Genomic DNA, 66,277 nt, shown 5'->3' on the forward strand with positions numbered 1-66,277 from the left:
ATGTTACATATTATGTGTGTTTTAAGTTCTTATGTAACTATGACCTCCTATCTCACTTTTTGTGGGGCGCTACTGTTTGGGTAACAGTTGTGTGGTGGGGTGCAGTATATTTTCACGAGCAAGTTAAAGCTCTGGGCAGATTTGTTTTGTTTAGATACCTTCCAAGCTCTGATTTGCTGAGTACTACTTTTAAGTTTCTAAAACTGGAAAGAAATAATTACATTTGAGTTGAAAATAAAAATAATGAAAATAGAAAAGGTTAATAGATGGCGAAATATTGCAAGTTGTAATTGCACACCCGTGTTTCGAGGTTCCTTTTAACCCTGAAGCATGTATATGCAGTTATTTGCAAAGTTTGTGCTTTAATGCTGTACGAATTATCATAAAAATTATACAAAACATTAATTTATAAATCCCAAAATAGAATTTATTTTTAAAAAAGTGGTACAAAAAAGTGAGGATTAGAAGTGGAGGAAATTGAAACGAAATAGTACAACGCATTCATCTTTTCTCATTTTTTGAGGAAGCCAAGCGACATCAAGTCATTAGCAGCTCCCCATTCATGCAGTTGTCGCTATCACTTGCTAAATAGCTATCGGCTAGAAGAAAGGGTCTTCTTCGGGGAGGTCTCGCAGTAGGGTGTCTTCTTCTACCCACCACCCCTGAATTCGCAGAACTCGGCCGGATACGGGCGGACTCGGATCTAAGCTACAAAGCCGTATACGGCCGGCCTCGGTCTTAAGGAGTTAAGTGTCAACTACAGGTGGTTTTTTCTTACTTTGTTTTCTGCACAGTTTAGGGTTTTTGTTTTGGAGAAAGACATTCTCCAGTTCCCCTTTTTGAGTCCGCTTTTGCAATTCTCTCCTCGCTTTTTCTTGCGCCTTTCTTCAAGCTAAAGTTCTATATAACAGGAGAATTTTGCTGTACTATGTTGTGAAAAATTTTAAGTACACATTTAGAGGAAGGGGAACGTTTCCCCAGTTCCCCTCCAGGGATCCGCCTCTCCTATTGTTTAATCGAGTTTTCTGGAGCTTTTCCTCAAGTTTGAGTTCTATAAAACAAAAGAATTTTCCTATACTCCGTTGTGAAAATTTTTTGGTATATGTGGGGGGGGGTTTGGGGGGGGAGGGGAGGAGAACGTTCCGTCCAGTTCCCCGCCATGGATCCGCTTCTGTTGTTGCCTAATTACTTTTCCTGGTGCCTTAGTTCGCGTTCTAAAAAACTTAAACATTTTCCTTGTACTCTGTTTTTTGAACAGCTTTAGGCACACTTTTTTCCCCGAGGCGTGTGTGTGTGGGGTGGGGGGGGGGGACATTCCAGCAGTTAATCTTCTTAGATCCGCTTTTTAAATTCTCTCCTCACTTTTTCTGGCGCTTTTCTTAAAGTTCAAGTTTTGAAAAACGGAATTCTTTTCCCGTACTTTCTTTTGAAAATTTTTAGGTACACTTGGGATTTTGGAGGGGGAACGTTCCCCCAGTTCCCCTCCCGTGGATCCGCGCCTGCCTCTGGTTGCGCCACATAAGAAGAATAATTAAAGACTGTACTAGCGGAGCCAGAAATACCTTCCGGAGGAGGTTTTTCGATGCAAAATACTATCTGGAGGGACTATTTTTTAATAAAAAATATCCTCGGGGGGGGGGGGGGGGAGGTTTTTTGATGAAGTGGATTTTTTTTTGATCAAAAATATTTTTTTATGGTGGTTTTTTGCTCAAACTACTGTACTAGAATTGGCATTTATGTTAAAACCAATGGCTCTAAGGAGTGTTTTCACCTCCAAACCCCCTACTTCCAGATAGTTTTCAAAACTTAAGTCAAAAACGCTATTGCAAACTATCTTTCGTAATGTTGAAGGGAGGAATGAGGTTTATGTGTATTTTTTTTTTTTTTTTTGAAAAAGTTTCATGAACGTAACTTTAGACGATCTTCGATGATGCTTCACAAAGAGAGGTTAGGAGGCTCTCCCTTGGAAATTTTGTCGACATTAAAATTCTGAAGACGTAATTGTAGTATCTCTTTGATGACGTTAGGCGTTAGTGGAAGGGTTTGGATTCGGAACTTTCTTGCGAACATTTTTCGAAATCGAAGTTTCAAAAACGCAATTTTTGGCGATCTTCGGTGATGGCAGAGAGAGGAGAGGTTCGCCCCTTCCCTCAGATATTTTTGAAAACTAAAATCATAAATAAAAGAACACAATCGCAAGCCAGCTTTAACGATAAACGAAGAAATGGAATTCTGAAACACTCTCCCGGAAATTTTTAGAAATTGAAGTCAATAATGGAATTTTTGACGGTCTTCGATGATGTTAGGAGGATTAGAGTCCCTATATAGAAGCTAGCTTCTATATAGGGACTCTAAGGAGGATAAAGGAGGGCCGCCCCCCCCCTAGGAGGGCCTCTCCCACTGTTTTTTTTAATTGCTGATTGTTAAAAAACGCAATTTTAGATGATTTTCGATAATAGCAGGGAAAAGGGGTGGGGGGGGGGCAGAGTTCTCAAGCGGAAATGTTTCACAATTGAAGACCTAAACCTGTGTTATTAACATGTGTAACCAGGATACGCGCAGGGCCCGACTAACTAAAAGTGAGGCCCAAGTTCCACAATAATTTGGAGGCCCCCTGAAAGCCATTATTTTAAAAATGTGTGTATTTTTTGTATAGTTGTAATGCCATGCATAATTCTTTAAGTAATTTGGGGCCCCTTTGAAGAGGGGGCCCCAGGCCCAGGCATAGTAGGCCTGTGCGGTAATCAGGGCCTGAGGATACGTAATGAAGGTTGAATGATTAAAACCAATCGCTCCTCACTTGAAAAATTTCTGTAACCGCTGTTGAGAACGGGCAATTCTCATGATATTGCGCCCCTAAGCAGATGCAGACTCGCCTTACTCCTCACTGGTTGAGAACGGTTAATGACGTAATTTTTTTTTTAAATGTCTTTCTTTTGCACCCAGTTCCAAAACTTCCTCTAAATTTAGAGGGACACTCATAAAATGCCGATATTGCGCCCCCTAGGGAGCGCGGGCGCCTCACAGATTGAGAATTGGTAAATGAACCAAATAAATTTTTCAAATGTCTCTCTTTCTTTTGTACCCAATTCCAAAACTTTCCCAGTTGATGTATAGGAAAACTCATAAGTTGCAGATATTGCGCCACCCAGGGGGCGCTGAGAACCGGTGAAAGAATCAAATAAATTTTTAAAATGTCTGTCTTTCTTTTGTACCAAATTCCAAAACTCCCTTCTCCCCTAAATTTAGAGTGAAAATTTATAAGTTGCGAATAGTGCGCCCCCTAGAGGAGCGCGGAAGCGGCTCGCATCCCACAGGTTGAGAACCGGTGAATGAGACAAATAAATTTTCCAAGTATCTTTCTTTCTTTTGCACCTAATTCCAAAACTTCCTCTCTAAACTTCAAAAGAAAACTCATTAGTTACGGATATTGTACCCCCTAGGGGAACGCGCCCCACTCCCCACAAATTGAGAACTGGTGAATGAACCAAATAACTTTTCTGAATGTCTTTCTTCTATACCCAATTTCAAAACTTTTCCCCTAAATTTGGAGGGAAATTTCTTAAGTTGCGAATATTGCGCCCCTAAGAGGGGCGTGGAAGCGCCCTACTTGATATTGGTTTAGAATCGTAAATGAGACAAATAAATTTTTCAAGTATACTTCTTTCTTTTGTCCCTAATTCCAAAACTCCCCCCCCCCCCGCTATATTTAGAAGGAAAATTCATTAGTTGCGGATATTGCGCCCCTAAGGGACGTGCCCTACTCCCCACACATATTGAGAAGTGGTCAATGAACCAAATAAATTTTCCAAATGTCTTTCTTTTGTATCCAATTCCAAAATTTTCCTACCAAATTCAGAAAGAAAGCTCAGAACTTGCGGATATTGCGCCACCTAGAGGGGCACGGAAGCGCCCTACTTCACACAGGTTGAGAACTGGTGAATGAGACAAATTTTCCGACTATCTTTCGTTCTTTCTTTTTGGTATTTAAATATTTCGTCTAGGGACGCTTTCGGCGCCCCCTTCCCATTGGCGCCCCTGATTTTCCCAGGGAGGGGCAATTGCCCCCATTGCCCCCCCCCCCTTTGGATCCTCGCCTGCCCCTTCTTGAATTGCAATGGGGGTGTCGTCATCTGCCATTTTTCGCTTTCTGATTCGGTCACTGTGATTAGCTAAGGGCAGAAGCGTGACGAGGGCAGCTCGAGCGAGCACAGAATATCGTTGACGCTAAATGTTTCAAATCTGTTATTCGCCCTACTTTTTAGCCTACTTTCCCAGTAAAAGTCTGAAAAAGAAGAAAATAGCATGAAAGAAGGCTTAATGCATCTTAAAAATATCGCGAAAAGCAAAAAAAAAGTCAAAAATAAATAAAATAATTAAATAAATATCGAAAAATTAAAAATTGGAAAGCAGGGTATTGAGATGGGGAAAAATGTCTGTCTGTCTGTCTGTCCCCCCCCCTAATAACTTTTGAATGAATAGTCCGATTCGAACAAACTTTTTTTTGTTCGAAAGATCTCGGCGAGGACACCTCATTCCCATATTTCACTTTTTGATTTGAACTATTTTTTGTTCAATTTTGAATAGTTCAAAAAAACTTAACATTAGCGCCTACGGGGAAATTGAAGGCAATTCCGAACTGTGAGGCGAATTTGCTTCAAATAAATTTTGTAGGAAAAAGCTTTTGATAAAAAACTTCTATATAAAATATCTTTTTGATTTGAACAATTTTCCGTTCAATTTTGAACAGTTCAAATCCCAGGGTCGTCGAGAAGGGGGGGGCAAGCCTATGCATTGCATAGGGGCCCGTGAGAGATTGAGGGGCCCGCGAAGCGGGCCTAAAAAAAAGAAAAAATCCCTCTCACCACTTTTTTCTTTCTTTTTTTTAAAGCTTTTTAGTTTGAAGGAACTCTTTCTCCTAGAGATTACAAGTTTTCAATCTTGCAAGTTAGAAGTGAGAATTTTTTTTTTTTTGTCCTCATCTTCAGAGCCCTCTATCGACTCTGTATCAACCAAAAATAAATATGATTTCTTTTTGCGTAAACTTCAAAAAAAAAAAAAAAAAAACAAACAAACAAAAAACACTTATTTCTGAAAGATTACTAGAATTTTAGTGAAATGTACAAGGGGTAAAAAAAAAAAACGCTTGCATTTTTAGCGTTTGAAACTTAAAACATTGGCAAACGGCTCAGTTTGATGAAATATTTTGAAATATATATTGATTTTAGTTTTAAGTTCAGTGATACAAATTGAAACTAATTCTAGCGTTGTTTCAAGAGTAAGAACGGTTGCCTAATTTGGGAAAACATTTTGGACGAAACACTTCTCATCAAATGTCTAAAAGGGACATTGTTATGTCACTCAAGGGTGCTCACCTAGGGGGGTCAGGCCATTAAATTTTTTTGGGGAGGGGTGCCCTTTCTCTTGGGGGGGGGGAGGGAAGGGGTTCCCCTGTGTCACTGTATTAATTAGAATCAGTGTTGAATTTACGTGTAAGCTAAACAAGCTATAGCTTTAGGTGAACTTTCTGAATAGTTAGGGTGTTGCTTTCTCATTAATACCTGATGTTTTTTAAATATTTCCACCATTTATTTTAAAGAATTTTATGCATTGTTTGATATAGATAATTTTTCAATTGATTCAGCGTTGTTTGTCGGTGGGTAGAAGGGATAATCAAAACTAACGAGTCGAAAAATAAAATATGTAACCGAAAGTCGATGTAAGCAAGTTTCTTCTCTCTCTCGCTCTTCCTCTCTGTCGATAAATATCAACGATTTGTTGAACCAAGGGCAATTTTTCTTTTGTATTGCCTTAATTTGCAAAAGAGTGCATTAGTTTTAAAAAAAATCTGTATTTTGTTTTCCTATTTTTGCTGATGTTTTTGTAGTTCGAATTATCTCTTATAAGACCTCAAAATGCAGAATTTTTTAATGCATTTTTCAAAAACATTTACGGGGGAGAAACCCCCGGACTCCCTCAAGTTTGAGGTATTCTACCCTCAACTCAAAGGAGGTCCTTGTATAATTCTTCTGAAAACCCTCTTCGTCCAAGGTAAAAAAAAAAAAGACAGTATACCAAAACATTTTTAAAAAACACATTCATGGCTATATTGCTATATGTGCCAGAGGAAAAGACATAGTTGGGAAAAAATTTTAAAAAATAGCCTGTTAATGTTGTCCGAGCTACAAAAAAGGTCCCCCATACTTAAAATAGCCTGAGGCCCCATTAAATCGACATCCGGCACGGTATACAAGAATCTCTTTTTAATAACATTACAAAGTTTGAATTAAGAAGAAGCACAGCAAAGCAATTTTAATTGAGAGAAAAAAACTTTTAGTTAAAAAAAAAACCTTTTTATCAGACCTAGACCCATTGACAATATTTAGGATATTTATGTAAAAGCAGAGCGAAGAAAGAGGAGATTCAAGTAAAAAGTTAGGACCCTGAAGAAAGTTGCATAGGGGCCCATAAATCCTGTCGACGGCACTGCTTAACATTAGCGCCTACGGGGAAACTAAAGTCAATCCCAGTAAGCAAAATATCTTGCCTCAGTATTGCATAAAGGTTGACATGCAAGAAAAATCATCTTGCATTAATGCTGCCTCAATGTTGTTATGTTACTCCATTTATGCTGTCAGTAGGCTGCCACAATATTGACTGACAAGGTGTATGCAGCATAATATCAGGAAAATATCAAGGTAGGCTGCTTTTGTAATATTGCATACGTATTGATATGACAGGATAATATCAAGATGTTGTCATGACAGCATGAAATCAAGGTCTAGGCAAGATGATCTTGCTTTTGTAATCTTGCATACGTATTGATATGACAGGATAATATCAAGATGTTGTCATGACAGCATAAAATCAAGGTCTAGGCAAGATGATCTTGCTTTTGTAATATTGCATACGTATTGATATGACAGGAAAATGTCAGGATACATTGACATGACAGTATGAAATCAGCACGTTTGCAAGGTGTTTTATCTATTTATTTATTTGTATTATTTTCACTTTAAACTCGAGAATTAAATTTCATTCCTTAATTATTTCTGTTATTCTTCAAGATAGTTTTCTAGCCTAAGAATATTTCCTTAAAGCTGACATTTGATCGGAAATTCATATAAAGGTATTAATAGTACTCGCAATTTAATTTAAAAAATGAAAGTTTCTTCGTTTTGCGTAATACTTGACTTATTTTTTAAATTCATGCTTCTAATTGTATTATAAAGACATAAAATGCCTAGTTAGGAATAATTGCAGAAGTTTTTATAACACATTTAAGAGTAAAGAAAGCAAAATAATAAATAAGTAAATAAATACAATAAAGTACATTTCCAAATGGATGTCAGCATTGAAAATATCCCATGGACAAAACACATGAATTTATCTTAAAGAATAACATAAATAACCATTGAATGAAATTAATCTTACTCATGAGATTGAAGTGATAATACGAAATTCTGGATTTCATGTCCTTTGTTTCAAAGTCTAGGGACGAAAAAAGTTATTTTCGACCATTTCTAACATTGATCGCCGTCGTCTGCGATATGACTTGTTTAGTACTATATTAATAAACAAATGCAATTATCACTCATTCATAAGTTATTCCTAAAACAATACTATTCCACACTAATAACTAAGCAACCAACTTAACGAAGCCTAAAGAACGCAGCGCCAACGCCACGTGCAGCTCCTCTGAACCGACTGAATCGTAGGATAAAGGAGGGAGATGTGACAGCAATGCTAGGGACGGTGGGTAGAAAGAACTGTGCGCATGCGCAAGTATGAACGAAGGTCCACCTGTTCCATTGTGTACTAATTACCTTGACGGCGACAGCATGAAATCAATACATCTTGACGGCGTCAACATGTATGCAATGTTGTTATTGTAAGGTAATATCAATATTGATATTTTAAGATGAATGCAATGTTGTATACGTGTTGTTATTGTAATATTGCTTTTTAATCTTTATGCAAGCTTTATGCAGTATGAAACACGTCAATATTGACGCCGTCAGTATAATATCAAGATCTGTCAAGGTTGTTGCAAGAAATTTTGCTAGTAGGGATGTAGATTCCGTACTTGAAGGTGGATTTACTTCAAACAAATTTTGTTGGAAATAGCTCTTGACGCCAAACTCCAGACTCCGACTCCGAGAAGTTAGGGGCACCTGACTCCGACTCCTGTGCCCGACAATTAATCGGACTCCGACTCCCCGACTTCGACTCTGACTTCGTAGCTTTGGCAAAAATTTATACACGGAGACCAAATGACTGAATCCGATTCTCGGATATTCGACTCCGACTTTTTTATCGCAAAATGAGATTGACTCTGACTCTGACTCCGCAGTTATGGTTTTAACTGCGAAATAATTATTGTTGATATGACTTTTTTTTTATTTTCACGCTAAAGTTTTGATTTAGGTATTTAGTTTTCGGGGAACGAACTCGAAGTCATTTATGTTTCTACATAACGATATGCGCAGACGATTATTATTATTATTATTTTTTTTTTTTTTTTGACAATGAAAAGTATTTCTTTAAGTTGACATTTTATTGTTTTTATTTATTTTGGTAAGTGCATTAATTCATTAAAAAAATTATTTTTGGCAACAGGGGAAAAAGAAACGATTTTTTTTTTTTTGATATGATGTATTTATTTTAATGAGCTTATTAATTTAAATTATTATTTTTTTTCGTTTTGAAAGCTGTTAAAGATTTTTTAATGGAAAAAAGTGTATTAGCTGCTTTGTTTAAAAGGTGCTGCTGTTTTAATTGTTCGTTTATTTATTTACTAGCAAATGTACCCGGCGTTGCCTGGGTCAGTAATAATTGTAAGAAACAATCGCTATTTTCTTTCGTTTTCTGTTTTAACTGAAAGAACTCAAAACACAGCCGCTTTGACATGATTAAAAATCGAGCTTCTTCCTTACCCATAAAAGTAAAATAGCAATAAGTGTAAAGAACCATCGAATATTCATTTAGAAGCGAAAGCACGAATTTAAGCATATTAAAATGTTGAAGAATTTCCAAAATATGAACTAACAAAAACAAAGATCAATAAAAAAAACCGTGCGCCTGCTTCATTTAATTAAATAGTACACACACACACACACACACACACAAAAGAAAAAAAAAAGCTCTCTACTATAAACTTTAACTCTGAACTAAAGCTCTCCTACAATCAGGGTGCGAAAAGTAGAGTTTCCAAATGTTTAAATGACTTTAAACTCATGTTTACTCTGGAGAAGCCTTGATTCAAAATTTTCATTATGATTACTTTTAATATTGCTGTTGTTAGGTAACGAATTTTTGTAACAATGGGTTTTATGTTTAATCACATAGAGTAAAGAAATTACATAGAGAGGCCCTGCTATACTAAGAAATTGAAGCCGGAAGTTTAAGAAATACATAGTAGTGCGACTGGAGGACATTTTGGTGTCTTGAAAACCCTCAATAAAGTTCGGGAGCGCTTCTTCTGGAGCAAGGCGAAGGATGACGTGGAGAAGTGGTGCCATTCTTGTGACGCCTGTGCTGCTCGTAAAGGACCGAAGAAGAGAAGCAGAGGGAAGCTACATCTGTACAACGTTGGAGCTCCTTTCGAACGAATTGGGATCGACATCCTGGGTCCTCTACCAAGAACTGCTGATGGGAACAAATACATTCTTGTTTCCATCGACTACTTCACCAAATGGCCGGAAGCATATCCCATTCCAGATCAAGAGGCTACCACCGTAGCAGAGACTCTAGTCCAACATTGGATCTCGAGATACGGAACACCTTTGCAGATTCATTCCGATCAAGGGAGGAATTTCATCTCTGCTGTGTTTAAGGGCCTATGTCAAATTTTCGGAATTGAGAAAACTAGGACAACACCACTACACCCACAATCGGACGGCATGGTGGAGAGATTTAACCGCACAATCCTGAATAATCTCTCACTTATGGTATCCAGAAATCAACAGGATTGGGACAAGAAGCTACCTTTGTTCCTGCTGGCCTACCGCAGTGCTGTCCACGAGACTACCGGATATGCCCCATCTCAGATGCTCTTCGGACGAGAGCTTCGGCTACCTTGTGATCTCGTCTTCGGTCGTCCTCCGGATGCGCCTTCATCGCCTGAGGAGTACATCCAGGACCTCCAGACCCGGTTGGAAGACGTTCATAACTTCGCACGAGAGCGAATCAACATCGCGGCGGAGAAGATGAAGACCAGATACGACACAAGGTCTACTGGACATGAATTCAACGAAGGCGACAAGGTTTGGTTATGGAATCCCATCCGACGGAAAGGTCTGTCACCCAAATTGCAGTCGCATTGGGATGGACCCTACAAAGTCCTTAACCGACTAAATGACGTCGTAGTGAGGATCCAAAAATCACCTAATGCAAAACCTAGGGTTGTACATTATGATCGGTTAGCCCCATACTATGGCCATAGTTCATGAGTATTACGTAAGCAACCATGGTTGATAACATAAAAGTTGTAGATAATTTTTGCTTTTAATGTTTAGTAATATTTCTTGTTATTATTTTGTTTTCTGTATCTGTTAGTTATTAATTAATGTGTATATTTGTAAACTTGTGATAGAAGTTTGGCACCCTTTCTGGGGATTGTACTGCCCGGGACGTGCAGTCCTTAGGAAGGGGGCAATGTTACGAATTCTGTAAATAGTAATTATTGTAGGAACGTAACCTGTAAATAGTTTCCCGTAATGAATATACAACCCCTTTTTCATTCGGCTAAAGTATACGACCCCATATTTTCTTTCTTTTCGTTGATAACGGTCTACGCATTTCTCGAAGAGGTAAGAATGTTGTGGAAAATTCTTTTCGGTGTATAAAAGCCGTTAGCGATGGATAAACAGTTAGTTTCGATTGAGATTTTCGAACTGAGTGCATTTTTGCTCTGTTTATAGCGTGGCATTTCGCTGTGTTGTTTTCGTATTTGGAAGTAAATACGTGTGTAAACGTTGAGTTTACGGTGTTGTGTGATAATTGCTTAATTGCTGATGAATAATTTAGCAGTTGTTGAAGATCTTTCCTGTACATAGTGTAAATAAATTTCCTGTGTTTTTATCAAGAACTGTGTCTTCATTTCAAGAAAGTGGAAGTCGCACCGAATCCGTTACAAATGTTACGAATTCTGTAAATAGTAATTATTGTAGGAACGTAACCTGTAAACCAGTAAAATAAAAAAAACCTAGTTTTGCAGGAGCGGATTGAATCCGATTTCAAAGTGGATAAAATAAATTGGGAATAACTTAAAAAAATCGTAACAGCTGCAAAACATTAAATTTTATGCCTAATCTGTAAAAATTTGCAAATATGCTGAAGGGACTGCAATATTTAATGCAAAATCTCACTTTTGGGTGCAGGGGTGCCCTCGGGGGGGGGGGGGAGGGGGATTATGGCGCAAGTTGCGGCATCAAAAAAAATTTTTTTTTGGGGGGGGGGATTTGTTTTTAGAAGGGTTTTTTTTTTTAGAAAATAAAATTTTTGATTTTTGGAAGGAAAAAAATATTTAGACTTATTCAATTCGAAATAGATGTATAAATAATATCTTTTTGACGTACTCATTCCAAAATTTATTAACCGTGTCTCTTGTTCAATAAATTGATCATCAAACACGAGGTGGAGTCAGTGTCCGTTGCAAGACAATTTGATTTCTATTCAGATCAGACGATTTGATTTCTTTTTAATTTATTATAAGCAGTGTCGCACAATGGGGCGAAAACGCCAAAAAGCGCTTAAAAATGTTTTTAAACCTCTCTCGTTGTTTGCTTGCACAGACATGTTATTACGGAGTTTTTTCGATTTGTTTGGGCTCAGGGTCCAAAGTTAGCAGGTTTACGCTGCTAATTCCTTTTCAGGGTCTTTCTACTGACCCATTTATGAGTAATTAATATTAATTTCTAAGAGGACTTAAAAGGACATTTTTTTTTGTAGAGTGTTTTGAAAGAAATAACCTTGAATTCACAAGTTTTCGGTGCTGATCAAGACCGATTTTTGATTCGAGAATTCGATTACTCATTTTTTTCGTCCTATTACTATCGTTGGACATGAGAGAAATTAAATATACCCGGCTTAAATAAGAAAAAAAAAAAATTATAGGCTGCTTAAAAGCAATTTTTGTAAATTCCCGCAGTCTTGGTTCTTCAACTTTCTAAAGGCTCCCTTCAGCTTTGTAGTTGACAAAGGGCTCTAAAATTCCAGTTCTGATTGCCTAAGAGGTAGGCTTGTACAAATTTATTAATCCTCAGTTGGTTTAGTAAAGGGAAAAAACTCCATTTATAACCGCTTTTTGGCGTTTTCGCCCCCCTGTATATATCATTGAGATGCTTATAACCCCTAGAACAAGAATGTAGTGTTGCTTTTTTCTCATATTAGGATTATCTAGTGGAGGAAAATATGGTAAAATGTCTATTTTTTGTGTTTTTTAGCAAGCAAAATGATCATTTTTGTACATTATTACTATTAAAAATTATGCTTCTAAATTTAAGTGGAGTAAATTTAATATTGATATAAAAACTATGTTCCAAGTATAATCCAAGTATAAAGAATGGGGGGGGGGGGGGGGGAGAGACTTTTTACCAGTATTTTGGATCTACTCAAACTGTTCACTGATTGATTCGTTTGTGGACTCAAAAACTATTTCTAACAATCATTTAGATCCTCAATGGTACCTTTTTTCCTTGTAAGAAAGCATGCAATATCAAAATGGCATTTCTTTTTACTAGTTTTTGTATCAAACGTGATTAAATAAGCAGAGAGAAATATCATTACAAATTAAAATTGCAAATACAGTTTGAAGATAAATGGTGAAGTACTTGTCATTCGATTAAGTGGCTTAATTTTCTTTCATAAATAGGGTGTTAAGGGGCTTTAAGCCTTAGGTAAATTTTGCCAAATTTTAATTCTGAAAGAACAGCTTGCAATGATCTTTAATGATATTAGGCGGGGAAGAGAATTTCGGAGGCTCTTATTTGGAATTTTTTTAAACTTTTAAATCATGATTGTTGGCCACCTTTGGTAGTGTCAAGGAGACGGGTTCGTGGTCTCTTCCTCAAGCACTTCTTGATATTGTAACAACAAAAACAAGATTTTACACAATTTTAAATGTGCCATGGAAAGGGAGGTGTGAGAGCTCTCCCTGATCACATTTTCAGACGCAATTGTAGGGACCATCTTTGAGGTAGGAAAAGGACACGTTCAAAATTCTCTCTCCCTGGAAGTGTTTTTACATTGAAATTCTGACCCAATGTTAGATGATTTTTTTAAAATGTTGGTTGTCAATACTTAAAAACTCTAGCGACAAGGCTTGAAGAGTAGTGAAACTTAGTACTATCCATGAATCTAATCACATTGACTCAAGTTTGAAGGTTAGGAGATTGTTCCGTTTCTTCAAGGATGGAGAAACTCAAAACTACTGACCAACAGGGACAGATTTAGAGGGGGTCCATGTCCCCCTCCCTCCATACCATATGAGCTATGGAAGTTTTTTCAGAGAGGAAAAAAATATATTTAAAAAAAATGACAAAAACTAAAAAAAAATAGCGAATCTTATCACATGTGTTTTACTTTAAATAAATTTAACTCCTTGTCAGGACAGAATTATTTCCTTTTCCTTGAAACAGGAAAATTTATCGTTATTTTTAAAATGCTCCTACATTTTTTCATATCAATATAGAGGCTCATTCAATTCAATTGACTCCTGACCAAATGGAACTTGGGCCATGCTTGGGGTGTGGGGGGTAGATCAATGGCTCAGATTGTTGCATTTATTTTTTTGGCGGAGGATATTATCTACTTTGGTTAGGGTTCTCTTGTAAACCTCTCTTGGGAGGATGGACATCTGTGAGAACTGAGCTAATTTGAGAATGCCCCCTTCCCCTTCTCCTCTCCCAAATGATCTGGCTAAATCCGTGACTATCTGCCAAGCATCGGAAACATTGATATTAGGAATTATATTAATAACAGTTGTTTTTAATGGTGAGATATATCCTGATCAAGTCCAAGAAATAATTGAGGGTATAGTCCGAGAACTTTCCTACACTGGTCTGAAAAGAACTTCAAATGAGCAGGAAAAAACAGATGCAGAATGTGCAAAGTAAATAGTTTTCAGTAAAATCAGCGCTCCAGTGAGGCTAGTTTCAGCCAAAGGGTTATTTTCATTTAATGTGAATAAAATGCAAATATGATTTTAAATTCCTGTAATGTAAACATTCTTTTTAGTGAAGTAAATGTCATAAAAATATTGTGCGCAAAACTGTTTGTCAAACATATATTTTTTAATATTATAATTAAGTAATAGGTTTAACTGTTTACAATTATTGTGGAAATGATTGATTATGACTTTGTGATTTCATTATATGGTCTATAAGAAGTTAAGGTATTACCTTTCAACTATTAATTTATCATTCAGTACATACATACAACATGTCCGTGTCATGCAGTGTAACATCCGTTACAGAGATTTAAAAAATTTTTATTAGAAAAGAGAATAACTGAATTTTAATACCAAGGTTCTGATAAATTAGAGGTATGTCTTGTGATGTTAAATTAAAAAAAAAAATAACAAATTTACATAATAGATTCACAGATTTTTTAATCTTATCATGCCATAGCACAAATGATGTTCCACTTTGTGTAATGTCCGTTACAGTTAAAGATTAATTTATTTTTTGCAACTTAAATACAAAAATAAATTTTGAAACCTGTCAAAGTAATCTCCAGTCTCGGTTTTATCAAGAAAAAATAACTTGTTCCTATTTGGGTGCATTTATATGCATCTTTTTATAATTGATTTTGTGTGTGAATGTAACGTCCGTTACAATGGAATTCACCATACAAATATAGATAGATAAAATTTCCCGATAGATAGCAGAAAACTAACCCAAAAGGAAAAGTTTTGAATCCCCGGATTACAGGAAAAGCCTCAAAACAAAAGCAAGAATTTTATTTGTTCAGTCGAGGAAAAAAATGGCAACATATCTTTCTTCTCAATGATTTTATTGATGTTAATTAAAACTGTGCTCGCAGTAGACGATAAATTTACTATTTGATATTGATGTTCCTTTACTTAAAAATGTGTACAACTTTTCTCCTCTTGATTTCACAGCCTTGTTGATGGTTTTGAAATCCAAGAGGGGTGGGTTGAATACCCACTTCAGGGGTATTTTTGCGGACTGTTGAATCAGACTAAAATTGAACCGATTGGATAATTATTTTTGAAGAAAGAGCCTTTTAATGCCATTTAAGGTCCTAAAATTAAAATTTGAATGGTTCGGTACTTCATTGATGTTTGAAAATCCCTCTACGTTCCTTCTCGGGTGCCCAAGTATCTCCCTGTCAAATTTGGTCGAGATCCGACATAAACTGGATATGTATAGGTAACATGAATGCGTATATGCACATGTATTCTTTGTATTATTTATATATAGTTTCTGGAAGTAGCACAGTTCTGTATAAAGAATATGTATAACAGTAATGAAGGGAAGGTCAAAAATGGCTGAAATAAAAATTTTTTTTAATTGTTTTTCCCCCTTTTCATTTATATATTGTTTGTAAAAATTTTGACCACTATGCTCTAGCCTTTTATGGATTCATTTGCATCAAAACAATCGTTAAAAACTAATTTTGAAGTTCTCGAATAATAAATTTTTTAGCCCATCACTTGAAAATTCATATACTTTCATCATAAATTAGCTTAAGTTTACGTTGAATTTTTCATTACACTTTACTCTCGTTTTTTTCTTCCATTTTTAAATTGACTGTTGCTTCAATTTATCATTAGATTATTTTTATAAAACTTTCAATGATATTAGGTTCCACTGTTGGAAGTAGAACAGTTTGTTCTTAAGGTATTTTAATTATTTTCTGAAACCATTTTTATTTTCTTCTGTATCTGATATGTTAATGTATATAGAAGGAAGTATTAGATTTGTGAAAATTTTTGAGTTCTTTATTTCGATGTGTGCTGAATAGCCAAATCAATTTTGAGGGTTTCCGAAAAATATCTGTCATAGTGAACTTGTGTGTGACCCATCTTTTTTGAATATGCGACTTCAATTTCGGTCAACTTCCAGGAGTGCTCCCCAACTGTAACGCTCAAAAAACGCCCTCTTTGCCATTAAAAGTCATCTAAAACCGAGTTTTCAGAACTGCAATTTCGAAAAATTTATGGAGAGAGCCCCTGAGCCTTCCCTGTTCTAAACACAATGAAAACCAATCTGCAATTGCCTTTTTGGAGTTTCAATTTCAAAAAATGCCACCGAACTTCTCCTTTCACTAACATTACCAAAGATGGATTAAAATTGGGTTTCTTAATAAACAGGTTCAAGCATTTAAGTGGAGCGCCACTCTCCCTTCCGCCCCACTCATAATAATCATTAAAAATCTCCTTAAATTTGGTTTAGGGCTTCAATCTTAAAAAAATTTTCTGAGGAGTGCTTCCGAAAACTACATTTCCTAACATCATGAACTGTTCCTTAACCATAGATAGCCTGCAATCGCAATTTTAAGACTTCAATCTCTAAAACTTTTCAAGGGAGACCTCCCGAATCTCTTTTTTACCTAACATTAACACAGATAGTTTTAAACTGCGTTTTTAGGACTACTATTTTGAAAACGTTTCTGGAGAGAGTCCCCGAACCCGCCCACTCTCCCTTACATAACAGAAGAGTATCTAAAGTTGCTTTTTTGATATTTCAATATCAAAAAAAAAAAAAAAAATACAGGGAATGGACCACCGAATTGTTCCAATCTAAGTCACCAAACTTTCCTAATCAATGTCTAAAACTGTGTATTTATAACTCCATTTTCAAAATTTTTCCGGGGGAGAAACACCTGGACCCTCCTATCTGACTGAATATTATACTTCATATACTGAATATTATACAACATTTCCGTTCAGATAGGGTGCAAGTTCGTACCATCTGGTTCAGGTAGTACATTCCTGCAACAATGACCAGCCAGTCATTTACTGATAGTAGAGAAACAAAACATTAATGTGCAGCATTAAGTAGTACATGAAATTAAGAAATTCCTGATCAGTTCAAAAAAAAACTTATTGTCTCAACTTTTTAAAAAATCTTTTTGATTTTCAAGCAGAAGCAAAATCCCATATAACTACCAGCACTGTCAAATTCTTAATTACTAAAAGTGCTTCAGTCAGATTAATAAATTTAAAAATGAAAAAAAAAAAAAAAAAAAATCTTTTGAATTTTTAATCTCTTGAGGCAGGTCACTCTACCCTACATTGCAATTGCACAGCTGATAAATATAAATAAACAGCTGATAAAATAAAATATATTCGACGTTTCAATATTACACACATTTAAATAACAAACAAAGAGACTAAATTCAATTTTTATTGGATAAAAATAAATACTTTTACGAACACAATCAGAACAAAAAATGTTCAAAATGAAAGAAAAAAAAAACAATAATTCCCCTTTCAGGTTTTAGAAAATAAACGTCAATACAAGGACAATTTAGGATCATTACAAGAGATCAAAATATAACTTTCAATTTTTCCTAGGCAATCAAACAAAACATGAAAATGTATCATGAACAATAAAATATTTCTCATTACTACTACACAGAGATAGGCTAAAAACCTAATTCTTGTCTTATATCACAGCATTGTAATTTACAGGATAGTTATTACCCGATCATGAAAGATAATTTTCAAGGACATGGAAATGTTTAAAAGTTGAAAGCCGCCAAAGAATGTCTTACTTGCCATACAAGTACAGGACAAATATTTTAATTATACACATGTATCAGTGTAATTCATATAAGGTCAAGGACTTAAATTCAGTCCCTCTGAAAAAAAATGCAAAAAAAAAAAAAAAAAAAAAGGAAAACAATTTGATGAATAAGTTTATAATCTGCACTGCAAAAAGTCCTTAAGCATGCAGTTCCACACAAGTCAGGAAGAGTTTTGCTTGCATATTCACAAACATGCAATGCAAAGAAAGTCTGGATAAATAAAGCTATAATTTTCATAAACCTAACAATAGGATTACATGACCAGGCAATTCATAAAAGGTGGGATAAAATAATAGTCTTCTGGAACTTTTAAGAGCCCATTCTTTCCTATAATTTAAAACCCCAACAGCAGTAAGAAAAGTATCTCATCTTTCGGTGAATTGCTATTAAAATAAACTCGGTAAACAAATAGATTGTTTATAAATAATTCACAACAAGATGATAGTTGTCAAAAATCATTCAAGTTTAAAATACATTTTGAAAACTACTTAAAAACCGAAAAACGACAATGCGAAAGGAAAACAATTATATTTCAGTTACTTTCGCTTTCTTACAGAATAATTACTAACCTGTAACATGTAAATTTTGCTAGAATAAATTAAAATAAATACTTTAACAACAAAACAACAATAAAAGCTACAAAAATAATGATTAAAATGCGTCTCAGTAGAAAATGTCTATGATATTCTCATACGTAAAAGTGCATAAAGTCAATTAAAAGTTAATCAATTGGCAATGAAAACTGGGCAGCTATCCTGTTTCGACGACTAAGTGGACCAGATATTCTTGTTGGAGTACTTTTAGTACTAGGGAAATCCTTTTCGTTGGAGTCAAGAGGCTGACTACAATGCGTAAGATTTTCATGGGACTGAAACTCCAACTTGGACTTTAATGACAATTTTTCATTAAAAGATTTATTTGAAGACATCTCATTAAGATCTGGATTCATTCTTATGTTATCATGTGAATTAAGATCATACTTTTCCTGTTGGAGATTTGAATAACATGATGAAAGAGCATTTACAGCATTGTCTATCACAGACATTCTTTGTACAGCAGTGGGATGTGGGGAAACAAATGAATTATTTGATGACTTCATAACTTGAATATCCACTGATGAGTGAACTTGTGGATTAACATAATGTGCAGATGGCAGTATCGTTAACTTTGACGCAGGTGCAAATTTACAAGTTTGAAATTTCGTTTGAGATGAGTCATGTGAAGAGGAACTGTCTTTATAAATTGCATCAATTTTCTTTCGATTAGAAAGTGATGAGCTGCACTTGGAAATGCTAATAGCTGGAGTTACTGAACTCGTTTGAGAACCTGCAGAACACAAAAAGGTAAAATAAAGTTTAGTACAAAAATATCAGCAAAACTCTTAATGAAGTTGAACATCTTTTCCCCAAAGCTGCAGATTATCAGCCTACAGCCAGAACTAAGGCAGAACTGCAGCCAAACACCAAACTGCTCAGTTAGAGCATCCGTTGACTTGGTTTTTCCTCTTGTACAAGAGTAAAACTACAGTCTTTGAATTCCCTAACTGAGTGGTTTGGTATTTTCTTGCAATCATTTGCAGGATTGTCTAATTCCCAGAATATTTTCCAAAACTCAATTGACAAAAATCCATTTGCATGCAGTTCTCACTGAACATTTTGATCAAGGTTGAAAATCCCACCTTGGATTTCCCTCCCATGTGAATCCTGAACTGCATACATGTTTACGGGGAGTCACATAGCTATTTGTACAAACTTGTACAAGATGTAGGAGACTCATTAGCGGTTCCTTAATCACATAGCAATGCAGGGTCTAAAATAGCTCCTTCACAACAGAGTTTGAAAGCACAATTTTTCCTTTGTGCACAAAATGCTATGAAACAGTTTGTTTTAAAACCCAATGTTGCTAAATCACAATTTTTTTTAAATTGCTGCATATTCATATTTTTTACCAATGAGGAACTATTTTTTTCAATGCTGAAAAAAGTTCTGAGCTAAAGATGGTAAATAGTTTTAGTCACCAAAAAAGCATGCTTGTTTTAGAACATTAGAGAAGTTAACTTTTTTATGTTTGTAGTTTTTGACACTACAACTACATCAAATCAAACATTTTCAATGCTTTCAACTATACAAAAGGAATCAAGGCCGTATACAAGAGGGAGGTGGGGTCTTAGGGTTCAACCCTCCCCCCCAACAGTTCGGTTTGGCATTTAAATGTTTGTTTATAGTTAAAAATTTCCAAAAAATATTGTTCCAAAATTCAAATGTCTTTCAGATGTATATTAATTGCATAAAATGCTTTCATGATCGATAACCCAACGTCTTGAACATCAGCACAAATAGCGCAAAGCACATGAAAGTTGTTAATCCCTCCCCGAAATAATTTGTGGTTATGGCCCTGAAAGGAATACTTTTATGCTTTTGAACTCCCATAGAATGCCTTCTACCACATGAAGGAGCTATTTCAGATCCTGCAATGTAATGTGATTTCGAATTGTCAATGTTTTTTACTTCTCATGCATAAGTTTGTATAAATAATTCTGGGACACCTTACATTATACATACACAAATAAAACATATAATTTGGCTTTTCAGATAGAGAAATTCTGTTAACACAGAAAACTAGGCACAGTCAATCAATCCTAAATCCCATTGTTAAATTTATCGACAACAATTAGAAACAGAGAAACCCTCTAGAATTACACTATGCAGATAAAGATGCAAGGATGTCTAGGAAAACTATTAATGTTAAAGTGTCCTTACCATCTTCTTTTCCCTTTCTATTATTCTCTATGGCAGGAGACTTTTTGAAATTTACTAGTAAGAGAGGAAAATCTGAAATAACGTTTAAAAACATGAAACATTACTAAGCAGTTACAACTTTGAGATTAATATTTGTAGCAACGTAAAAAACAAACACATTAAAAACATATTTTTACTCAGTTACATAAAATGTTACAGAACTTTTCAACTTTGCCTGATGTCAGTTTTCAGTACATGACATAAATTAAGTTTTATTTTGAGTAACACAAATGAATAATTTCAAATCATCTGAAATATAAACATGGCTTTATGCAAATACCAAACAGCTGGTTTCAGCATCCTTTTCCCCTAGTTTTTGGATCAAAATATTTTTAACTATCAGTATGGAGATATTCAGCTTTTCTATATGAGTTTTTTTTGCCTTCAGCTTTGTTGTGGCTACTGACCAATGAGCTCAAAACACAGGCAAAACTGCAGTCTCTGGATGTTATAATAAACTATTTGGTATTTGGTTGCAAATCTGCCTTAGCTCTCGCTGCAAGGTAGTTACTGTCACATTTGCGAACAGGGTGTCCAGCATTCATAAACACTTTGAAAGGCTAGTTTTTTTCCACATCACAGACCGATTTCACATTCAAAATGAGGGGAGTCAATTCAGTATGATCATGATTTCTTCAGAAAAGATTAAAATCACAACTTTAATATTTAATTTTCAAAACTTAAATTCCCTTTCTGAAAATGACACCCGAGTTTGTACACTATTTTCCATTGCACCTCTACTTTTACATATTCATTCAATTAATTATTGAAATTAATTTAGAAAATTTGAATATGAATAAGGCTCAAAATGCATTAAAATGAAACACAAAAGTTTAGGGTATGCATAACGAGTTTTTTTTATTTACATACCTAATTGTTTTAGGCATTCGTAATCACCTCTCAAACAGTTTTAAACTACTTCTTAACCATATAGTGCCATTTCTTAGATAAGTGAATTTTTACTGTATTTAAAAAAAGGCTGTATCATTCAATAAAATAAAACAGTATGGTACATACAGTATGCTGTAACAATAAAATGCAGCATTCTGATAGCACTGTGCAGTAGATACAGTAATTATATTTCAAGTTCAAAAAATGATAATGATTTATGCAACACATTCAGGTAGTTAGCAGGCTTCTCCTGACAGTGCATGCACATCAGACAACTCGTCAGAAGAAGAGGAAAAGTAAGAAAGTGCAATGAATTAATCTTCTGCTTTCTGACTAAATTATTCTACGAAAAATACTCGTGTTGTGCGCATGGAATTCACATTAACTATAAAATTCGTTACTCGAGAAAAACTCACGTAAGTCGAATCGCGTTGTAGTGTGAGTCTACCTGTAGTGGTTCCAAACCTTTTTCTTTTTGATAAAGAGCAAGCAAATAAGGTTTTAAAATTTCGATGTCCTCTATCCAAATGATCACGCATAACTCATATTGTTTGAAACATGAATGACTTTATACTTAAGGATAATTGAATACAAGTAATCACAAAAGACTATTTGCTTAGTTTAAACAAGCTTTCAAACAATTGTGGAAGTTAAATCTCATCTGAATGTGGAGTGTCCATGGAAATGAGAAATAAAATACGCAAAGGGAAAAAATCTGAGGAAAAATTTCTAAAAATTGTCAAAAAAGTAAGAAAGTGATATGAAACAGGTAAATAGAATAAAAAATGCCATCATTAAATCTAATTACTCAATTAAATTTTCACTGTAATAATTCCTAGAAAATATTTTACTAGCTTTTCTTTATTTGATAAATTTTTGTCACATAATTTTGGAAACATTTTCATTTACCTGATATTTTATCATTCAGCCAAACCATTCTTTTCTGCTTTCGTCCTTTGACAGAAAAATAATCTGAAAGACTTTCCAACAAACTATGCATGCTAGAAAATCCATAATTTGGAGGAGAGATGGTCACTCCAAATCGCACAAAAAATAAACTATTAAAACCTTGCAGAAGCATATGTGAATCATGTTCTTGCAGTAATATTATAATGTCTCTCGCAAGTAGATGAATCGGTGTTAATTGTGCGTATCCTTCATCAACCTGGAAAAAAAAAATGTTTTTAATTATTTTACTTTTATTCAAAATTTTAGCACATTGCAGCATACTTTTGCACAGAAATGTTACTAAATGAGTTAGCATGCTTAAAACGTTTTATTTTCAATATTCACCAGAGTTGTATTGCGTGTCAAGATCTGATATCAAAAACCAAGTTAACCTGCAGAATTTAACCTGCATCTTTAAAGACTTTTTTTTTAGAAAGAAGGGGTGAGGAGAAGGAGGAATGTAACTACATGCAATAATAATAATCAATGAAAGCACAGGTATAAAAAAGTAGTTTCAACGCTGTTTTCCTTGAAAATTAAATTTATCAGCTATTAATTACAAAAAGTAAAAAGGGAATCAATGGAGACCATTTCTTGGAAATAAAGTCGATAAATGAAAAGTAACATTATAATAAATAGATAAATAAAAATAATATTTCAAGCATATTAACACATAATTTCAAAAGAAAATATTGTATTAAAAACAGTAAATTAAATGGCATTACATCATGTATCAAAAAATTAAAAAACAAAAGTGTATCATTTTTAATAATAAAATTTATCAACTGTAGATTATCTTTGCATTTTTATTTTCTTTATCCTAATCTTCATTTTTTAATTTTTCCATAAAGTGTGCATTGAAAAGCATATCTTTTATATAGAGTAAAACCTATCATAATAGACTCTTCTGCAGAGTTTTTAAAAATCCTGACATTAGGGCCTTAAGGGGTTATAGTACCTCAAAAATGACCAAACGATAAAAAAAAAAAAAAAGAAAAAAAAATTATTGCTTATTTCGAAACTAAACACCATTCCAAACACAGGGGAAAAGTTTCATTGCTTTAGTTCAAATATTTAAAAAGTTATGAGTGGTTTTAGGTCATGCCTGCTATGTGTTCTTAATGCAAAAAGAAAACTTTCACTTGATTTTTCTCGATGATCGTTTTTTTTTGTGCTTTCGTGTCATAAGAATCCCAAAGGATTTTTTTTCTATTAACGATACAGCTTTAAAGTAATACTTTTTGCAATTAGGATAATATATTTAACAAAACTGTGCATTGGATAAGCATTTCATAAATTATTCAAATGTTTAAAGCATGTTATACCTTTAAAAATATTTTTTTTTTGAAAAAAATTACGATTTTTTACGTAATTGATCACAGAAAATTTCCTAGTAAACACAAAAGCAAATGAATGCACAGATTTTTAGAGATGATGATTGCGATCGTTTAGCAAAAAGCTTTTTTAATATTAGTTTATAAACAAAAAAACCTTAGGGATTTTAAAAAATTGAAATTTTCCTAAAAGTTTTAAATTTTTAAAAAAGTAAGCAATATTTTAAAAGTTTTAAAATAAATTATTGATTATAAAGTAAGTAAGCATGTTATGGTTTCAACAAAAAATAGAATTTACTTAAATTGAAAAAAATTGCTTGAAAGGTACTGTGACCCCTTAAGCTTATTGTACTAAAAACCTCTCTTGAACGGACGTTCCCAAATACAGACAAATTTTCAAATACAGGATTTGGTAGTCAATTACATTCAGGGGCGTACACAGAAATTTTCGGGCCAGTCACAAATGACTTTTACGGGCCCCTCCATACTGTTTGACAGTTTATTTCATCCCTCATTTAAAAAATACTGGGTTCCCTTCAGGTTCGGGCCCCGGAAAAGAGGTGTCCCCCCCCCCCCCCGTGGATGCCCCTGATTACATTGATATATTGTTGATTGCAAACAAAAAACTTCAGAAAAAAGGATTAATTAACTTTAGAGAATAAAATAATCAAACATCAGAAAGTTTATCTTTGATGCAAATTCAAAACATAATTATGCAAAGCAATTCATCTTAAACATTAGTTAACAATTTTATCTTTTACTTTATGATCAACATTATTTTTTATCATTGACAACAAAATAGATATTTCATTACAATAAAGCACCAGATCGTCCAAAAAAAATAAATAAAATGAATATTTTGTAAGCTTCTTTCTTTCTCCCTCCCCCCTTCTAATGTTGCCTCACTCAGTTTCAGAGGAGTAACAAATAATGCAGGTGTTGATTGCAGGTAGCCCTGATTTGGGGCACCATATATCAAAAATATTTTAAAGAGCTATGTGAAGCTAATGTCGTGCCTTTTTCAAAAATCATTTTTCCTCTTCAAACATCTTTAATGACAAAGGATATAAAATACTTTCAATATTTGCGATAAGTCAAAGTTTCTGGGTTATTCATGTTCTGCTTCACACTTTTCCTTTGATGACTCTCAATGAACTCCCTGACTCTCAATGAATTCACATTTCTTTGTTTTAAATAAAGTTCTAAGCATAGCATTCAGTAAGTTACCGCCCTATAGTCAGGGCTAATGCAGAAATATGTGAAATATACCGCCAGCTCAGTCGTTTCCAGCCGAGGACTGCAGTTTCGTGTTATTAGTACTCATCAGCCCGGCATAGGAGTGACTGAGCTGGAGGTGGAAAACCTCTTAAGGAAGCCAAGAGTGCCAAACAAACTGGTAGCTAATACAGAATTAGCAAGGGTGTAATTTAGGTGTAACTTACTGAACATACCTGCCTTGCCTTCAAAAGTTGAACCGAACCATTGCTTCGGTCACTTGTCTGGTCAGTGCTAATTCTGTATTAGCTATCAGTTTGTTTGGCACTCTTGGTTTCCTTAAGAGGTTTTCCACCTCCAGCTCAGTCACTCCTATGCCGGGCTCATGAGTGCTAATAAGTACGAAACTGCAGTCCTTGGCTGGAAATGACTGAGCTGGCGATGTATTTCACATATTTCTGCTTTAGCCCTGGCTATAGGATTGTAACTTACTGAATATACCTGCATTGCCTTCAAAATTCGAGTTGGACCGAACCATTGCTTCAGTCACTCGCCTGGTCAGTGCTGATTCTGTATTAGCTACCAGTTTGTTTGGCACTCTTGGCTTCCTTAAGAGGTTTTCCACCTCCAGCTCAATCACTCCTATGCCGGGCTGATGAGTGCTAATAAGCACGAAACTGCAGTTCTCGGCTGGAAATGACTGAGCTGGCGGTGTATTTCACGTAAAGTTCTAAGCATTTTGTATTTTTTTGCTTCATAGTGTTTGCCACATAAGAATTTTTTAAGCTATTAAAAGACATCAATAGCTAAATAAGCACGTTGCATGTTGTCCATATCATTTTTTTTTCTCAATAAACAAAAGCTACTTTGTGTACTTTAATGTTGTTACTGCAAACAGTGATTCAATAAAATTTTGAAAAAATAAAAACAAATTTTGAATTTAAATTTTCTAGATAACATAAATAATATTTGCAATAGTTAAAATATGTACACTAATAGCATCAGTAAAGTCTTGAAAGTATGGAGAAAGGTCAATAGCTTGTCCAAAACGATTCTGAAACACTTTGTTTAACTCTTTGGTAGGTAATTTTCCATCACTCTGCTCCATTAATAAACGTCTCAACTTTAATGATATCTCATGAATAAACTTATGATCCACAAGAGAGACATAACTCCACCCATATCCATCAAATACCTAAAGAGAAAACCAGAAAAGGTATTATGTACTCATATATATGCAAATACAAGTAGTATATGAAATACGAACAAATGTTTCAAACTCACTAAAAATATAAAAAGCATTTCAAATATACAGTATTTAAGGTAGCATTATGTTACCATAATAATTAAAATATTTCTTTTATTCCAATCTCTTAAAAACTTTTTTTTTGGATGGGGGGGGGGGGCACTTTTTTTCCCTGATACAAACAATGGTTTCTCTTTTGGAGATAACACCAAAAACAGCCTAAAATTTGTTTTTTTCCAAACTTCAACGTCAAAAAATTCCACGAGAGAGTCCCAAACCTTCCCCATTCCCTTAACATGACTAATGATAACTTAAAATTTCATTTTCAGTAATTTCCAGGGAAGTACCCTTTCTCACAAAGATACCTTAAAATTGACTTAATTTTTTAAAAACACATCAAAACCTCTTCCTTTTCTTTTGTGTTTAGGATACAGTCTAAAATCGTGTTTTTAAGACTTCAATATAGAAAAGTTTCTCAGGAGAGCCACAAGGTCCATCGAGTCCCCAAAGACTTCAATTTAAAATAGTTTACAAAGGAATGCTCCTTCCTCCCTCAGCGTCTGTGAAAGTGGCTTACAATTAAGTTTTTCTGAGTATAGTGTCGAATTTTTTTAGAAGAATCATTGAATTCGTTACATCATAAAAGTTCTAACTTCAGTATGGAAAAAAAACTGAAAGTGAACTCAAGCTCCTTTTCCTCTAACATTACCTAAAATAGCCTAAAATGGTAAATTTCGTCGTCAATTTTGAAATTTTTTATAGGGGAGGACCCTGAATACCCTCTTGCCAATTTTCCTCCTTTAACACCTTGATCATCTGCTCTCCCTCCGACAGTATACAGCAGGGTGGATCGAAAAAAATGAAATTTCGAATCTTAATTTGGAATACCCACCAAAAGCTGTGCATGTGTAAGAACAATACACATGTAAAATATTATCAAGTTTGAACAACTCCTTGAGGGTCCTACCAAGGCTTGAATTTCTCCAAAAATAGGAAAAAAGGTCAATTTTCCAAAATTTTTATTAAAAAAAGGTTTAAATTTTTTGTCCTAATACCATTAAACTGTTTCCTTTTAACACGCTTTTCATGTATCTTCAAAAATATTTACATTTTTTGCAATATTAGGTTTGCACACAAGTTCGTAAAATTTCGTGAAATTTCCAAAAACTGACTTTTTTCAAGTTTTTTTGCACATTGCAATATTTTTTCTTTTAAAGTCCTTTTTTTGCAATGACTGTGCAGAATGCAGTTTTAAATGGAAATGAAATTACACTTTATTATATTAACAGCCCAGCACCTATGACAAGGAGCGTAATTGCTTCAAACTGGACCAGTGGTAAATTGTCGAACATGTCTAGCCTTTTATTTATTGGTCCTGCGAAAATTCACATTGACCAGCAGTTTCACCATCAAGTAATGTGAACAGCTGACGCAAAGGCTGCTTGTATGCAGTTTGCAGATTAACCATGGGACAGGATGTCCAATTTTATTCTCTATGGCCGAAATCGCACCGTTCTTTTTTCTGGTATTCGTGGCCGTGCCATCACAGCCAACAGCTAAAAGATCCTTAAGGCTTAAACAAATTTTCAGTTCAAAAATCACATTGCTGTCGCGACATGTTTTCCTGTTCCAGAAGTTGGTGTCACATGACCCAAATAAAGAGAATTGGATTTTTCAACCATGGATTCCTTGCTTATGGTTCTTCTATGGTATATGTCTCCAACCATTTCTTTTTGTCATAGTTTTGTCTTTCGACTTTCGAAAAATGCACTTTTCAAACCGTTTCACTTCTAGTTTGCAGGTTTTGAAGAGAAGCACGTACTTTGTCTGTGACATCTGTGACACTTCTGCCGCTGTCTTCGAACTTTATTCCTATCAAAGACTTTAGAGCGATAATTATTTGACACAGTACCAAAATCCTATAATGTTTCTGAATCAATTGCTGCAACACATCGCACATCTGTCAGAAATGCCATACTGGTAGCACACTCTTGATAGCGTTGGCAGAGAAATCCTCATTTGTTCCACTTTTGAAGTGACATTAACACCAAAAAATTTTGAAGGCTCTGTTGGCGGGAGCATAGCCGTTGCAAATTTTTCTTCTGAAATGGAAACAAAACTTTGCTGTTCCTCATCAGTGTTATTACAGCATCTCGTTACGTAAGAGAAAATCTGAAAAAAATATTGATCCTGTCATTCAACGAAATTTCTATTTTTGCCACCTGGAAAATATTCTCTTAACAGTGATCACTGATGAACGAAGTATATCAGAGAACTGGCTTTGCGAAGATTTTGAAGGCCAGACAAATGGCTTCTGTTCATGAAGAAATCAGATAATTCTATAATTCAAGGATTAACTTTAATGCATCAGACTACTCTGATGTTATCAACCGGCAAGAATGTGCAATAACTGCCACCCCTTCTCCTATTTTAGCTGGCTTATCTAATGAAAGTCTTCAACAATAGATTAAAAACACCAACGCCAATTTTGCTCCCCTGTCACACTCAGGTGGTGGAACACTGTGCTAATATGGTGACAGAAGCTTCTTTGTGATAAGTCAATCAGCAAAAGATAGCTTCATAAGAGCAAAAATCAAATCTCAAAGTATCATGTCATCTTCTGAATCAAAAAATGATTTCGAAGTGGTTTCATGAGTGGATGTGACGAACTGACTATTTTCTGTGGCTTTAACTAACTGATACTTTTCAAGTCCCTCATTTTGCAAAAAATTGATGCTTATATGTCAGAGTGACTGTGTGTGAGTAAATATACATCCTTTGTTACCAATGCACTTCTCTCTATATTTTTTTAGTTAATACAACTAAATCATTTGATAGTTTACTTCTAATGTAAAATGAATAATAAATATATGCTTAATACACGTGGCTCGGCAGATGGAAAATGTAGAATGGAACTCGAAATGCAGCCACCTGTTTTTAGTGGATGCTGGGCTGTTAATGTAATAAAGTTTAACTTCACTCCCGTTTAAAACTGTATTCTGTATAGGCGTTGTAAAAAAGAAAACTGGACTAAGGAGAAATATTGCAATGTGCAAAAAAGCTTTAAAAACGTCAGTTTTTGGTTAATTTCGCGAAACTTAACTGCTTAAGTGCAAACTTAATGGTGCAAAAACTGTAAATAATTGTGAATATACATGAAAAGAGTGTTCAAAGGAAGCATTTTAACCGTATTATAACAAAAACTTTAAACACTAGTATTGTCATAAAAATTTTGAAAATTGACCTTTTTTACTATTTTTGGAGAAATTCAAGCCTTGGTAGGACTTGACTTGACTTCAAACTTGATAATATTTTACATGTGTGTTGTACTTACACATGCACAGCTTTTGGCAGGTACTCCAAATTAAGATTCAAAATTTCGTTTTTTTCGATCCACCCTAGTATACAGTACTGTTTTTTTCATCTTTGAAATTTAGTGCATTTTTTTTAACTGGAGTGCTTAGCCCCCCTAGATGCAAAAGTCTAGCTTTGCCTATGCAACATTGGTGAACGAAAGTTGAAAAATTATTATGAACATACAGTAACCACCACCAAATGCTTGTTTCTCTTTAGCATAAAAATACTACAAAATGATCTTCTAAATAGATGCTCTATAAATATTATGCAAACTTAATAGAGTCTTATGTTAAAATACTTTGAAGCAAAATGTTTTGAAAACTAGAATAAGATTTATGCAGTCGTAATAACATCTTTTGTTGAAAAATTCGGTGAAAAATTTGTAAAGATTCATTTCAATTACCCTAATTTCAGAGTTCATTTTCCTCAGGAGTTCTTGTAAATCAGAAAAACCAAAATCTGCTGGTCTTAATGCATGGCCATGCATTTGGGCATATGCTGAGCTAATTTGATTAACATCAATTATTCCATTTGGTTGTGCTTTAAGTACTGATACAAGGCGGTCAGTCAGAATCTTATGCTGTTCCACTTCAACTAAATTTAAGATTTTATCTTCTCCATTTCCTTTCACCTATGAAATAGGAACAAAAAGTATTTATCTAAAACAAATACAAGTAAAATTAAAGATATATGTGAATTTATGACATGATGAAAATGCAGTTTCACCAACAGTTAAAATCATTTGGCAATTATTGTTACAAAATGTCAAAGAAAACACCACTTGTTTTCCAAATGTTAATACAATAACTAAAATGAAGCATAGTATCTCTACATAGTACAAAATGAAGTCTCCAAAAAGCGATTGTGTGTTTGAACTCACAAAACTCGAGAATTACTCGGCCTATTTTGCTGAAATTTTCACAGTTTGTTCCTTTAAGTCCTGAGAAGGTTTGCAAACCAGTTTGAATAAAATTCGATGAATAGTTCTTTTTTTTATTCCAATTTACGTCCAATTTTCACATAAATTCTCAAATATGGGGGTGAAAAATTACTTGCACTTATTAATATTACACATCGTTGGAAATGGTAGAATTTTCCGCGTTCTACGCCATTTGTTTTAATGCTCTAACTTTATTACAGCAGGAGTTATTTGCGTTTTTAGCTCGAATTTTTTTAGGTTTAATTGAAATTCAGTCACTACTTTCTTCGGTAAATAAATCAATAAAAAGTGAAGGAACTGTCCCAAAGCTCTTTTTAAGGCCATTGGAAAAAGCGACCTTTTTTACTCCAGATCTAACTCGACCTATGGTCGAAAAAATAAGCTTTTATCTCGAAAGGAAAAAAAGTTACAAGCCTTTTAAAATCAAGTTTAAGAAATCTCGATTCCATTCAAACTGTGAACCATTTTCTTTTGTATTTTAATTCCTTAAACTTATTTTATTTTGTGTTTTCACCATCCATGGTTACGCATTTTAAATCCATCTTTCTGGATTTAATTTCTTAAAAGTACTATAATATCTGTTGTCATTGTTTGTAAGGGAAATCATGATGTTTTTTTAATTTATTTTTTACGCCTGATTGTTGAATATACGTCATTTGACACAATTTTTATTTTCAAGGTAGACCGGGCAAAGCAGCTAGTTCAAGTATAATTCCAAAACAAAATGCCAAAATTATTTTATTTTTCTTCTTTTGCTTTGTTATAGAGTACAAGTAATTAAAAAGTTAGGAATAAAAACTAATTACTTCACATCAAACTTAAGCATCATAACTTTCTTTAATTCAAAAAAAAAAAAAAAAATCAAATAATGTGTCAAATTCTGTTTAAATGCACACAAATAAAGAAATCCTATATCACTGGAAATACTTTGATAAACAAAGAATGATACCACGGCACAGTAAATTAAATTTTCCAGTGGTGATTTCTCTTAACTCATGTTTTACAAAAAAAAAAAAAAAAAAAAGTGTATAAAGAATGCAAAGAGAAAAAATTACAGTTCAGTTTGAAAATTACTCGGGAGTTTCATTTTATCCAATGCTTAAATAAAGTGCAGCCTAAACATTCTCAGAATGAGGCTGAGAGAATTGTCTGTATGTATGTACAGTACACAAGTATCAGAAGTGAACTGGTGCTGAAACACACACCGGAACGCTTGTTTTCGTCTGCTTTTCCAGAAAAACTAATTCTTCATTTGTATGAAATTGGCCGTGACTTAGGATTCAACTATTTGCCATTGATATTTTTGAACAAGAAAATTTACAAATTCCTCCATGATACACATACATAACATACATATGGTGTAAATAAACTACAAGAAATTAAACAATGAATAATAAATGAAGTAGTAAACACAATAAGCATCAAGAGAAGTAGATTCAAAGTGAGAAATATTTCTTTTAAATTTACATATTTACTTGGCTCATTTTAAAAAGCTGCATCATAAATATTTAAATTACTGTAATGTTTCTTTCTTATTAATATTTCTCATTTTATTTCATTTTTACATATTATTTACGCTCATATTTTTATCCATAACTTTCAAAATTGATGCATTTGCACAATCATTTGTTTTTTAATTTCAAATGATAAATACAATAAATAAAAAATTTGGACTCTACTTTTAAATTTGAACATATTTTTAGGAACTAATTATTGCTATTTTATTGCTATTCTTTATCATGAATAAACCAGTTTCTAAGAGAAATTTATATTATAACACTGTTGGAAGCTTTTGACAAAAGGGGAAACCATATACTAACTTCTAAAACATCTGGTATTGCTTCAAAAAGTTCTATTAATTTGATGAATCCATAATCAGCTACACGGCACTGTTTTCCAAAATGATGATGATAAGATGGAATGAATTTGCTAAAGGTCATAGAGCAGCTTGGTGTATGTTTCATTAACTCAATAACTTCTTCGGCGAATAGCTTTGTTCTTTCAATTTCTTCAGGAGTTTGTTCTAAAAGTACAAAAACATACTTGTTCATAAGACAAAAATTGCATTCTTTTTCTTTACAGGTGTAATTTTTGTGCATCAGAAAAAGGAGAAGAATTTTTTTTTCAGAACGAAATAAGGAAAAGAAAAAGGACAAAATAGCATTTTATGCACATTAGTTTTTTCTTTTTAACAAGAGAACAGTTAGCTAGCACAGTATTAACATTTTCCACATATCGTCGCCTCAGAGCAACAGTAAGACGTCTAATCCCAGGAATAACACTAAGATATCCTACTGTTGCTCTGAGGCGACAATATGAAATATTTTAAGGATTTCAACATTATTTTGTGCATCAGTTAAGTTTTATATCTTATGAGGCAGTGAGAAGCAAAGAAATGTAAGTGGCAAAATTAAAAATTTGGATAACCAGCACAAATAGTAGGGTAACCTCTCCTCTGTCTTGGGGCAAGAGATAGTACTAGTAGCCCTGGTAGGTGCTGCTGCACAGCATGATTTAGAAAAAAATTCAATGAAAGTCTACCAAGGACGTTATCTTTAAATGCCTTTTACTCAAAACTTGAAAACGTGCACTTACATCCCTTTGCTTCTCACTGCCTCATATGATATTTTTAATAAAATAACTTATGAAAAATAGATAAGACAAAAGTATTAAGAATTTCATTTAATGAAAAGGGCTAACACAAATTTGTATTAACTACAAGAAACTCAGTACATAAAAAGCTTGCATTTGGAACAAATTTCTATTCTGTAATTTCAAAAGATTTTTTTAGATGCAAGAACAAAACAACCTTATTTTACTGTTTTACAACAGTTGGGTATGGGTGTTTATCAAGGCTGATCATAAAAAACACATTCATTAAAAACTGTACACTCCACTAAATTTAGTAAAGCATATTTTTGAATTTCGTATTAAGAGAAAAATTAGCATTGTGGAAAATGAAAGGAAAAATAAGATTGGAATTTCAAAAATATTACATTTGAATGTCTTGTTATTTAATTAAATCAAAAAATGTTAAACATTCTAAATATTAAAAACTAAAACACTATTTCCATGCTATCTTGTATTTCATTCCTGGAAAATTTAATTTTCTATAGAATGGTTCATTTTGAATATTTAACTTTCTAAAATTGTCTAGGAGTACTTTCATGTCTTGAGAAAAACCTAAATTATATCTCAGCCCATAATTTTGCTATGTTTAGATTTGGAGAGTTGTAGCACCCCTTTAAATTCAAGTCATGAGTCGCAACCGAGTTTTATATTATCAAATGAGTACACATTTAGTATTCATTATTGCTCAAAATGAAATCCAAAAGCAACCGATAAAGGTAGAGCTCTAAAACAATGAGTAATAATATGATGGAATAAACAACAGAAATTCTCGAAACATACACTATGTCTATACATATGCAATGACAAAAGTGATGCTGCATTTACCTCGTTTTGGAATCCCAATTATTATTTCACTGCCCGAGTTACAAGTCTGGAAGAAAGAAAAAAGCCACAAATACATGCACAGAATTAAATAATGCATACTTAAAAACACTACTAAAATTCAATTAAACATTAGAAGAATTCAATTATTAATTTATAAGAAAATGATACCATAGGTTTTTGATAGTTATTGCAGTATAAATTCAGAGTACGATGGCTTATAATTTATAACGACAATTCGTAAAGACATAATAAAGACAAAAAGACTTGTGCTGATATTTTGAGCAAAAAACAAAAAAGTTTTTATGTACAAAATGAAGAATGAATAATTGTGTACTCGAGAACAACAGCTAAGGAAGTTGATTTTCTAGTAAAAAATATTAATAATAACAAGGACTTCTCCTGATAGACAGCAAAGCTAAGCACATGTTCAGATCTAACAGATAACTAGAGGACCTGACAGACGTTGTTCTGTTCAAATTGTAAATTGAAAAGTTAAATTTTTTTTAATAAACTATCAAGTGTTTGAACCATTTTGTTAAAAAAGTAAGTAAAAGAAAATTATTTGAGCTGTGCTTGGTGTCAGAATGCGTACATTTATTACTACTTCATTTCTCTAATGCCCACTAAGCAGTTGTTTTATTAACTATTTTTTCTCCCTTACTTTCCTTCCACTTAGCAGGAGAATGTAAGAGGGGCGGCAAATTTGATGCCTGCCCCGGGCGGCAGGAACCTACGCTATGCCGCTGCTTTTAATGTAAATATTTAGTAATTTTTAAGAAAGAATTTTTTAAAATGTGTTAGAGGAAATAAACACTTATCACTATGTAAAGATTAATAATCAAGAATTTAAAAAAAAAAAAAAAGAAAGAAAAGAGCGGAACCTAAGGGGAAATTCTGTTTTCTAATGTATGGAGATTTTAACTGAGCCCCCATTAGAAGGGCCATTTTTTGTAAATTCTTAGAAACATTATAATATCGATACAAGCAATTCCATAAGGTTTTACTCTTGCGGGGTATTTTCAGAAGTGTTAACCATATGTCAAAGTATGCAGTGTAAACCAATCATTTGAAATACAGGGATGAGAGAGCTCAGAAAACAAAAAGGAAACATAAAAATGTGTCACAAAACATGCACAAGGAACAATATCCATGAATGAATCAAAGAAAGTTCTTGGAAGGGAACAATGTCCAAAAAATTAATAAATGAGTGGCAAATTTACCAATTTCAAAGGTAGTGTTAAAGCTGCCTTTTTTCATCCCCGAGTTTCTATAGTGTCGTGCCACCGGTGATATTTTTTGTTGGGTACGGTCGAAACCAAGATTTATTTGCGGAAGTTTCATGAGCCTAGTCCGCTTTTTGTTGTCAATTGGAAGCACTTATTCTGATTTTTGAAAATAAGAATTATTGCAAAACAATTTCTAAGTATACTTTTAGATTTATTAGAATGTGTTTATTTAGTTGTGTTTAACATATTTGCTTAGAGTCAGCTACATACTGAATGATTAGTGCATAGTTGCCATGTTTTATTCACTTCAAATAGAGCAGGAAGCCACTATATTAGTAAATAAGATGTTCTTATTTTTGTCCCCTACCAAGATTCAGATAAAAAATTTTATGCAGAAAATCATATAGAAAAATAAGTGCCCTGCCCCCAATGTCCCTTGTGGTAATACCTGTGCTCGAGTAAGAAGAATAAAAATAAAAAATATTTGTGATGATTGTTTGGAGAGTTGAAAACTCAATCTTACAATTGTTAACAAAATATTTTGCAATAAAAATGCATAATTTGTGATATTTTTCTGTAATGCCAATTCATAAAATCTGCATTTTTTATTATTACCTAGTGTTAAAAAGATTATTACCTCTTTTACAAAGTGTATTGATGAGGGGGCAAAAATGGGATAATCTTTTTCAATTCTGGTAAAAGTGCATTTAAAAAAAACCTTTTTTTAAACAGAAAACAAATTGTTTTTCATGCATTTAAGTTTAAATACCATACGTAGGCTTAGGTGTTACATAAATTTTCTCTAATTAATTGGTAGAACCATATGGTACTCAGAGGCCAAAAAAGCTAATGGGGACAAAATATGGTGTCTTTACCATACATGCATTTATTTTACAAACTAACTACACTTCAAATATTTGGGATGAAACTGATATTGTCATATATATTGCTCAAAGCACAGTATTATATTTTCATTTAAAATACAATTTCTTCAAAGTTTAGTAACAAAAAGATCAGGAAAACGTCTCACACGCAAAGTACATCTACTAATCTACCAGATATCTAAGAAAAGATTTTACATTCAATCTGTGACAAAACTCATAATAACAAATATTCAAATTCTAGGTTCTACCTCAATTTTTTCAGTTTTTCAAAAATAGAGTACACCATTAACACTACATAACACCTTTAATTCATGATAAAAAAAATTCAATACTAAAAATTAAAAATGATTTACAGAAAACTTTTCTTCAAAAAGTATTCAGGATGCCTGTGCACTTAATCATTAAAATGTTACAGTATGGGAGATATTTTTTACTAACCACTCATTAAAGTGCATTTAATTTAAATAATGATTCTAAAATGCTGATATACAGAACTGCCAACTTTTGAAAATCTAAATTCGTAGCTGAGTTTTGTTGGGAGAGGGGGTAAAACGACGCATTTCATAACACATGTAGATGTAATGAATAAGTTGCATTAGTAAAATCTAGAAAGTGGTTCCTCCCCCTCCTATTTTCAAAATCAAACTGATAAATTAAGGTTGAATTCAGGGTGGGGAATAGTTATCGAGATTTTTTTAAAGTTATTTTTAGTATTAGGTTACATCTAAGTTTGGTGAAAATTTTTGAACAACGTCGTTTCCGCATGCAGTCAAGTTGGAATTTATTCATTTTTAGTGTATTCTGAATTTGTTCGTTCCAAACAAGTTCCTTTTGCAACACATATAAACAAAAAAAAGAGGCGCCTAAGCATAAAAATGACCCAAGACAAAGTGGAAGAAATGAATAACTGACACTGGTAAATTGTTTTTTGCATGATTTTTTTTCTATTTCTTACGTGTGATATTCTTTGCTTTACTTTTGTTTCTTTAGAAAAGAAAATCTGCACATGGAGGAGGTAACTAGAATTCTAAAAACGTTCTGACAAGCAGGGATGAAAATGTTTTGGTCTGTGTGTGTATTTTCGTTAAAAGGGGGGGGGGGGAGGAGCATAATCGATGGAATGGCTACTTTTGGGATTTCAAGATAAATTTACATTAGGGCATGTTCCAGTTAATTTTGAAAAAATATTTAGTTTTTAATTATTTTATCATTTAGTGTGATAAATTCTTTTTGTTTATTTTTAAGCAAAAACTTAGAACATTAGTTAGCACAAAAGCATTATTATAGCTTGACCACAAAAAGAAGGAGGATGATCTTGTAGCAAAAACATCATTTGTATCATTTGTAATAGGTTGTTATTATTTTGGAATACATAGGATTAGCAAGACCATGCCTCTTACTATTCGGTGCTTCCTGGCAGATTCTACCAAAAAAAGACAAATGATATTTCTCTTCAAGGTCATACACCTTCTTTTTGTAGTCAAGCTTTAACTAAATGATTCCTAATGTGGACAATATCTGTATTGATGCGAATTTTTTTAGGGTTGTAAAAAAATAAAATCGCAATTTTTGGACGCGTTTTCGTAGCGTCGTAGTTCAAGGCTGTATTTTGTAGAAACCAACCAACCTACTTGACAACTGAATGCACTATATAAAAACTAGTATGTTGTGGCCATCACGAAACTTTCTTCTATATTTTTCTTTTTTTTTTTTTTTTTTTCTGATCCCTCCCCATGCTTGACGAGGAAGCAATATTCCCAACAAAAACAAAATGACACATGCAAAAACTTGACGACTATCCCAATGTCTGAATTATTGCAAAAGCAAAGCAAAGAGCGAAAATTGAAAGTTATTTTAAAAGCCTTGCTTGAATGAATTACAAATATTTTATTTGTTAACAAATATAAGATGGCAACAGTTAAAAATTTTAAATCATTGAGATAATATTTCCTATCATTTCCATACAATTAAAATCACGAGAAATACGCAGACGACAATCTATTACGATTTATCTTTCTTATTGTTGCATTAATAAAAATATTTTTTATTCGCAAAAAAAAAAAAAAAAAAAAAAAATCAACACCTCTTGGAGCGATCGGCGTCAAAATAGAACCAAAGCCTGTTTACATATGGATTCACATATATTCCAAATTTCAACCAGAACGTAGCATTACTTCTTGAGATAGGGCACTCAAAATGGAAAAAAAGAACGGGTGATTGCGCTACCTCCTTTTTAGCTGTTGACACAAAAATAAAATCAGTTCTTATACCCACTAAGGGCTACTTGCCGATAAATTTTTCTTTCATTCCGTTCATTATTTCTTGAGATACAGCAGTCACAATTGACGACAAAAAACGTTCTATAGCTCAACCCCCGTTTGAGTTATTGACACCAAAATTGAATCAGCACCTGTTCCTGTTAATACCAACATATGGACCAAATTTTGTTTGATTCCGCCAGTAACTTCCTGAGGAATAGCAAGCACGCGTAACTCGAAAAACGTCCCATTGCTCCACCCCCCTTGGAGGAATTCGCGCCAAAAACTAATGGGCACAAGTTCACATAGGGGCACATATGTGTACTAAATTTCGTTCGATTTCATGCGGTAGTTTTTGTTGTAGAGCGGCCACAAAAAACTGGTCACACACAGACGTGACACACATACATACACACACACACACACACACATACATACACACACACAGACAGACAGACATTTTCCAAAAATGGTCGAAATGGACTCAGCACACCTCAAAACGTTCGAATCCGTCAAAATTCGAAATTCGAAAATTTGCACGAATCCAATACTTTCTTCTATATATTAGATATAGAAGAAAGTAATAATAAGAACAGATACTCAAGATATATTTTAATTATTTTACATCAAACACAATATACTTACAACAATTACGTTTTCTGGTACTTCATCTAGCATGTCATCAATTTCACAAACTCCATAATTTGTAATATCAAATGGTTTTTCTATAACTTGTTCATAAGCTTGTGGAAATTCTGTTACAGTTATTTGTTTACTAGCGCGAGATTTCAAAATCCTGAGAAGTTCGGCAGCAAATCTTTTAATTTGGGTGCGATGAGTAAGAGTAACTTGCCTACTCTGGCCTTCCCCTAAAACCTGCCATGAAAAACAAAAATAAAATGAAATAGAAATATTTTAATATAAGTATTTGAGACAAAAATACCGGAAACTATATTTTTGTTTTGCAAGTTTCATAATTTATGCAATGTAAATTGGCTTCAAATTGTAAATTAGAATTTGTGAGCATATTACTGACTCTAATCGATTCGTATTCTTACTTATCAATTCTTATTCAATCTTTTTCGCATTAGTAAAAATTCTGCTACTTTCAGCATTAAAATATAACAAATACAAAAGTGATAACCAACAATAAACTCTGGATCCAACTAGGCAGTTACTCATTTATTAATTAAGTTCCAACGTCAATCAAGTATCCTGAAACTATTCACCACACTAAAAACCACAATTTCTAGCAAACTATTCGAAACACATGTAATCCAACTGAAACAGTCCTTTTCTTAACTTGAAGCTCAGTTTTGAGTTATATATATGCATGAATAACTTGAACGTATAGCCTTCGATTCTGTCACCTCAGCAAGTGTTAGTCTTTGGTTTGAATATTAACATCTTCCTCAGTGGGAAATTAAAAAAAATTAATCATATCCCCTTGATTTTTTTTTTTTGCTATTTTATTCTAATTAGTCAGTTGTGTGGCATAAGAACTATTTTTCAAAGCATGTTCCTTTTAATTATTGCATATTTTTATACATTATGCAAGGAAGGATACAAGGGACTGGCAATGGGGGCGATCGCCCCTCCCGTGAGGCACCCTTCATTGTCAATTTTTCCGAATTAGCCTTAAAACCCAAGTTCAGGCCGTCTCTGATGACGTTAAAGAAAGGAATGAGATTTGAATCTCCCTCCCAGAGACTTTTCAGAATTGAAGTTTCAGAAAGGAAATTTCAGATGATCTTTGGTGATTTTAAGAGGCCTTCCCCTAGACTTTTGCAAAATTTAAGTCTTAAAGATACAATTGTAATCTTTTCTGGTTGAGTTAGGGAAAATAATGGGTTCCACGAATATCCCCCGGTGAGTTTTCGAAACTGAAACTCCAAAAAGCGCAATTTTAGACGACCTTCGATGATGTTAAGAAGAGGGAGTTTCAAAACATTCCCCCAAATTTTTTTCAAATTGAAGTTCTAAAGCACAATTTTGGAATACTTCTTTCAACGGAAAAGGGATAAAACATGTTCGAAGATCTAATTGGGTAAACTTCTATATTTTAGTTGTTTTAGAATTTAGTTAAAAATTATGCTGCACTCCTCCCCCCCTCCCAAGCACAAAGTAGATCACATACATAGTAAAAGGTAAGTTTAAAAGAATTCAACAGCAGTCCTTGACATTATGCAGAAGTTTAGGCAATAAAACTACTTTAATTGAATCGAAAATGAATGCACTTAATACTATGTAAATATCATGTGGTCCTTTATAAGGCATGAAAATCCAAAATGTATCTCTCTCTGACCTCATTTCTGCACACTCGAAAATATAATTAGGGCTGTCCATAAATGATGGCACACTCTTTCCCAACCTTTTTTAGCTAACGTCAATATATACCAGATTTCAAACTTACAGTTTTATAAAGGATAAACTAGGCTCTTGAAAATGAAAACAAATAATACTATATTATCATAAAATATGGGATTTTGTGTTTATTCAACTCTGGAAACTTTGTTTTTATTTGTTGAACTATTGCATTAAATTAATAAATGTCTGCTACTATAAAAATTTTAATTAGTTAAGTGTTGTCTATCAACTATTCACAGTGGCGGAATACAGGGGGGGGGTGTGACCCCCACCAAAACTCGCGACAGTACTTGAATGTTTTCTCGAAAAAATAAAAAACTTGATCAAAAAAATAAGAAAATGTAAATTGTTTTATTCAATTTTTTGGGGCATTACATGAAGGATGGGGGGGGGGGGGGGTGGGGGGTGGGTCATAAAGGTCACAACCCCCCCTCCGCTTCTTAATCTGTGACAATACTTTGTGATCGTTATAAGGATCATTGCATTTGAGAAGTGAAAATGATTGCTTGAAAAAAAAGGAAGAAAGAAAACCTTAACGAAACTATAAGAAAAAATAAATTTTTGAATTCCTTTTTTTTGTGGCATTACATCTCATTTTCTATATAGCTTTGCTTGAGACAGTTTTTCTATGGCGATGTCATCAGGCACCAGTTAAATAAAAAGGGGAAAAAAAAGCCTGATTGCTTTTTATGCAACAAATTTAAACGCTGAGAGTTAATGCCAAAATATTTAAGGAGCTGCAGGCATCGTTTCAATTTGTAAATCACTTGAGTGTGTAAATATTTTTTCAGTGAAATCTCCAAATTATTGTTTCCTGTTGAGATTTTTAGAGTTTTTTTTTTTTTTTTGTCTGTGCTGAGTTTATTTGTAAATGTGCTGTAAATAGCTAATTAGTTTAAATCAATGTTTTGGATTTTACGTCATGCAAGAACTGTAAAATTTTAGTTTCATGTTTGCATGAATCCTCATTAAACGAGGGGTCCTGAAAATTTCCTCCTCATACTGGACGGAAACTGTACTGAAAACAGCCGCCTTTTATCAGAAAAGAACTACCTATTACAAAAACAATGAAGCTTTCGGATGACAAAACATAGTCTTTTTTTGAAAAGTTGAAAAAAAAACTGATGAACCCATATCTGATGGAAACATATCCCGAGTTCCTGTATCAGACTCTGAGACTAGGACGTCCTCGTCCCTACCTCCGATTTTTCTACAGCTTACTAAAGATTCAGTCAGTGAGTATTTATCAATGTTTGAATTACACTCATAAAGTGTTTAATTTTTAATTAGATTTTTGCCACATTTTAAGTGAAGTTTTAATAGTTTATTAAAACTTCACTTAAAAATGCATACAAGATTGTATGTGTCGAATGAAATGAACCTTCTTTATGGAGCTAACAGTACAAAAAATCTAAAAAAGTGCAGTGACCATTGTAAGAAGCTATTATCTTAATGCTTATTTTATCATAATTGATATGCGATAACTTTTTAGTTACATCAGTTAGTTAACCACAACTTCTATGCTAAACAATCTTTCATTTCACACAGATCCAGATCTATAACTTTCGGATTCCACTACAAATCTCAACAAGCCCTATGTGTTTTGTCAACTCTTATCTGAGATGCCCATTATATTTTAAGTCGCTATGTAAATCTAAACAGGATTAAAACTTTTTTTCAGCACAGATTCAAATTTCACTGTTAGAACAGGAAATATCACACTGTTCGGTCATGGCTTTTACAAGATGAATCCCAGAGGTCAAACCAAGTGATTTATTTTACTTATTATAATTTTAATTAAATTTAACCTAAGTTAAAGAAAATTGCAGTTTGCGAGACTCCATTCTGAAGCATGACCAAAGGGATTGACTGAAATTTTCGAAAATCTTGGGTTACCATTTCCAAAAATTTAGGGCTGACAACACATTCTACACCTGAAAAATTATTAAAAAAAAATTTATAAATGGTTATTTCTATGATTTTTGTATGCAAATTTGAATATTTTTATGTGAGAAAGAGGGGGGGGGGGGGGGGGGCTGTCGAGCTTTCTCATTGTTTCCGAAAATTTCAAACTGTTTTCAGAAAATGTTACATGAGTCCAATAGCGTCCCCTGCCCCCCCCCCCAAATGAAATCCCGTATCCGCCCCTGACTATTCAAGGTGCTACTTAACATGAACAGGCATATAATTAAACACTTTCTAATAATTTAAGATTTATCTTACCTGAACAATGTGTGGGATTGAATCCAAAAGATCAATCAGCTTGGTGAAACCATAGTCAGCAACTCTACACTGCCTTCCAAAATGGTGATGATATATAGGAATGAACTTATTGAACTGAATTAAGCAATGTGGTTGACTTTTCAGAAGATCCATTACTTCCCTTCCAAACAATGTTAATTGACCAGCTAATGCTGGACTAACATTCTGATATGCTGCAAAAGTAAAATGAAGGAACTCATCAGTATTGAGAAGATGCAGATGTTGAGCATCTCTGTAAACCAAATATTTCAATTTGAAACTTTGATTTTTAAAGCTAGGTGTCACATTTGATGCATAAAATGCTGGATAGGTTAGGAATAACCATATTTCCAGATTCATTGCAATCACAGGGATGCCCACCTTAAGAGCAGAGCAAGGGCACACTCTCTATGTATCACAAAGCCCCCCCCCCCCAAAAGTAACAAATGCCCCTCAAAACACCCCCCCCTAAAAATTTCTAGGGTGCAGTCTGTGCCATGTAATGTATGCTTTTAAGGTTAATAGATATTTGATACCTGAACCTCAAATTAACATACTAGGGGGCTATCGCTTCCTGCTCGCTATTGCACACCAACCTAGGGGAATATAACTTGTTGAAGATTCTTTTTCTAGTTCCTTATGCACATAGCACACACATAAGTAACCATGTCAAAAATTTAGAATCTGTAATACTGGCATTATTGAAAGCAGATAGGTATTGATTCCAATTCTGCTTTAGGTCTGGCTATAGGGCGGCAATTTAGTTTTCCACGAGCAATATGTTTAATACTGGAATTTTAAAAAGCATATTGAGTACTCTAATTAAGAAGGTAAGTAATTTCCCTAGATATTTCAAGGCAAAATTACAAAATCAAATGTGAACAAAAAAAACTTGTAAAATATAAAGAATTTTAACATTCATTAAAACAAACTTGATTTAATCAATTTTAAGTTTTCACAAACATTCATTTCAAAACATTTATAGTTTTAACTAAATATTTTTTTCTTAAGTTAATAATTGCTTTTACTTGAATACCATAATTAAAGTTAGATAGAGTATGATTTGTCACTTTTTCTTTCTTTTTTTGAAATTTGACTATGTAAATTCAAATTTTTTCAAAAATAAAAACTTAAAAGCTAAAAATATTACATAATTATGAAGTAAACATAATTATGTAACAAGAAGTTCCGTCTAGAACTAAACGAGCCTACTTTCCCGTATACCCATACTACTTTCTAGTACCTGATCAATATTCTCAAAAATAACTAAAATCGCAAATTGTTTCAGACAAACTTTTTAATATTTTAAGCTGATTTCTAGGAATAAAATATGCCTCACTCATCTAAAAAATTAGATGCATAAAAATAAATAAATAAATAAACGAACAAATAAAACAGCAGCACAACTTAAACAAGGCATTTTTTTTTCCATTAAAAAAAATTCTTTAACTGCTTTCAAAACGAAAAAATAATAATTAAAATTAATAAGCTCATCTTTATATATTAATAGGCAAGCCGTTTTCTTTCGGTACCGATTTCTCCTCTGTTTGTGAATTGATTTCCTTCATTCTTTTTTTCTTCAGTAGCTCTTGCCGAGTTTTAGTGTCGTCATAAAAATTTTTTGAAATCGAACGCCAGTTAACGAAGATATTAATTAAAAATGCATTTTCGTCCTAAATGGCCCTTTCTACACGAACGGATGGTTCATTTTTTTTCCGAATTTAATATGGTTGGAAAGATCTTTAAAAAATACTCCTAACAAAGAAATTGTCAGGGCGCCCAAGCTCCAATTACCTAAATCCACTAGAAAAAAGTTATAAGTGTTTTTTAGTTAGCAAAACTAAAAAATTTTAATTTTATCTCTTATCCATTCTTGAAATTCATTTTTTAAACCACTTTTTCTACACGAAAAATGCATTTTAATGCTTTGACCTTGGTATGGCTGGAAAGCTTGCGAAAAATACTTTAAAACACTTGCTATCTGGTTTTACCGCGCGAAAATGGAAACCTGCTGGAGGTTGGAGTCTGGAGTTTGTCGTCAAGAGCTATTTCCGACAAAATTTGTTTGAAGTAAATCCGCCTTCAAGTACGGAATCTGCACTGACTTTCAGTTTCTCTGTAGGCGCTAATGTTAAGGGATTTGAACTGTTAAAAATTGAAAGGAAAATTGTGCGAATCAAAAATATATTTTATATACAAACTTTTCATCAAAACTTTTGCCTTTTGCCTACAAAGTTTGTTTGAAGCAAATTCGCCTCACAGTTCAGAATTGCCGTGAATTTCCCTGTAGGCGTTATTGTTAAGTTTTTTTGAACTGTTCAAAATTGAACAAAAAATAGTTCAAATCAAAAAGTAAAATATAGGAATGAGGTGTCCTCGCCGAGATCTTTCGAACAACAAAAAAAAAATTTGTTTGAATCAGACTATTCACTAAAAAGTTATTCGGGGGGGGGGGGGGGGGACATTTTCCCCCCTCTCAATACCCTACTTTCCAATTTTGAATTTTTTGATGTTTACTTAATTATTATGTTTATTTTTGATTTTTTTTTTTTGTTTTTGTAATATTTTCAAGATGCATTAAGCCTTCTTTCATGCTTTTTTCTTCTTTCTCCAACTTTTACTCCGAAAGTAGGCAAAAAAGAACAATTAAAGATTCATCATACTGAAATACAAATACATAATTAAGTATTCTAGACAATAAAGAACACACTGATTTCTAATAAGAATTTCAAATCTCAACAACTAACCAAGATAAATATTTAAACACATAATATTTTTACCCTGGGAATCGATTTTCTTTTCTAGCCATTGAACTTTTTTGATGCACAGAACTGATTTTGCAACTTCTACTCCTGTTACACAAGCAATGAGATGTTCAAGGGGCACTCCTTTGTTGGTTTTGGGAGTACTATGATAACTACCATCTGAATTTGAGCATGAAGAATCTTCCCTCGACAATAACATATCAAAACTGCCAACAACAGGCAACGGTCCAATTTCTGCCTCATAACAATCACAGAAACTAGATCAAATTAAGAGAAAGATTATATGAATGCAAAACTTGGCTCATACATCAATAACATTTTGAAAGAAAAAAGGACTGTTACAAGCTTAAAACATGTACATTGTCAAAGTTTTAAAGTTCAACATTTATATCTTCATCTTTAAACAGATTTTTTAAAAAATTTCAAACATTTTTATTAGTTTTCATTTATATGATACTTTTTATGCTCCTTATTAAAATTACTTTTTTTCCTCCAAATATAGGAGGGGGAAAAAAATATATATATACAGGGTGTTCGGTTTTAACCTGCAAGACCTTTATTTTTGCAGCCGTTAGTTTTACATGTATACTTCCAATTGCAAAAATGTTCAAAATCAGATGCAGTGTTAAAGTATTGAAAGTTTGAAATAAAAATGAGTCAAAAAATACAAAATTTAACTTTATATAAGGGCCCCAGGTCCCTTAATTTATATTTAGGGAAATAATCTTTATTGAAAAATAATTCCAACACAAAAAGATACATGACCAATAAATATTTAAAAGATATGACCAATAAATATTTAAAAGCTTCCATTTTAATCAACAGGAAAACAAAATAAATTCAATAACTTATATAGCTATAAAATTTACTAAATAGAATTAATTACAAGGTAAATAAAGAAAAAAGCACCTGATTAATGGAAGACAGCCTTGATGAGTATCTAATAAAGTATGTACAGCAGTCGACAATGTTTTTAAAGACATATACACAAGCGGCAATGGACATACACTATACTGCTCGGCCCATCCTTGTGAAGAAGAAATGTGAAAATGACGTTCGCAATACTGTTTTTCCACAACATTAGAATCCTGAAAATAAATGTAATTTCAAAGAGCAATTCACATAAACAGGACTGGATTTACGTAAAAGCTAAGCAAGCTATAGTTCAGGCCTCCCCAATTCCCAGAAAGTAGCAAGATTCATTCCAAAAAAAAAAAAAAAATAACTTGAAATGATAAATTCCATTTTCTAGTGTTTGAAAGCCTCAAAAATTTGGAAAAGTGGCTACAAACCACAAAAGGGAGGGGGTAGGGATAAGGAATGCTAATATATTTCAAATTCAGCTCCTAATTAATATTGTACATAATTATAGGTTATATTTAATAATAAAGGAACAATATTAGTGTTTAATATACTTTTTATATTGAAAATACTGTAGTTGAAAAAAAAATAAATATTGAAAATAACAAAATATCAGGATATTTTCAAAATAAATATTGGATATATACCGTGATATATATATCGACTGATATATATCATCGAACCTTGAATGAGAATATATTAATCCTATCATAAAGATAATTTTAGTCCTTAAAACACTGAATTTATAAGCCGTATTTCTGTGATATTAGAAATCGACTGTAGGAATATGCAAAACATAAAATATACACCATATGCACGAAAAATATTCAATGTTTTGTAAACAACAAAGACTTTCCAGCACTGGTGACAACATGATTTTTTTTTACAATAGGTTAAAACTGTAAAATGACTAACTTGAGAATCTTCAGATTCTGGAATTGAAGGAGTTTTGCAATACTCTGAACTTAAGTATACAATGCGACTACCCGAGTCTCCTTGAATGGTAACAGCATCTCTCATTTTGTACAGATCAGAGACTGTCATAGGTCGATGATATCTAGAAGGAAAAGAAAGTAGAGTCTAGGGAGTCAACCAAAGTTCTGTTATAAGAATGTTGCTACTCATTTTCACCAAACTTGTCAAAACAATGCGATTAGTGGTTTGTCAAATGTTGCCAAATCCATATTGCTGATTAAAATTTAAAGTTTATTTTTTAAATAAAGCGGCCCATTAAATAGGATTAATAGTTATATTAAAATGAAAAAAAATTCACCAAATAAATGGAGAGAACCATTAATTACATAAAATTTGGATGTGTAAGAAGGTATATGTAATTGTTGGATCTATGTTTTAGATGTATTTTCGATATTTTTCTCTCTGTTGTATTTTTCCTCAAACTGTTAGATCTGTTTCAGCCTTGTAATTTAAGAAAGACATTGACAAGGAAAATGAGCTAAGAGTAACGTCTAAATAAGAAATTGGGGAAAGTTCACTAGAGCAATGATAGTGAATGAATTTCATGTTTAATTCAAAGAAACCTTCTTTTAAAATTTTCATTACTACTTTCTTTAACGATGGTTTTTATATTTTATCATTTAACAGCGAAATTACATAAAATTTACTGTTTTTTTTCATCAAAAATATTTTTTCTAAGGAACAAATGAGGCAGTGAGAAGCAAAGGGATGCAAGTGGACATTTTCAAGTTTTGAGTAAAACGTGTTTAAAGTCGGGGTCCTAGGTTGGCTTTCATTGAAAAGTTTTTCTAAATTATGCAGTATAACAGAACTACCAAGGGTACTGGTACTATCTCTTGCCCCAAGACAGAGGAGAGGTTCCCCTACCCTTTGTACTGGTTACTTCCAAATTTTTAATTTTGCCACATACATCCCTATGCTTCTTACTGCCTCAAATATGGCCAAACAAATTTATGGGACCAAAATAACTAGACCATCCTCTTGTCCATGAAAAAGAGCAGGGCCGGATTTAGGGGAGGGCAGGCGAGGCTACTGCCCCGGGGCCTCCACAACAAAAGGGACCCCACAATAAATTTTTTATAAAATATCCTAACTTTCACGGGTGGAAAATATCGGATATATACATATATATATCAAAATATTCGGATATATATCAAAGTATCGGATATTTTTGAAAATATGATGATCTTTTCAAACCCTGATTAGGGGCCTCCACTCCTTCGTTGCCCCAGGGCCTCCACACTTCCAAATCCGGCCCGAAAAAGAGGATAATCAAAATTGGTTCACTAAATGAGATGTTTTGAGCAAAAAAAAAAAAAAAAAACTTACAGTATGTCTTTATAAATAGATAAACCACCTTCTTTTTAAAGCTGGTTAGTTCTTCAAATCACCAATTCATGTATTACTTATGCTCATCACCTTCTTTTTAAAGCTGGTTAGTTCTTCAAATCACCAATTCATGTATTACTTATGCTCATCAAAAGTGACTAAGTGTAAAACTAAATGTTTGAGATCAAGTAAAATTGAATTCTTAAAACAAGTATGAAAAATGATTTTGCAGCAAAAACATTCAATATAATTCTTATTTTTGCAGTCAGTTTACTTCTTTAAGCAAATTTCTTTTATGTGATGAAGTAATTGCAATGTGAAATAATTGTGTTGTTCTAAATGTTCTAATTGTGTTTGTCTTTAAATGAACAAATACAAATACAAAAGTGACGACCAGCAACAGGCTCTGGGCCCAGCTAGACTGGTCCTAGTCATTTTACAATCCCCAGTGAAGATCAATGACCCATTTAAAACTATCTACTCCCTTGCTCATTACCACCTCTTCTGGTAAACTGTTCCAAGGTTCCACTACCCTGCTAAAATAATAATTTTTCCTAACATCCATGCTAGCATGAGATTTAAATAGCTTAAAACAATGACCCCTTGTCTTGTTTTCAGTGCTAAACTTCAGCCCCATAACATCTTTCAATTTAATAAATTTAAACAACTGAATCATGTCCCCTCGATCTCTTCTTTGCTCAAGACTGTACATTTTTAGCCTTCTAAGCCTGGAATCATAGTCAAAGTGAGAAAGTCCATTTATTAACCTTGTAGCCCGCCTTTGAACCCTTTCCAATACATTAATGTCTTTCTTAAGATAAGGAGACCAAAACTGAACAGCATACTCCAAATGAGGTCTTACCAAACTTCTATATAAGGGCAGAAGAACCTCTTTAGATTTGTTTGAAATAGATCTATTCATAAACCCAAGCATCTTATTGGCCTTGTTACTAGCAATGCTGCACTGTTGGCTTAACTTTAAATCATGACTTATTAAGATCCCCATATCAGTAACTTTGTCTGTCTGACTAATGACTGAACCTTGCAAATAATAACTTGTACACTTATTCCCATGCCCTAAATGTAGCACTTGACATTTCCCAACATTAACAGCCATACCACATTTTTCAGCCCACTCCGTAATATGATCTAGATCCTCTTGCAGCTGTTTTGCTTGTTCTTCATTTTCTTCAGTCCCCATAACTTTGACATCATCAGCCAAACAATTCATGTTCCCTGAATTATTTTTGTGAATATCGTTCATAAAAACAATGAACAAAACAGGCCCTAACACTAATCCTTAAGGAGCCCCGCTTAAAACTTCACTCCAATTAGAATAATTTTCCCTTACAACTACCCTTTGTTTCCTTCCGGTCAGCCAGTTTTTTACCCAAATGAAAGTTTTCCCTCCTATTCCTATATCAGCTAATTTGCTAAGTAGAGCAACATGGGGTACCTCACCGAAAGCTTTTTGAAAATCAGTGCAAACAACGTCTACAGGCTTCTTATTGTCCAAAGCCATGGTAACTTTATCATAGAAATGTAATAAATTAGTTGCACAAGATTTACATTTCCTGAAACCGTACTGAAAACTAGTCAATAGATTATTAATCTCTAGAAAATTTACTATCTTAATTTTTATCAATGTTTCAAAAATTTTGCAAACCACCGAAGTTAGACTCACAGGTCTATAATTTCCTGCACTCCCTTTAGACCCTTTCTTGAAGAGCGGTGTAATGTTAGCCAGCTTCCAGTCCTCTGGCACTGTCCCCGAGTTATAAGAAGCATTGAAAATATTTACGATTACATCTGCTAATTCCTCCGCACTTTCAACTAAAATTTTTGGATAAATATTATCAGGTCCCGGAGCCTTAGTCTCTTTAATTTTTTTCAAATGAAGTAAAACGTCATCCCTGGAAAATACAAAGTCCTCAAGCTGTACTATAGCTTGTGTCTTGTTGGTATCAACTGTTGAGATACAGTTATCGTTAAAAATACTCGAAAAAAAGTTATTAAGAACATTAGCAATATCACTATCGTCCTGAATTAAAATTCCGTGCTCATCAACCAGTGGCCCAATATGACTATTTCAAACTTTCCCTGAATTAGCGTATGCAAAAAACCTCTTGGGATTCCTGTTTATGTTACCTGCCAGTCTTTGCTCCAACTCTTTTTTATGAATCCATACCAAATACTTAAATTTATGCCTTGCCTTACAATATTGGAGCCTATCTGCACTGTGACCAGTTTCTCTAAACCTATGAAAAGCAGCTTGCTTGTAATTTAGAGCGTCTTTAGTTTCCCTGGAGAACCACATTGGCCAGATTTTGGCGTTGACACCCTTTCTCCTAAAAAACACATGATCCCCAACCATTTTCGCTAGCTTTTCTTTAAACTCTGCCCACTGAAGATTCACATCGCTATTGTCCAGTCCAGAAGAAAAAACTGCTTTCAAACTCTGCCTAAGTGCCACAAAATCAGTATTTCTGAAATTGGGCACAAACCTTAAATTCTCTACTTTGTGTGTATCAAATTTAATCCCAAACCTAATACTGTTGTGGTCACTATCTCCAATGTGTTCCCCTATACATAACCCCTGAACAGAACCTTCCATATCACAGAAAACTAGATCCAAAATCACGTCCTGTCGAGTACCCTGGGTTACGATTTGATCTAAAAAACAGTCACCAATTACTTTCAAAAATTCCTCTTTTATGCTATTACTATAGTAAAAATTATTCCAATCAATTCCTGAAAAATTAAAATCTCCCATTATAATGACTGAACCCTTGCTTGAAATGTCACTAATAATACTAAACATCTGTTCATCTTGACCCTAGCTTAAGTTGGGTGGCCTATAAATGTTCCCTAAACGTAGTTTATTGCCCTTATTGCTCATCAACTCCAGCCAAATCATATCTCATTAGGTTTATCATTAATTACCCATTCGTTGCAAGTTAAAATGTCTCTGACATAAAATAAAACCCCACCACTTCTTTTACCTACTCTATCTTGTCTAAACAAATTATACCCAGCAATAGATAATAAATCATCATCACTTTCGGTAGCCCATGTCTCGGTAACTACAATAATATCCAAACTCTCGTCTATTGTTATGCTTTTCAATTCTTCCATATTGTTCCTAATACTACGAGCATTTGTATAAAAACCTTAAGTAAGCCCATCTTACCTTTATTTAATGCTGCGTGATTATTTGAATCCCAACTGTTAAAATCTTTTCTCTAATTAGCCACCCTATTTCCGTTTCTACTAAAATCCTAATAGTTAGTACCCATTTGAGTGCTGCTCCTTAAAGCATGCCCCCCATTCAACTTAGTATTCCAACTTTAGAAATGAGTTATACTTGAATGATGAAGTACAATACCCTACCTTTTTTCATAAAGCTCTCGGAATTTGATTAAAGGCAGACTTTTTGTTGGGATGTCATTTAAAAGAGCAACTGCTTCAGATCTGAAAAAGTGCACATATTACTTAATTGGAAACAAAGGGTTTATCATTTTAAATTTAAAAATGTATAGCAATAACAATATTCCTGTAGTAGCAAAAAATCATTTTCAGTCCACATCCCACGCATTGACATGCATAATTAGAATCACTTCCAGCCAATTACAGTAAATAAAAATAGAATTAATTGAGGCTATTGGGAAGTCTGAATTTACAGTGACATTTTAACTTTGTATTTTAAACCTACATATACAATGTATAATTCTAAACTAAATTAATGAGTAGTGCTTAAAAAGTGTGCTTATCCAATAAGTAAGTAATCCACTGAACAGGTCGGGAAAATAAAATAGGAATGCATTTGTAAATTGTTTTCTCTAGCTGAACAAAACCAGTCAAACACAAGGGAATCAATGTCGTTGATTTTCAGCACATTTGTTTATGTGTTTTCATTGCTGTTCAAAAACCATAATTATTTAATTTCATTCTTGTCTTTTAATAATGTTCCAATTTGTGTCTTCCTGATACCAAAATCAGAGGTGCCCTACATTGGAAGGGGGGGGGGGGGGTTATGGCGCAGGTTGCAGCATTGAAATTTTTAGGGCGGTTATGTCGAGGCTTTTTGATTTTTGTGGGGGGGGGGGGCTCTTGCTTTTGGAGGACCTTCTCAATATTTAGGGGGTGCACTCTTGCACTTAGGGGGCACAATGGGAACCTCTGTCAAAATTTTCAGATTTTTTTCTTTCTCCGCACACTCAATCTTGATCTTTTCTTTTAAAGTAGCCTTTATCTTTTGCACGACATTATTTATGGCGTAAATGCAACTACTAAAATGTCTCTCCTAATGAAGAATGAAAGTTAACGCCATACAGGGTGGCCAACTCCAAAAAATGTTCTCCCTAAACTAGCGGTTCCCAACCCGTGGGCCGCGAACAGCATGTTACTGGGTTGTGGACACTGGCCAAGAATCCAAACGAAGATAATCTTGGGGTCTCAATTCCCTTTTGTTTTGCAAAAATTCTCTTTTTACATGTACTGTTGCCCAAAAGCTCTCTCTGGCTCCAAAGATTTTTCATATTTCTTGGGAACTTACGCCTATGATTCAAGATAAAATCTGTTGAAACAGAAAAGAAAATTTCCAAAGAAACTAGTATTAGCTTCAAGTTAAAAATGCTCTTCTTTTCTTGAACTGGCAAGACTAACCAGTGAATTGAGACATTTGAGAGGCTTTTCGACAACCTACCTATTTAATGAGACTTTTCATTGCAGTTAAAAAAAAGCTTTTAGTTTTAGGTTTGAGCTCTAGTTTATTGTTTTTAGCTTAGCAAGTGGTGCGTTTGCCCATTGTTACTCTATATTACATGTACTGGAGCTTAAACATTCTCTTCTAGTTTATAGTTAAAATTTTGGTCTTTTGACCATAATTAATGAATCCTCCACGGCTGATGAGCTATGGATTCACTCTTTTTCTATTCCTACTTAATAGCTGTTTGCATTTTTCCTTTTTATCATCATTTGTTATTTATAATTTGTTTAATATTTGTAATTCTGTTTGCTTAATTTTATATTTACTTGGCTTTTTAGTTTTGCTGCGTTGCGCATCTATGGGCTCTTGGTGTGGTCTTTTCAATATTTTTCACTTTTATTATTTTATATATATATATATATATATAATATATATATAGGTTGTGCAAGTAATATATAGCAGTTATTGGGCCTCATTGCTATTTTCTACAGAACTGGTGGGCTGCACAATTAATGAATGAATGAATTCCTCTCCCATACAAACTGATAAAGCAAAGTACTGTGTAAAAGGAGAAATTTTTTTTTCTTTGTTTTTTTGTTGGAATTTCGTGCATGAAATGAAAACAAAACGTTCATAAGCTTTGACTTAAAAGTTCGACTAGAATAGCTCCTGTTTTTGGAGCAAACGGAATGTTAATCCTCTTATCGGTACTGGTAGCCCCAGAAGATTGTAAAGGAGTAGAAAAAATGGTTGCCACAAAAGCAGTGCTGCGCAAAAGACTACCAGACACAGAAAAATAAGCCGAAACTCGGCTGATTTACTGTCTGGTAACGGAAGTGTCCGCTAACGAGGAGTGAAATGCATTATACGCCGATCTTGAGGGTCTGGGGATTCAGAAACTGTTCGCTAACGAGAGTGTCCACTATCTGGGAGTGTCCGTTAAGGGAGGTTTGACTGTATGTCATAGTTGCAATGTTGCAATAACCGACATGATTGTCAAATCTTAAGAAAAGGCTAGAAGTAATCATTGCTCACAAAATATCTAGACTTCTATTTTTTTTCTTTCTTCTTCAAGAACTAAGTCGCTGGACTTCAGAAACCTTTTGCTATTCTAATTGTTTTCAATATTTAGGTAAAATTATTTTCACTAAAACCTTTCTTTTCTATATTTTTGGTAAGACTGGTCAGCATTAAAGCAAAATTTTGAAATAATGGTGGTTTTTAATTAACAATGTTGCAACTGCAACTTTCAAATGGGATAGCAAAAAGACAAGCATGAAAAGAAGAGTTCAAAACTATGATTTTCCATAAAGACATCCAAAATTATGCACTTTGAAAAGCACAATGACCATTACAGCAATTTTTGGAACTAACTATACAATGAAAATCACATAGGAAACAGTTGGAGTTTCAAGGAACCTTGGAGTCTCTTAACTCTAAAACATGTGTTGCAATTTTCCAAGCAATATTGGATCACAAACAAGGTTATATGTTTATCAAAGTACACTGATGGTGTAAAGAAAATTCTTTTTATTCAATTAAAAAAGGCTTATATAAATGTACAAAAAAAAAATCTTACTTTAAAACATGAAAAGGTGGATTTTTATCAGATGTTACATATGATATAAGTATTCGTTTGTGACCAATTTTTCTCCGGTGCAATCGTGATATGGCATACTGGGCATCTTGTAATGATGGAACTTTAACAGTAGCTTTAGTGCTGCCATCAGGCTGTATTGTCATAGATATATGAAGTACCTAGAAAAAGAATTCCCACAATTCCAACAAATTAGAAAATGACGTTTGCAAAAGACAAAAATAATTAGAAGTCTATTTACATGAGAAATATTCACAAATAATTTCATTTAAACTCTTTAAACTGTACATTAATAAAATGCTCGTAAATAATGTTGGCAGAAAAAATAAAAACAAAAAGATACGAAAAGATTTATCGTGTCAAAAAATTAAATAAATAAAACAAAGAAAAGAAATTATAAGCTATGAAAAGATTTATCGCTTGCAAAAAAAATGTTAAATTAATGAATTGGGTCCCGAAATTCGCTCTTTACTTTCAGCAACACGACGGAACGATGGTTGACTTTTGCAATGTCATTAAATCACCGTGACTAGATACCTGCCAATCACAAGGATAATAAATTGAAAACATTAAGCCAGAGCAAAGGGAAATCAGCAAGCAATCTTGATTTCTCAAAAAAAAAAAATCAAACATACTGCAAAAGATATTACATTTTAGTGTAGGTATGTGGTTTCGACATTTTTTTTAAAACTATTGTACGCTAAATTTAAAATGAAATAATTTAAAATTTTTGAAAAGCGATAGCTCTGTGCAAGGTAAATTGGATAAAAATGAAACAACGTTTAAAAGCACAGAAAGGATAAAAAGTTTATAAAAATACAGACACGTTTCGGAAGCAATAGCCTCCTTCCTCAGTGCGAAATGTGCAAATGGATGAATCAAGGTCAAGGGAAAGTTTAAATTATGTAACCGGAAAAACATTGACCAATCAGCTATCAGCGAGTGCTGAGGCAAAATATGACGTATTCTAACATATAAGATTGAATAAGATTGGAGAAAAATGCGGAACAGCAAAAGACTCATTGCAAAGATTATTTAAGTTTTTATGAATGTAAAAGGATTCCAGAAAATCTAATTCACCTACTGTTGTAGGTCTGCAAATGATCTTGGCTTCCGAAAAGAGACATTTCGCACTGAGGAATGAGGCTATTGCCTCCGAAACATTTCTGTGTTTTTATAAACTTTTTATTCTTTCTGTGCAGAAAACGCTCCTTAAATGTTGTTTCATTTTTATCTAATTTAAAATCTTGTTCATTGAATCACAAAGCAAAGCTTTAACTTTCACATGAAGTAAATTAAATCATGAGAGATATTTTACTAAATAAATCCCCACACATTAATGCCACTTTATAAGCATATCCTAAGTTCATTTTTAATCATACTTATGTCTGGGCATGTAAGTTAAGGTTATTTACTGAAGATCTGCAATGCGACTCTGAAAAAAATGCGATGCTTCCTTTTTTTTCTTTTTGCTTAATATTTCGGCTTCGTAAATTTTTTTTCCGGATATGGAGCTCACAAGAGTAAGTTCTACACTCTAGTTTTAGGTCGCAAAATAAGTGAAAAAATGGTAAAGCAAACCCATTAGACAAAAAATATGGATTTTGATGATTTTTGAAATATTTTAGGGGGAAAAGCACTGTGAGTCTGACGACTTAGCCTAAATGTTCATACTTTGGAGCCTTGCATCTCTCTGAACCTTCAGAAGTGTATCAATGGATAATTTTTTGCTTCATTTCCCTCCAAATAAAAATAATGGCTATTAAACTGTGGAAAACGAGGAAAAAATGGGGGGGGGGGAGCCCCATTTCTAAAAAAATGGGACATGTAGGGAGAAAACATTGGTCATATTTGAATTACTGGGCTCATTTTACATAAGAACCAGCGAGTATTATGTCAGAAGCATTTTGTAGGGTTTTTTTTTTTTGCTACACTGTAATTTGTCTAATTTGGATAATCTCTGATAGTTGGGTCATTCCATGCGAAATGAGCAAATCAGCTGTGGCTGACATGTCACAGATTTCAATGAAAATTTTTATTTAGGTAAACCATGCATATCTATGAGGAAATGCAAAGTATGAAAATTTAAAAACTGTTTGTTGCTTTGTTATTAAAGTTAGAAGTTGATGATTACGCTAAGCCTAAATTTTCAGAGTTCATTGCTGCCAGTTTGTGACTCAATAACTCCATACGTTATAAACGTACACTTAAAAAATAAATATTTCCGCATTCTATAAACAAATCTCTATTGAGAAAGAGCAAAGTAAAATTTACTCGGATCTTTTCTTGAATCGGAAATGTTAACAAAGATTGAAATTTTGCCAATTTACTTCAGATTTTAAATCACTCTTCTAGCTCTTTTACATAGGCGGATTTAGGACTGAAATCGTGGGGGGGGGGGGGCAGGATTTTTTTTTTTGATCAACATTTTTAATTGCCCTCCCCCCTCCCATGTTTTTGTCTGTTTTCTGTGATGCGTAAGGTCATTCTTTACTTTTTTATGTGTCATTTTCATTACTGTGTAATCATGCTGTCCTTTTTAAGTTGACCTTAAAAGAGAGGGGGCTGGTATTAAGAGAGTTACGCAGTGCTCCCTTTTAAGTGGGATATAGAATATCTCCAGTTTTAGGGGGCCCGGGGGTAACTCCCCCGGAGGAAATTATCTAAAATGGATATAAAATTCTGCATTTTGAAGTCTTCTTAAGGGTTAATTGAAAATAATAGGCAAATAATTTTTTTTAAAGTTTTACGCTTTAAAAGTGCTTTGTGATGCAATCTAATACTTTAAAAGAAATGGTGCACAGATTTAGAGAATAGGTATCAAGAGCGTAACATACTACCCATTTGAACAATTCTTAATTCATACACTTGATAAGAAATAAAATTGAAGCACACTTTGCTCAGGAGTTTCAAAGACTTATCTAATTATTTTCAAGGTTTGGTTGGTTAGATTGGGTTTCTTGTTCAAGATGCTATACTGCGCCAATTCTTTTCAGGGATTTTAGAACCTATCAATAATTTGCACTTTCCAGCCTCTGAAATTGAGTAGTAGATTATACACTTGTACAGTATTGTTCAAACTTTGTAAGAAACGGCTATTTTAAGTTTAAAAGAAAAATAAACTTTAATTTCCTGTTCAAAAAAGAAAAAATCATGATTTTTTTTGTTATAAGATTTTGGAGGATAAGTTGTTACTATATAAACTCCTCCCAAAACTGGGGAGCATTGTCCCCTTTGCCCATCCCCCTATAAATCCACCCATGCTCTTCTAAACTATTCAAAAACAAAATGATTCTTTTTTTTTTAATTTTTGGAAGATGTGTTGTTACTACATTAAGTCCTCCCAAAACTGGGGGGGGGGCATTGCCCCCCTCTGACCCCCCATAAATCCGCCCATGCTCTTTTAATGAAAATATAACAGTAAAAATGATTCAGATTGAAAAACGATCTATAAGTAACTATCTGCTCTAATTTAGTAACTGTTTATGAATTTCTTGATGACGAAATTGTACTTAAAAAAATAGAAAATTTCCAAAAATTTCATTTTTTCCTCTATTTCAGATGTTTTTTTGAAGATGAGGGAATGCTCTAAATTTACTCAATTTTTTTTTACTTAATATATTGAAGTGTCTTTTAGATGCTACTTAATTTTAATCATTGGTATCAGCGTATTTTTGTTACTAGAGTAACTTGAACTAAGGTAAAATTTCATTAGTTACTTCTTTTTATTTTGTATGTTTAGCAAAACTAACCATTTCTTTCGTGTTTCATTTTCCCAAAAGCATGTTTATGAAGTACAGTCTGAAAAGTACATTTTTTTAAATTGAAATAAATGTTAGTTTTACTTGCTTTTGCATTATTTAGTCGTTTATCTAATTCTTTGAATTCTCGCAACTTCACATAAGGGTCGATTCATACAGGTTCCATACAGTATAAACTACTCGTTCATTCAGTAAGTTACCGCCCTATAACCAGGGATAAGGCAGAAATACATGAAATACACCGCCAGCTCAGTCAATTCCACTCGTTCATGTTCAAATATTTCTAAGTTATCAAATTAAAATAATTATTTTGAAAATTACAATACGTTTTTCCATATAATGTATTATATAGGGCATAATGTACGCAATTTAAGAAGGTGCCATGACGTTTTCACACTTTTTATTTGTTTTAGTGTGTGAATTGACTAGCAAAATTGCTTAATTTCGAAAACCTGTATCTTTTTTACAAACCAAATAGAAAAAACAATATGTATAACATGTATAGTACTTGAACGGAATATTCAATTGGCCAGGAAATTTTATTTTTAATTAAATCCCCTTTTCGTTTATAAGGGTCTAAAAATGTCATTTTCGTCATCTTTCCGATTTTTGAGGGGCTGTAATCTATAAGGGGTGCACAAACACACAGCAACAGTTACATATTCTTTTTAGCATGGTTCCAGTGATTAGTTTTTGTCGTATTTCATTTTGTGTTTCCGTCCCCTACGTGAGTTATCCCCCTTTGAAATGAGTAAAATTTTTCATTTGGCCTTGAACTTTAACCTGTTGCCATTATTTTAATTATTAACTTACAGCTACGTAACTCAGCATGTAAGACTATCAACTTATGCACTTTTAACATCAAAGCGTTAAATTAACCGTCATAAATGTAATTAAAATAGATTTTGGCCAAAATGCAAAGGTCTTAAAGTCCCATTTTTGACTACGAAAATCACTTTTGATGACCTCTAAAAAATCAAAGGTCTAGTTGAGAGAAAAAATAAAAGTAGTTTTAAACATCTTTCATATGTAGCTTTTAGGAATATGAATTTCAAAAAAAAAAAAAAATTAAAAATGGTCGAGCGCACCCATCCGTCGAACCTGTATGAATTGACCCATAAAACAAAAAAGGGCTATTTTTTTGAATTTTATTTTACGTTTGGAAATCAAAAACCAATTTCGAGTTTTTTCAAGCAAATAGTAGAAACACAGCTCTACATTCTTGTAAAATTTGAAAGTTGTCTGAATTTTCCTTCATTTGAATTTTTGTGGGTATGTGAAGGGGAAAATCATCATTTTGCAAAATGTCACTAAGTTTAAAACTGATTTTGAAGACAAAGGAGTTAAAATAAAATTTCAAAAGTATGGTATTTCTTTTATGATACTTAGCACATTATTAGGTATTGATTTCATCAAAGCTAATGCATTCCTTTAAGATTGAGATTAAAAAATAAAATGCTTAATTATGAAAAAATTGAAATATTTCCAGTTTTTGAAACTCGGTTAAAAGTTAACTATAATAACTTTGAAAATTTTACTGATATCAGATTAATTACCCTACTCCATAGATTGCAACAACATATAACTTTTATGTTTTCATTGAATAGTTAATAAGATTCAAGCCTTCAAAAGTGCAACATTTAGCATTTATGAGAATGCTGTTCAATTTGACCAATTTTCAATCGCATGTAACGATTCAAATAAAAAATTTTAAGCAAAAATATTTTAGATATTTTATGTAGGCATAAAAGGAACCTGTATACCAAATTTCATAAAAATCTGTTACCATGCGGCCACCACTTTTTTGCAAATTTTGCTCATTTCGCATGGAATGACCCAGTTAGAACAAAGAATGCTAGTGGCGAATTTAATTTAATAGCAAAAGTTTTATGTATATATCTGTTTGAAAGAAAAAAAAAAATACCATGGATTGCATACACTTTCAAATGTTGAAGATTTTAAACGCTTTCTGATAAAATATTTAAATACATTTCAAATTTGAAAAAAAAAATCAATTTTCCCATTTTAATTTAAAATTTTCGGAAGTTTTGCATCTCTAATTATTTTTGAAATTTCATTAGTTATAAAAAAAATTTTAACATGTGGGGGGGGGGGGGAATCAAAGCCACTATTGAAATTGACAAAATTTACATGAAACAAGAACGCATTAGAAACAACACTATTTCAAATTTTCACGCTGCAATCTCTTATTGGTTCATCTTACACCACGCCGACAAAACGACGTCACATTTTTTTCCCGAACGGTAAGTCTTTCCCACTGTGAGATGGCTTCTCACCTTCTTACTTGCAGTTCGTAAAATACGCCTAACGACTTCTTTCGGAATGAGAAAGATAAGATTTTAAGCTTCCCGAAGTCGAAGCCGAAGAGCTCATAATAAGCCCCCTGATTTCCGAACTTGGCTGACACACTGCCGTGTGTCTAAATGTAGTCCGTCAAATGTACGAGAAAAAACAATTAAAAATAGATATGCTGAGCATACTCACCAGTAAGTAGAGCAATTTAATGAAAAAATCATATTCCAATATAGGAAAAAAAAAATAATAAAATGAATAACCACACAAAAACACATTACCGAGATTTCAGTCCAAACGAAATGAACATAAAAGAAATAAATACATTCTGGCATAATTTCTTATTGTTTGACCAATAGTCAAAGGCAACAGTAAAAGACTGACTGCACAAAAAGCGCTAGAAACGTCGGATCCACGATATTTCCGATCGCACGGAAATTTGCACCCGTTTTCAAAAAAAAAAAAAAAAAAAAAAAAAAAAAAAAAAAAAAAAAGAAAGAAAGAAAGAAATAGCACAAAACAACAAAAATTGAGGTTGCGAAAACGAACTCTTAACAAAAACCGCGATCACAAAAACAAAACATATAAATTTGAAAATTTTCCGGGGGTGGATCCTCGAATCTCTCTTTCCGGTAACACCACCAAAGTTTGCATAAAACTGAGTTTTAAAAGCTGCAATTTCGAGGGAATTTCCCGAACTTCCCTCTTTCTAACAAACTTGGAAATAACATATGGGTTTTAACCTTTCAATTTCAAAAAAAAAAAGCATGGGAGCTCTCCCGAACCTCTTCTTCCCCAAACATTATCAAAGCTCATCTAAAATGCATTTTTAGGACTATAAACTTCAGGGGGAGAAACCCCCGGGCCCCCTCCCTCCCCAAACATGGAGTGAACAGTATACTCAGGATTATGTTCATATTGTCAAGACTTGGACCTAGTAGTGATTTTTCAGAGTAAAAAACTGAACCGCATTATATTTTCCCAGTGTTTGAGATACGTTTGAAATAGGGAACCATCAATTTCCTACACCAACACCCCCTTACTTTTTCGACATCGCGACGGCTCTTTACATACTTTGAAACATGACTCATTATGATCACTCATTTTCCTAATTCCTCAATTTTTCTTTTGACAATTTGAACTTTTCACCCACTATCATGGCTTGGAATTCTTTCAGAGTAGAGTATCATATATAATATTCTGTTCTGGTAAAAGATTTGAGATTTTAGAAGAATCTTTAAAGAGAACTCCCAACTTGAAATAATTAAGCTTTTTTTACTCACTAAATTTAAACTTCTAAAAAACAAAATGGCGGAAATGGACGGAATATTTTTTCACAGAATATCTCATAGCAGATAGTCTAAACTTTATATCCATAAAAAAGAAGTACAGCTCTAAAAGGTCTACAAAGTAAACAAAAACTTTAATATCTAAAAATTTTAGGCAAAATTAAACACCTAATTGTGACTTACTTTCATTAGTAAGAAAATGACAATTTTTGAAATAAATCAACACAACAGGATTTTAAATCCAGCTACACACTTTCCTTTACTATATGTAAGTTTGTTTTACAAAATAGCATCACAGTTAAATACAATAATAATAAAAACGAAGACTTACAATAAAAACCGTAGAGAGAGAGAGAGAGAAACTAGCAGTTCCAACAATGTCTAAACTCTAACAAGCGTACGTCGATGGGGAGCAAAAGCTGATGTTTTTACTCTAGCTCTTTTATTCAATAGTTATCTTACTTTGAATAAAGTAGGTTTTAAACAATTTTTGTCAAACTTTTGGATTTTTGTATTTTGTCCGGTTTTATTGGCCAAATACTCCTATTTGCGACGTTCAGTCTGACCTTCTGAAGATGGCTCCATGGTTGTTAAGCCCCCCCCCCTCCCCCCACACCTCGATATCAGAAATTTCATACCGCGATACAGCGTGCACCAGATATGGCTATTTTCGATACATTGATATATTTACAACCCTCAATTCAATATTTTACGGAGGTGTTCGAAAGTGGCGAGTTGAAAAGGCTATAAGTTTAATTCTTGTTACATATGTATTGTTGTACTTAAGTACGATAGAGAACAGCCATCGGTACTATGTGAATAAATATTCCAGCCATTTATTCTAATAATAATAGCTTTACCATTGCAGGAGATAAAACTGTTTGGAGGCTCAAAAATACTGACTTTACTGACCAAAATTTATAAAATACTGACCAATACTGACCATATACTGACTAAATTAAAAAAAAAAAAAACTTTGGGGTAACAAAAAGAGTGTCATACTTAGTGAAATAGATACTAGCTTAGTTTGTAATGCGCAGCAACATAATGTGAAGCTAATTTGGTACATTTTTTGACTGAAAGTTTAGTTTAATTCATATATTTATTGTATAATGAATGAAACTTTTCTTATACTAGGAAAATAAAATTAAGTGGAAAACAACTCAAAGAAAAATTTGAAATCTAGAAATAGAAAGTGAAAAACATAGATAAATTGTACATTTAACTCAGTTAATTTTTAGTTTAAAAAATCGTTTAGTAAAACACAGAACACATTTAGAAGATTGTTTTAATAACTAATAAGCAAATATTTTTGCAAGTACAAAAACCACATCCTGTCCCAAAAATATAGACACAAGCATAAAATACAATTCATAGTAAAAACACGAAGGGAGGGATCAAAAAGAGATATGCTGTGCATACTCATCTGTAAGTAGAGCAATTTAAAGCAAAAATCAGATTCCAACACAGGAAAAAAATAAAATGAATAACCACTCAAAAACACATTTCCGAAATTTTAGTCCAAACCAAATGAACATAAAAGAAAGAAATACATTCTGGTATAATTTTCTATTGTTTGACCAATAAGTCAAAGGCAACAGTAAAAGACTGACAGCACAAAAAGCGCTAGAAACGGTACGATATTTCCGATCGCACGGAAATTAGCACCAGTTTTCATTAAATAAATAAATAAAATAAATAAAAAGGTAACACAAAACAACGAAAATTGAGGTCGCAAAAACGAACTCTTAACAAAAACCGCAATCGCCAAAACGAAACATATGTATAAATTTGAAAATTGATGGATTTAATGAAGAAAGTAGTGCCTAAATTTCAGCTAAGCCTAAAAAAAATCGAGCTAAAAACATAAAAAACTCTCGCCGCAATTAAGTTAGAGCATTAGAACAAATTGCGTAAAACGTCGAAAATTCTTCTCTTTCCAACGATAAATAATATTACTATTTGCGACTAATTTTTCACCCCCATATTCGGGAATTTATGTAAAAATTGGGCCTAAATTGGAATAAAAAAAGAACTATTCGTCGAAAGGGGCGCTTCTCTTGAGGAGGTGGACAAAGCAACTCTAGTTACAGTTTCTACCCTTCTAATATTTGCAATAGAGAACAGCCATCCATTCGGCCATCTCGGTGAATAAATATTCCAGCAATTAAAGCAAGCGAAAATAGAGGTCTTGCAGGTTATACAGGGGTGGATACAAGGGGAGGGTTGACCCCATCAAAGCTGAAAGTCTCTCTGTCAGGATCTCCGTGACGCGCATAGCGCCTAGACCGTTCGGCCGATTTTCATGAAATTCGGCACAAAATTAGTTTGTAGCTTGAGTGTGTGCAACTAAACGCGATTTTTCGAAAATTCGATTTTGTTGTTCTTCTATTCCAATTTTAAGAACATTTTACCGCGCAGATTATCACAACGTGGATGAGTAAATTATCAAATTATCGTAACCAGGGACCATTACATGGTCGAGCAATTTAACATAGCAAATTGGCGAGAAATTCCGCATCCATTATTTGTAAATATACAGGCGAACCAAATGACCTTTTAATTTTCTATTACGGACAAAGCCGTGCGGGTACCACTAGTAATGAATAAAATGTGAACGACTGCAGTAATACTTGAAATTCATTTATTGCTTTTAAAAGTAAATATTTAAGATACTACTTCTTTTCACTGCATATTAAAATTATTTGTAACTTTTGAGCCCTATGATGTGGATTATTCCTGTAGATTTGATGTTTTTTAATGACACCCAACGTACTTTCAGACATTTTTCGAGCCCAAAACCCGTATGTTCGTTCATAGCGAGGGGGGGGGGGGGTCATTCTTCAGCTTGACATTTCCTAAAATGGAGTCCTAGTCTGTATCCGCCTCTGTTATATAGCAGTAACATTGCTATCAAGTTAGCTTTGTTCCAACTACATCCTAGATATTCTGCTGGTTAGCTAGATAATTTAAATGATGACCTCCATGGGCACCCCGGAATCTCTTTCACACCACATCTTCATATTTCGAGCTCTTTTGAGTTCAGAGCCTCGTTTAGAAATTCCTGCTCTAGGCTCGTTTGTTTGACTGTCAAGTGATTTATGTTTCAAGCAAAATATTAATGAACTAAAAATATTCATAAACTAGCGGTACCCGCACGGCTTTGCCCGTAGTAGAAAAATTAAAAGGTCATTTGATTACTCTGTATTTTTACAAATAATGGATGATGAATTTCTCGCCAATTGGCTATGTTCATTCGCTCTTCCCATGTTACGGTTCCACGTCATGATAATTTCGTAATTTACTCGTCCATCTTATGATAATTTTGCTCCGGAAAATGTTCTTAAAATTGAAATAGAAAAAGAACAAAATCGAATTTTCCACAAATCGCTTCGAGGTGCACACCCCCATGCTACAAGCTAACTTTGTGCCAAATTTCATGAAATTCGGCCGAACGGTCTAGACGCTATGCGCGTCACAGAGATTCGGACAGACAAAGATCCTGACAGACAGAGGGACTTTCAGCTTTATTATTAGTAAAGATGTTTAAAAACTAGGGATACTTTTATATTTGTGTGCTTTTAGTTGAATTAAAAAAATTCGCTAAAACTAAAACGATAAAATACGTAATTTCTTAACATATATTTTGCCTTCCCAAGCAACTAAATATAATTTTGCCTACACGTAGGTTTGTCACTGGAAATACTCTTAATTTTCAGCACTTAATAAAAAAAAAGTCA

The 66,277-nt window shown here is 33.4% G+C and overlaps 1 protein-coding gene across 1 annotated transcript; it reads right to left on the reverse strand.

Annotated features, from left to right (window-relative positions):
- Positions 1-17,355: 17,355 nt before the first annotated feature.
- Positions 17,356-55,335, reverse strand: LOC129234034 (meiosis regulator and mRNA stability factor 1-like; the record flags this gene model as incomplete). Its single annotated transcript, XM_054867940.1, has 15 exons — positions 17,356-19,104; positions 20,538-20,609; positions 22,377-22,632; positions 25,956-26,159; positions 29,971-30,198; positions 32,328-32,530; positions 33,964-34,009; positions 38,977-39,207; positions 42,922-43,133; positions 45,720-45,863; positions 45,912-45,961; positions 46,614-46,792; positions 47,481-47,622; positions 52,260-52,340; positions 55,157-55,335. Coding segments are annotated over 15 exons (2,832 nt in total), but the record flags the coding sequence as incomplete, so codon positions are not given.
- Between the last annotated feature and the right edge of the window lie 10,942 nt (positions 55,336-66,277).

The sequence above is a fragment of the Uloborus diversus genome, unplaced genomic scaffold (genome assembly GCF_026930045.1).
Source record: "Uloborus diversus isolate 005 unplaced genomic scaffold, Udiv.v.3.1 scaffold_94, whole genome shotgun sequence".
In the NCBI taxonomy this organism is placed as follows: Eukaryota; Metazoa; Arthropoda; class Arachnida; order Araneae; family Uloboridae; genus Uloborus; species Uloborus diversus.